Source organism: Myotis brandtii, unplaced genomic scaffold (assembly GCF_000412655.1).
Source record: "Myotis brandtii unplaced genomic scaffold, ASM41265v1 scaffold463, whole genome shotgun sequence".
NCBI lineage: Eukaryota > Metazoa > Chordata > Mammalia > Chiroptera > Vespertilionidae > Myotis > Myotis brandtii.
The window spans coordinates 1240988-1298455 of record NW_005367694.1 but is presented as its reverse complement, the minus strand read 5'-3'; the positions used below and the strand labels follow the sequence as shown (position 1 = coordinate 1298455).

The 57468-nt window shown below is 41.4% G+C and overlaps 1 protein-coding gene across 5 annotated transcripts; it reads left to right on the top strand.

The window, feature by feature from the left end:
• The first annotated feature begins 7353 nt into the window (after window positions 1–7353).
• On the top strand, window positions 7354–45212 carry SBNO1 (strawberry notch homolog 1 (Drosophila)). 5 transcript variants are annotated; one of them, XM_005875477.2, is made up of 32 exons: window positions 7354–7368; window positions 9073–9204; window positions 9721–9825; window positions 10993–11305; window positions 14848–14948; window positions 17569–17665; window positions 19903–20063; window positions 20657–20790; window positions 20975–21065; window positions 22103–22264; window positions 23117–23252; window positions 23326–23431; window positions 23564–23717; window positions 24158–24340; window positions 24904–25001; window positions 26320–26471; window positions 28455–28652; window positions 29016–29183; window positions 29283–29458; window positions 29915–30046; window positions 30710–30845; window positions 31496–31608; window positions 31688–31759; window positions 32210–32309; window positions 34864–34938; window positions 36100–36246; window positions 36543–36637; window positions 36734–36826; window positions 39404–39541; window positions 40782–40858; window positions 42379–42572; window positions 43693–45212. In XM_005875477.2, exons 2-32 carry the CDS (start codon window positions 9073–9075, stop codon window positions 43833–43835), a joined length of 4182 nt encoding a protein of 1393 aa, XP_005875539.1. In that variant the 5' UTR covers window positions 7354–7368; the 3' UTR covers window positions 43836–45212. The 5 variants fall into 5 exon arrangements, with proteins under 5 accessions (XP_005875539.1, XP_014402571.1, XP_014402572.1 ...); XM_014547085.1 differs by lacking the exon at window positions 7354–7368 and having other exon boundaries at window positions 10996–11305; XM_014547086.1 differs by lacking the exon at window positions 7354–7368 and having other exon boundaries at window positions 17572–17665.
• The last annotated feature ends 12256 nt before the right edge of the window (window positions 45213–57468 follow it).

The following is a 57468-nucleotide window of genomic DNA, read 5'->3' as shown; positions in this document are numbered from 1 at the left end:
AGTGAGCTCCGCGATCTCTCAGAAGTCCTCCCGCCCGAGGGTTGCTCCCGGGATTCTAGGGCGAGTGCGGGAGGCTCTTGGGGCGCCCCCAAACCGGACCCCGCACTTGCAGTGCCTCGTCCCCTCGCTGTCGGGGCGGTGGGGAGGGTCCGGGACACGTGGGGACCCCCTCCCCGCCTCGCCCGGTCCGGAGGTTGATCTCACCCCCAGCCACCTCGCCCGCCTCCCGGAGCATCTGTCCGTGGAGGGGAAGGGCGGTTGAGGGATTTGCTTGTACTTTGGGAGTGTTTGGCGTAAGCAGCACCTAAAGTTCCCCAAACCCGTGTGCGCGGGTGGTTTCCCAGAAGCGGTTTGGGGTCTGTTTAACCGCCGAGGAGATCGGGATGTGCCTGCGCTAGTGATTGTTTCTTTCCTGACCCCGGCTCCCAGCTCCTCCCCTTTCCACCCCGGCTTTGTGCCTCTGTTTGGTTAATGTTTGCGGACCACTAACTTGATCCTCGCACAGAGAAGCTCTTTTTTTTTCTTTCTTTCTTTTTTCCCCCGGGCGTGCTCCGTGTTCTGTGGGATGCTTTTGTTTTTTTGGGGGGGAGTCGTCGGTAGAGAAACGTGGGAAAAGGACGGGGCGAGAAAAGGGAGAGTGGAATGAAGCTACGTTTTTTCTCCATTGAATTGCGCAGCCAATTGTAACTGCACCCGGAAGTTTGTGCTGAACACGTGTTGACGAGGGAAGGTTAAAACCGGGGTCCCCTTTGACCTTTGAAAGTGCATTATTAGCCTGTTTATGTTCAGTTCAGTGCTTCATATTCTTTAGACAACCAGCGTTAGAGACGGAATGGGGCTTCTCACCGGCCGCCGGGAGGGTCGCAAACGCTGTCAAAGCCCCAGGTTGCACCAGCGCCAATAGACGGAACGCGCTTGCAGACCAACCAGCTACCAGTGCGGACGGATCCCGTTTCCCCCCCGCTGCTTAGGGCAGTCAGCACTGGTTTTCAATCTGGGGGCGGGTGTGGGGGGGGGGGTCAGCCTTATTGCACAAAACATAGTTTGTACAGTTTCTAGGGTAAAATGCAGGATTTGCTACTAGTGCCTTGAGTGGCACATTGATCTTGCAAGCAAGGGAACATTTTATTTTCATGTTTAAAGAGGCTTTACCTTACCAGAGCAGTGACAACCCCCCTCCCCCCTGCTTCCTTTTATCTCCCAATCTAACTTTATGCCACATGATTCTCTTCAGAATTTTAAATAAATTTTACATTAGTTGCTGGGTAAGCTTTAATAAGGGAGGCTTAGTGGCTTGTAGTTCATTCATTCATTGAATGCTGCTATGTCAGGCAATTTTACATGTTTTAAGGGCTTTGCTGAAATTGCTAATTAAAAACAGGTAGTATGGGCCCTGGCCGGATAGCACAGTTAGTTAGAGCGTTGTCCGGTAATGCCAAAGTTTCGGGTTTGATCCCATCAGGGCACACAACAAGGATCAAACAATGAATGCCTAAGTAAGTGGAACAACAAATCGATGTTCCTCCCTCCCTCCCTCTCTACATTCAATCAATAAATAAAAATTAGAAAAAGAAATAGGCAGTGTGGAGATTCTTTACATGCTTTTTTTTTAAGCTTTAAAAAATTTAGATTTGAGAGAAAGAAATACCAACTGTTCCACTTATTTATGCATTCATTGTTGCTCTTGTATGTGCCCCGACTGGGGATTGAACCCACAAATGTGGCGTATCTGTCAACGCTCTAACCTGAGCTGCCGGCTAGAGCTTTACATGCTTTTTAAAATGATTCACCTCAAAGACTAGCTACAGCTACATTTTGGCATTTCTTAGTCTCTAAATTGAGCTTTGATTTCAGAGCTGCCACCTGTGAAGGACATGAACACTCAGATCCTAGTAATCTGACTTTTCATGAAGCTTTGTGGGTTCCCATGCTTTGTCTGCCTAAAGTAAAGATAATTTCTGGGAGGAATTGCTTTCACATTAAATAGCCAATAACCAAAATGGTGTCATCCTAAGGTTTTTGGAATGGTCTTTGTTTTTCAGTGCTAATTGACAGATCCACTTTGTGGTTGGATTTACTAAATATTAAAGACCACCTTGGGATAGCGCTGAAATCCCCCCCCCAACCTTTTTACTGCATACCACAGTAAGAAATACATTTTGCCCTAACCGGTTTGGCTCGGCGGATAGAGCGTCGGCCTGCAGACTCAAGGGTCCCAGGTTCGATTCCGGTCAAGGGCATGTGCCTTGGTTGCGGGCACATCCCCTAATTGACAGATCCACTTTGTGGTTGGATTTACTAAATATTAAAGACCACCTTGGGATAGCGCTGAAATCCCCCCCCCAACCTTTTTACTGCATACCACAGTAAGAAATACATTTTACATTGTGACCTAGTGCATTTAGACACATAGAACTGAAAAACTCATCTTATGAAGTAATGTTTTCTAATTTTCTGTTCTATGCTGAGATGTTTAAAAATACTGGTTATGGTGCACTGAGTTGATTGGACAACACACTGTGTTTTGGCCAGCAGATTGAAAAATACTGGAATAAGGTTAAGAGTACAGAATCTTGGAGGTATGTGGTGTGAGACCTCCTGGGTTTGTAATTCTCCACTCTGGTTTTGTTGTTACCTTGCTACACTTCCTCTCTAGGCCTCAGTTTCTCATTTGTGGCAAGGGGATAATGGGTAGCATTTACTCAGTGACTATCTTGAAAGTTAAAAGAAAAAAAATCCAACCATATACTAAAAATAAAGCTAGCCATGTGAATATGATGGTGATCAAGAAAGTTATTTCATTTCTGCATTTGATCCCTCCCCCCTTTTTTTTAATCTTCACAGGATATTTTCCCATTGATTTTTTTTAAGAGAGAATGGAAGGGGGCGGGGAGGAGAGAGAGAGAGAGAGAGAGAGAGAGAGAGAGAGAAAGAAACATCAATATCAGACGCATCAATTAGTTGCCTCCTGAACGCACTTTCACCAGGGCTGAGGATCAAGCCTGCGACCAAGGTATATGTCCTTGACCAGAACCTAACCTGGGAGCAGATGCTCTAACCACTGAGCAGACAGGCTAGGGCCTCACCTGATTCTTGGGTTTCTTTTGTGAAGCATTTTTTTCTCTTGTGAATATTTTTTAAAATATATTTTATTGATTTTTTACAGAGAGAAAGGGAGAGGGATAGAGAGTTAGAAACATCGATGAGAGAGAAACATCAATCAGCTGCCTCCTGCACACCCCCTACTGGGGATGTCCCCGCAACCAAGGTACATACCCTTGACTAGAATTGAACCTGGGACCCTTCAATCCGCAGGCTGACGCTCTATCCACTGAGCCAAACCGGTTAGGGCTCTTGTGAATATTTTTGAAACTTTGTTTTTCTTTCTTTTTTTCCAGAGAGAGAGGAAAGGGGGAGGAATGGAGAGAGAGAGAGAAACGTCAATTTGTTCCATTTATTGATTCATTCATTGGTTGTTTCTTATATGTGCCCTGACCAGGGATCAAACCCAAAACCTTGGCGTATCTAGATGAAGCTCTAACCAACTGAACTACCCAGCCAGGGCTCGAAACTTTGTTTATAATCTACAGATTCCTTTGTGATCCTTTCTTCCCGTAGGTTTTGCAAAGAGAATGGGGAGAAGGGCACTTCAACTGAGCAGTTGCTCCCTTGAGAATTAGGTGTTTAAAAAAATACAAGTAATATCTTTTTTTTTTTTTTTTTTTTTTTTTACAAGTAATATCTTATTAGGTAAAGAAAACTCTCTTTATACTGACCATTTTTCTCCTTGGGTTATTTTTTTAAGATATATTTTTATTTATTTCGGAGAGGAAGAAAGAGGGGAGAAATAGAAACATCATTAATGAGAGAATCATTGATCGGCTGCCTCCTGCACACCCCTTACTGGGAACCGAGCCTGCCATCCGGGGGTGTGCCCTTGACCGGAATCGAACCTGGGACCCTTCATTCCGCTGGCCGACGCTCCATCCACTGAGCCAAACCGGTTAGGGCTCTCCTTGTATTCTTTTTTTTAAAAAAATATATTTTTAATGATTTTTTACAGAGAGGAAGGGAGAGGGATAGAGAGTTAGAAACATCGATGAGAGAGAAACATCGATCAGCTGCCTCCTGCACACTCCCTACTGGGGATGTGCCGGCAACCAAGGTACATGCCCTTGACCGGGATCGAACCCGGGACCCTTCAGTCTGTAGGCGGACACTCTATCCACTGAGCCACACTGCTCGGGCTCCTTGTATTCTTAATGAACCACTCAATAGACACTTAATAAATACTTGTTGTCCTAGCTAGCCAGTTTGGCTCAGTGTATAGACAGTCCGCCTGTGGACTGAAGGGTCCTCAGTTCAATTCTCAGTCAGGGAACATTCCCGGGTGGTGGGCTCGGTCCCCAGTAGGGGCCTGCAGGAGGCGGCTGATCAATGATTCTCATCGTTGATGTTTCTGTCTCTCCCTCTCCCTTCATCTCTGAAATCAATAAAAATATGTTAAAAAAATAAATACTTGTTGATAGACTGTATCTAAATTCTAAGTGGCTCATTATCCTTAAAAAAATTTTTTTTAATATCCGAGGATACTTTTTCCATTGATTTTCAGAGAGAGAGAGGAAGGGAAGGGAGAGGGACACATCAATTGGTTGCCTCCCACAGGTGCCCGACTGGGGTTGGGGATGGAACCTGCAACCCAGGTATGTGCCTTTGACCAGGAATTAAACCTGAGACCCTTCAGTTCGTGGGCTTATGCTCTAACCACTGAACACACCGGACAGGGCAAAATTCTTAAACTGTATGTCAGTCACACATCTGGGCTGCATGAAAGCAAAATTGAAGCTGAGTCAAAAATCAGACATGCTTAGTACTATTAAATAAGGAGAAATAAACCTTTTTGTCATTAGTTCTGGCAAAGATAACTTGCTAAGTGATATTTTCTGTGCACACTTAAAGATATCAGTGTCCTGAGACTCTGATTAACTGGATACATGACACTTTCGGTAAAAAGGGAACTGGTATTTTATAGAACTAATTTGGAAGTTAATTATTGGATAGGTTTCCAACAAATAGTTTGTATTCTGGGAAATAAAGTGTTGCATCAGTGATATAGGAAAAAAAAGTTTTTTGGACAAGATACTAATGTTTATCAAAATGATAGTAGCTAACTTTTGTTTCAGGTAGTACAGCAATTCCTAGTAGGCAAGTTCTATTTTATTCCTATTTGAAGATGAGGAAACTGAGTCATACTGTATTACTTGACCATATTATACTTACTAAGTGGGTGATGTAGCCAGTATTTGAACCTTGATATTCTGCTTGACTCCATGGTCTTTTCAACTTCGGTTGTGTGCCGCTGCAGACACATCCCTGGTAACTAGCATGAGCTGTAAGCTGTAGAGATCTGTTTTAGGTCTCAACAAGAGAAACCTTGTCCTCCTTGATAGGTTTCAGTGTTGGTATTCTCTGTGGGAACTGTATCCTTTCATTCTTCCGATTGGCTATTGTTTCCTCAGGATTCTCTTCCTGCCAAGGGTGGCTCTTAGTTTCTCTCTACTACCGTGTCCTTGTTTCTTATTTATCATTGTCGCTTTTATAGTGTACTATTTTGAACTAGGTGATTACTTTCAAATGTATTTACGATAAAAATGGAGCCATTTTGTTGTCGATTGTCTGAGAGAGAATCACTGCTGTTAGTAACTTTGGGGTTTGTTAGATTGCTACATGTTGCTTGTCATCTGAGGTCTATGTGATCCTTAGTAGACACAATGTAACACAGTTCTCTTACACCTAACAGTATTTGCATTTATATTGTATTTAGACCGTTCAAAGTGAAAATGTTTTCCCTCTCAGGAATAAATCCTACTTATTATAAATCGAGGAGGAGAAGATTGGATCATATAGCCTTTTAAGGGCTCTCTCAGCTGAGCACTGAAATTCCATGAGTCTGTAATAATTTCAGAATAGGACTATGATTAAATATTAAGGGGTTTGGCTAATGGAGTTAGAGAATGGCACAGATGTTCCCTCTATCCCTTTTCCTCCTCACTGCAAAAAAGTACAAGTAGAGAATTTGTATTTAATTGGCTAAGAGAGAAAGTATCCCTAGATTTGTTTGTGTGTAAAATGTATATAAAATTAAAATGTCTTTTATTAATAGCTCCTAAGAAAAAATATCTTTTACAGACATTGTCAATACTAGGTCACTACTCAAATCAGAGGTCTCAAATTGTGATTCCTATGAATGAATTTTGAGTAGGTCACTGAACTGCTGCCATCATTTCTTGTCTAAATATCAAGTTTCTCTCCAAAATTCCTCCCTTCCATGATAATATTTTTGTACTTTAAAAAAATTTTTTTTTATTGATTTCAGAGAAGAAGGGAGAGAGAGAAACATCAATGATGAGAGAATCATTGGTCGCTGCCTCCTGTACGCCCCTACTGGGGATGCAACCAAAACCTGGGCATATGCCCTGACCAGGAATCCAACTGTGACTTCCTGGTTCATAGGTTGACACTCAACCACTGAGCAACACCAGCTGGGCATATTTTTGTACTTTTTATGCTCATTGTTCAGAAACGATATTTCAAAAAGCTCTCGAATTCAGTAACACTTTTTGGTGATTCTGTTTTTGTTTCATGAGTTAATGACATTTCTGTACTCTTGAGTATAAGTAGACCAACCAGACTTGGTGCAAAACTGATGGATTAAAGGGCCCTGGGACCTCCAAGGGTTCTGTGGTCTGTAGTTTAGGAGTCAATGTCTTAAAACAGTGTGCTTTTGTTTCTAATGTACATAAACTATTTCTAGTAATTACTTTTAAAATATGGCATTTTGATAGTCTCAAATTCTATTAATTTAGGTCAAGATTAGCCATAGTAAGTGGGCCAAGATCACCCCCTATTCCCACAGGTCCTAATGAGGTAATTTATGGATTGAAAATGTTTTTAAAGCATTTAAAGTACATATCTGTACCGTGCATCTTGCTGCCTAATACTCCATCCCCTTCCAATTTTAAGTTAAGTGTTGAAACTTTCAGGGTTACCAACATTGACTTTTTGATCTACTCATTGAAAAGAGAATAAATGGGCTTTGAAGATATAGATGTGAATGGGTGATCTTGACCAGGGAATTTAAGCTTTCTGAGCCGGCCTCAGTTTCATCTTGCTTAGGGTTGTGGGCTTGTGATGTATATGGAGAGTCTAGCACTGTGTTAGGCTTGTAAAAGGTGCTTAGTCACTGTCAGTTCCCTTCCCTTCCTTCCTCCTACTCAAATTGTTTTCTTCCTTAGGCTTCTTTTCCTTTTTCTGAAGAATTTTGGGAAGTCTCCTTTGGACTCTGTCCTTCCTCCCATCCTTTAAGCTGTGAGTCTGCCCTTAGTTTCAATTCTGGATGTCTGTGGTTTTCTAACTTAAATTCATTCATGGGTTCATTAGAGCTTCTTTCTAAGTGATAACATGCTTGTGTGGCATAGACCTACCTAGGAGAAGATTTCTTTTTTAAAAAAATATATTTTATTGATTTTTTACAGAGAGGAAGGGAGAAGAGGGATAGAGAGTTAGAAACATTGATGAGAGAGAAACATCAATCTTCTGCCTCCTGCACGCCCCCTACTGGGTATGTGCCCGCAACCAAGGTACATGCCCTTGACCAGAATCGAACCCGGGACCCTTGAGTCCGCAGGCTGACGCTCTATCCACTGAGCCAAACCGGTTAGGGCGCTAGGAGAAGATTTCTATGTTAGTTATATTGCTTTCATCTAAAATAGAAGTTGTTATATATTGGAAGTCATGTTTATTGCATTCTTGGCTAATACCTTTTTGTAGGATATAACGAAACACTGACATTTAATTCTATTGCATAGTCTGAGAACAAATGGACTAGCTGAAAATTAGTATGTTTATATAAAATGAAATTAGCTTTCTGAGAAAAACAAGTACAGATTTCCCATAAGTATGTTTGTATATATAAATTGGTTCTTTCAGATAAATTAATGAGAAAAGTTAAAATTAAGAAAGTTCTGTTAAGCTTTTGTAGAATACTTTGCTCTCACTCCTAAGAGTGCAGTTGGGAAACCCCAATCTAAAATGTACCTGCTGCCCTAACCGGTTTGGCTCAGTGGATAGAGCATCGGCCTGCGGACTCAAGGGTCCAGGGTTCGATTCCAGTCAAGGGCATGTACCTTGGTTGCGGGCACATCCCCAGTAGGGAGTGTGCAGGAGGCAGCTGATCGATGTTTCTCTCTCATCGATGTTTCTAACTCTCTATCCCTCTCCCTTCCTCTCTGTAAAAAATCAATAAAATATATTTTAAAAAATAAAAATAAATAAAATAAAATAAAATAAAATAAAATGTACCTGCTTGCTCCTAAATAGGCATTCCCCCTTTAAGACCCACATAACTCATCTTTCAGGTCTCCTGGGCTCAACTTTTGATTACTCTCTCTTGGCTTAACTCTAATTATCCATCAACTCCTGTGTTTTTTGTGTGTGTGGTTTTTTTCTTCTTCTTCTTTATATTCTCCCTTCCATTTTGAGCTTTTATTTAAACCTGGTCTTAGGAATTCTCTCTCCTAAATATATTGGAATCCATACCCGCTTCTTTACTTCTTGCTGTTGCGCACATCGGCTCTCCTGGTCTGCTGTAGCAGTTTTTGTCTCCCTGTTTCTGGTCTTAAGGAGTGCCAATGTCTTTCACGTGTCCATGGGTTTGAATACACACACTGTCCAGGAGATCCTTGTCCACCGGGCGATTTTCTTTGACTCTTGGCTCCAGTGTCGTCTTCGTAACCTCTCTCCCTCAGCAAAGTTCAGCATTTCCTTTGGTTTTCCCACAGCATTTTGTCGACATATTCTTGCTGTGTTTGACATACCTTGCTGTCCTTTATATCTTAATTTGAATTTTTGGGGATCAGAGACTATTCCTCCTTTTTGCCTGACACGCAGCCAGTTCCTCGTAAACATTGAATGAATGGATCTGGTAGAAAATGAAATGCTGGTTTATATTTAGAAGAGAGTTAATTATCATTTTAAGTTTTTTATGTTAACACTTAATATTTTGTTCTAAAGATGGTGGAGCCAGGACAAGATTTATTGCTTGCTGCTTTGAGTGAGAGTGGAATTAGTCCGAATGACCTCTTTGATATTGATGGTGGAGATGCGGGGCTTGCAACTCCAACACCTACCCCTTCAGTTCACCAGGTAAGAGTCCTCCAAAGCCTCTAAAAAGGAGATTTTTCCCCTTAATTTTAATTTCTACTTATGAAAGTAGGTAATATTAAGTCTTAACTTAAACATGTATGTGAAGGTTATTTTTATGTTGAATATTAGTCTTCATTCATGAGATGGAAAACATTTGCAATGAAAATCAAAACATTATTTTTTGCTTCGTTGTATATATAAAAGTAAGAGATGAATTGTTTATTTTTCTGGGAGGATGGTTAATCTCCTTACTAGTTGTCTCTATGTACTTTATAGGGCATTTTTCTGAGGTTTTACTATACACATTTTCTGAAAGCAAAAGTGAGATTCTGGTGTTAGTGAAATTTTGTGAAGCTGGTATCCTTGCAGAGATTGTTCCTTTTTACTTGGCACTAGTGATTTTACATTCCATTTGAATGTAAAGCTTAGTATTTTTTGTTTTAATAAAATACATCTCTTGTTCTTGAAACGGAATTCACTGCGTCATTCTTTTTCTCAATGTTGTTTTCTCTCCAGTCAGTGCCACTTAGTACATTAGAACTAGGTTTGGAGACTGAAGCAGCAGTTCCTGTTAAACAAGAACCAGAGACGGTACCTACTCCAGCACTGTTAAATGTTAGGGTAAGAATTATTTAGATTTGGCATTACTACGGAAATAGTTTAGGACTATAGTTAGGAAGTAACCTTTCATACAAAACAGTTTTATCTCACTAGTTCTGATTTTTGCTACTTCTTTCCCAATATTTTGCTCTCACCTATTTTCTAAAACATTTGTTTCATTCTTATTTATTTATATTGGTCAAAAGATAATTTGGACAAAACAAATTTATTTTATTTATTGCAAATGATAGAAAATTCATGAAGTAAAAGATAAACTTGCATTATCCCACTATTCTCTTCATTTTTACTTGTTTAAGTTTTTGTCCATTGGTATGTAATTTTTATGTGATTATAATTGTGCTTTAAACATAGCAGTTATTAACTTACACCTAGTGGTATAAAGTTATTGGACAAACTTTAAAATTTGGTAACATGATAAACTTGTTGAGTTTTATTTAAAAGCGATAAGTAGTATCTGGAAGATTCTTGTTACAGGGGTCATGGAGAAATAACATAGTTTGAGGTGAAAAGGAAGTAGAAATATACATATATTTATAAAAGTATCTCAGTTATACTTTAGTTGCTTGTAGTCACAGACATACTGTTATCCTCAAATCTTGACCTTTTTTTAATTGGTGACATGATCACCAGTTATTTGTAATGTACCTGTCTGACCATTTGTGTGACATGAGAATTTAGAGTTCTGCTTGGTGGTTTTATCTTGTTAAGTTATAAACATTAGTAGAATCTGTGTGATAGCAAACATTGGACAGGAGTCCTGGAATCTTAGAAACCGAAAATGGTCCTCAGAGAGCTCGGGCCTCCAGAGGTGAAGTGATGTACCCAATGTTCTCTGCCTAGCTGGGGCAGTGCTGAGATTATACACTCTTTCTGTTCTGTTCCTTGTGTTACAAGGTTACTGTACATCACAGCTTGCTTAGGAGAGTCCCATTTTGTGTTTGCTCTCCCCAACAGTTATATAAAATGTCGTACCACTGTACCTTTTTCCCCTCAAAATGGTGTGTTCTAGTTGGTAGTTTATTATAATCATATTTAATTAAAAATGAGGTGCCAGTGGTTAGGTAAGAATAACAGTCAATTTTAGGTTTTAAATGGCCTAGTGATAGTGGCTACATTAGAGGAGACAGCATTTTTCAGTGGTGTGATGTGTATGGTTTTCTTTTCTAGCAGCAGCCTCCATCTACAACAACATTTGTGCTGAATCAAATAAATCAACTTCCGACCTTGGGATCTACAATTGTAATGACTAAAACACCACCTGTAACAACGAATAGGCAAACCATCACTTTAGCAAAGTTTATCCAGACCTCTGCAAACACACGCCCTTCGGTCTCAGTACCAGCAGTACGAAATGCCGTGACCTCTGCACCTTCAAAAGACCAGGTTCAACTGAAGGACCTTCTGAAAAATAATAGTCTGAATGAACTCATGAAACTGAAGCCACCAGCTAATATCGCTCAGCCAGTTGCAACAGCAGCTAGTAAGTCTGCTTTCAGTGGTGTCAGTTGTCTGCCTTTGATAAGATATATCAGTGTGTTTTTAAGGGTTTCTTGGGTCTTAAAAGAACTGGACATGAAAGACGTAAAAACTTGATGTCTGTATACTTGCAGTATTTATACAATTCAAGAGAAGCAAAAATTTAGAAAACAGCATCAAACCTTGAAATGAGGTGTGGAATTTCCAAGTAATTTCATTGACATCATGAGACCTCAGTTTTATATATGGTGAATAACCGGTTAACATTTTTCTCAATCCTTTAAATCAGTGCTTCTCAAACTTAATGTGCCTGTGAATCACTGGGGATCTTGTTCAAAAACAGAATCAGATTCTGTAGGTCTGGTCTGGTGGGGCCCAAGTTTCTGCATTTCTAGGAGTTTTGGAGGTGCTGTTGCTGGTGGTCCTTGGACCAAGCTTTAAACTGATAGTCTGATACTTTAACTCTGACCTTTACAGTTTTATAATTTTGCCTGTCATTGGCTTCATTACTTATGGACAGTTGTGTTTTTAGTAAATTTTCCTTTAAAGTACATATACTCATAAAATAATTCACTATGTTTTCTTTGAAGAGTCAACACCTGTAATACTTTTTTATAGCAGCTTTATTGAGATACAATTTACATACCATAAAATTTTCCCATTTATTAATTTTTAAAAAAATATATTATGTGCCCGCAACCAAGGTACATGCCCTTGACCGGAATCGAACCTGGGACCCTTGAGTCCGCAGGCTGACGCTCTATCCACTGAGCCAAACCGGCCAGGGCAATTTTCCCATTTAAACTGTACAGTTCAGTGGGTTTTAATATAGTCACAGGATTGTACAATCATTACCACCAGCTAATCCATAATACTTTAACAATAGGTTTAGATTTAAAGGGAAACAGCCCAATAATAGTTTGATCACACCTTTTTAGGAATTCATTTATGCATAAAGAATGTAGATTTTATAGTTTGTTTTTCTGCCTTGGCGTGGCTTTTTTTGTTGTTGCTCACTCATTGAACAAATATTTATTGAGTGCCTATGTGTCAAGCACTGTTCTGGGATTTTTGAGGCTATGGCTGAGATGAAAACTGTTGAAATCACTTCCCACATGGAGCTTGCATTCTAGTGGTGATTCACAGTATGTAAGTTACATAATATGTCAGGGATAAGTGTGATGGAAAGAAACTGAAAATGTGTAGGGCAGGAAGAGGTTATAATTTTAAGTGGAGTACTCAAGCTTCGTGTTTAGTATAGTACATTTATTTTTAAAGGTAAAATAGAATTAATCTGTCTTTTTAATTTTGGTTATATCAAGTTTTAGTAGTATATTTTTAGAAACTGAAAAATGTGAATTCTTAAGAGGGATATTTTTTCCTTGTCTTCTCCATTGAACTAAATAATATTTGAGTCCCTGTCTTATATATAAGCAAACTATGTTGACTGATGGAGATGCTAACTCTGATTTCAGTTATATCCTGAGCTGACCACTATGTTATATAGTATTAGCCCTTATTGGAAATCGAACCATGTTCAATGCTCAACTACTGAGTCACACCAGCCAGATAAGTTTTAATACCTGATGTAGACTAATGTATAATTTTGTGGCAAAATTGACTGCGTGGAAGTTGTAATGTGCTTGTGTTTATAAAGTAGAGGGCTAGAGGCATTCCAAAGGAAGGAGCAACGTTTGTAAGATGATGTAGAACTGTGTCTCCAGGGACAGATGCAATTAGAGATACAAGATAATCTAATCTTTATGTTTGGGTCTATACTATTGTGCCCTTATCATTATAGTCTTACTCTCAGCATCATTCTCTTGAACTAACTATAATCTGGCAGCTAGATACCCATTGTGAAGTTATTTTCACTGTCTTAGGACTGATTTCTTTTTTCTGCTGTGGAGAGCAGGACTGTGGCACCTAGTTAAGGTGCAGGGCAACATCTGAATGGCTCCTGGGAAACTTGGAGTGATCAGCAGTTAGTGGAAGCTGCTTTTCATTAAAGTGTTTGGGTTTAATGAGGAGAGATTGCTGCTTTTATGTGAGTGGCTCTCTATAAGTATTCCACTCCACCCTTCAAGTCAGCATGTGCTTTTATAATTTAAAAGAGAGGATATATGCCATGGGAGGAAAAAGTTTAGAGAGAACAGAAAACAGGAGAGATGTGGAGCTGTACAGTAACACTCCCACATCCAATATAGTAATTTTAAAAGACAAAAGACTGCAAATCAAGGACATCCTTGTGTGGAAGCCTGAGAAAGTCAGACCAGGCCAGGGCTGAAAAAGAAACAGTAAGTGAATGCTGAAGATAAGCACATGTTTGTGTTGCAGGAGAGAGTCATGTTTATACTGAAAGGGAAGAACATTAAAAGTATGAAACGGCACAGAGCAAGGTGTTGCATGTTCTTCTTGTATTTCTTATCTCTGGCTGTTGCCCCGTTAGGAGCCCTTAGCCCTTAGGGGTTCTCATCTCTCACTTGAGCTCCAGTCCTGCCACTTGGAGAACTGTTCACTGGCTCTCCTACAGTGAAACAAATTGGGACCCAAAGTAACTTTATTATCTTGTCCAGCATTGTTTGTCAGCACTTTAATCCCAGTTGTTTTGCACTCCCCTGTGACAGGCTCCGAAATACTCCCCATGCCCTTGGTGTGATTTTCACACTGTGAGCTCAATCCCAGGTGCCAGGATGCTTCCCGAACACTTAGAGATGTAGGCTAATTACAGGGGCTCTGGACTCTTTGACCAAGCAGTTCTACTTTGACACTCAGATTGAGGGCTTCTGTCGCTGTATCTAAAAAATATGTAAAGCATTGGTATAAGAAAAGAAAAGGTTCATTGTAGATTGTTTTCTTTATTCTGAGGAAAAGAGGAAGATAGTCCCCAGTTGTTGTTTTTTTCCTTTCTGGAAATAATTCTTTCGCCTTGAAAGTTAGTAGGCACCTTCAGATCCAGTGAGATTGATTCTGTCTTGGTGAGAATACTAAATTTTGTAGTTTGTTTTTAATGAACCAAGTGAAGTATCTTTTTAAAATATGGATTTTAGAGAGTAAAGGGGAGTGGGGGGGAGGGGGACAGAGAAAGACATCAATTTGTTCCACTTATTTATGCATTCATTCGTTGGTTCTTGTATGTGCTTTGACCGGGCATCGAATCCACAACCTTGGCATATCCAGATGACTTTGTAGCCTCTGAGTTCCCCAGCCAGGGCCCCAAGTGAAGTATCTTAAAGAAATGCTGGCTCTTGGCATTCGGATTGAAATGAACTATCAAATAGTTCTGGTTAAAGCTTTCTTTTTGATAAATAGCTTTCAAGTTTTTTTGTGCACATTTCCTTTTAAATTACTTGTTTTCTAAGGTTAATTCTTCCAAAATGGGACAGAGCTTTGAATGTTTTCATCCTTATGCTGACTTTAAGTTAGTGATAAGCAGATCCGTGTATTTGGGTTTATGAAGTGGGTAAACTTTACTGAATTTTTAAAAAACTGTAGGAAAAGAAATGGAGATTTTGTTCTAAAATGTAAATTGACTCTCTCCTTCAGCTGATGTAAGCAACGGCACAGTAAAGAAGGAGTCTTCTAATAAAGAGGTAGCAAGAATATGGATAAATGACATGAAGATGAGGAGTTTTTCCCCGACCATGGTGAGTTTCAAAGCTGTATCTGTATTTTTGTGTCATGTAAAAGACTCTTGCCTAAAAGTGTTCTAGAACAATCCTTAGGAAACTTTTTTTTGGGTGAAGGTGGGCTACTCAGCTACATAAACTAATGAAACAGCATTAAACTTCACTGGGAAAAAACTAATATATACTGAACAAGGTGGTTAAAACTTGCATAGTTGATAAGATGGATGTAATGATATATGAAGTACTGACATCTTTTTTTGTTTGTTTGTTTGGTTACTCGTCACCAGAGGATATTTTCTCCATTGAGTTTTCGAGGGAGTGGACGGGTGGGAGGGAGAGGGAAAGGGGAAGAATGAGAGAGAGAGAGAAACATCAATGTGAGAGCGATACATCGATTGGTTGCCTTCCGCACATACCCCAGCTGGGGCTAGGGATTGAACCTGCAACCCAGGTAGGTGCCCTTGACCAGAATCGAGCCCCTGATTCTTTGGTGCGTGGGGCAACCTCTAATCACTAAACAACACCAGCCAGGACAACATCTTTTTATTGTGAATCACATCTAATGGGGCGGGGGGGGGGGGGGGGGGGGGGACCAGGGAAGTATTTGGTAACTATTCATTTGGGATTGAATATGAATGTATAGCTGTTTATGAGTTGTCATCATATAATGGTCTAGGTATGAGTAATCAATATGCTAATCTTTTTCTTACATTTTGGAAATGCTGTATGCTTCCAATGTACGGAGTCCATCGATTCTGTACATTTATGTAAAAACTGCGCTACGGCCCTAACCGGTTTGGCTCAGTGGATAGAGCGTCAGCCTGCGGACTCAAGGGTCCCAGGTTCGATTCCGGTCAAGGGCATGTACCTTGGTTGTGGGCACATACCCAGTGGGGAGTTGTGCAGGAGGCAGCTGATCGATGTTTCTCTTTCATCAATGTTTCTAACTCTCTATCCCTCTCACTTCCTCTCTGTAAAAAGTCAATAAAATATATTAAGAAAAAAAAAAGCTGCGCTACGTGTAATACTGAGTTTGTGTGGTAGGTTTCTACCAGGAGTGTACTGCATTGCATGGCTCCCCCTTGAATAAACAAGGAATGTGACAAACATTTTAACTAACAAGGTACAACAAAAGCTACATTGTGATGCTGGCAACAAGGGTTATGAGTGTGGAGGAAAGTGCGATCTCCTGGGCATGCGAAGAATTCGTTTTATAGAGGAGGTATAACGGAGCTTGGGTGTTGTGTATGGAGGGAGGGCATTTTCAGAAGGGAGTGAAATTAAAGCATTAATAGGCACAGAGGAGGTGGTGGCAGCCAAGTGCTTGGGTGACACTAAGCCAAGACACATGGCTTGCAGAAGATGGAGTGGTTGATTTGGGCTTTGTGGAGGGTCCCGACGTGAATTCAAAGGACCTTGGACTTGGTGCAGCAGCCTAGAACTGGAGGGACGTGCTAATGATTCAGGATGAGTTTGGGTAGGGAAGAGAGAGCTTGAAGGAGGTTGGTTAAGTAATGCAGAAAGGGTAATAAAGGTCTAAACTTGGCATTAGGAAGAATGAGGGGAACAGGAAAAAGGAAAACAGGACAAGACAACTACACATAACAGTAGGAGAGGATTGATGGGACTGGGGATGGAGTAGGAATTAGACGGCAGCGCAGCTGTACCTGGGGCTGTGTGCGGGGAGCTGGAGAGCAGGTGCTGGCAGTCCCAGGACTTGATGCTCGTGCATCAGCAGCTTACCTAAGTGGATTTCTGCTAAGTTAAGAGTTCATTTTTCTCCAAGAAATGTATGTAGTTAGTGCTCAGGCTCACAGTCAACCCATGTTTGCCTATAATATGCCAAAGTCTATATTGTGTTGTAGTTTGGGAACATCCAACAGATTGCATACTGATAGCCTGTGGACCAAAACCAGTGGATACCTGTGTTTTGTTTGGCCTCCACAAGTTTTTGAAAATTTTTGAAGTTTTGCTAACACATAAAAATCCTGATTTCTAGGTTCTCTTAAAAAAAATAGGAGTACCTGAGAACCCTAGGCCCACATTCCTCACCCAGTAAAATGTGCCTGGAGTTGACTAGGACATTTACTTTGTGTGTTGGGCAGGCATTGCCCAGGTCCCACAGTCTCTGTGCCTCCTGTGTATCTCCTGTACCCTAAGCTTGGTGGCAGTTGCCATTTTATATCCCACTGGCTTAGAAATATTACCTGTGTAGTCCCTGGATTTTGTGACCCTTTGGTATTACCATCTTATCCTCTAAGTTTAGGTAGGGGAGCTAAGGTAGAGGGAGACGGAAGGAAGCCGGTCATTTAGCGGAGTATGCATTCCTGTTATAGTTGAGATAAAGTGGAGTGGGCGGATTTAGAATTTTAATTTGCCCAAGGCTACACAAATAAAAGACAGGTGAAGCCCTGTGGTGGCCCCTTTGTGTGTCAGGGATGATAGCAAGTCATGGATGATCTGTGCTCATTGGAGAAGCAGGGAAGCCATGAGGAATCCTGATGTCAGGGAATGTAGCAGTGATATGTCATGTTTCCAGGACTGAAGATGGTGGGCATTCCTGCAGAAGATTTTTTATGTGTTGGCCGGGCCTCTAGTCTCTTGGATTAGAATTGATTATGCTGTTTTTGTGTTACAGAAGGTTCCTGTTGTAAAAGAGGAAGATGAACCGGAGGAAGAAGATGAAGAAGAAATGGGCCATGCAGAAACCTACGCAGAGTATATGCCAATAAAATGTATGTCTTTGGGATTTGCCAAAATAATGAAAGACTTCCAAGTTCCTCTTGAACTTAAAAACTTTCCCACACACGTTATTATCTATTAGGATCTGTCAATGTGGGCACTTAAGAATTTGACAAGCACCAGCTTTGTAATGTTTTAAACTAGAATATGTTTGAAAATATATACACATATACTGTGTTGTTTTTTTCTTCTATACAAAGTTAGAACTTTGTTTTAGGTTGAAGTCTTTTAAAACCAAGAATAAAAGCTTCCCCAGCCAGCGTGGCTCAATGGTTGAGTGTCAACCCATGAACCAGGAGGTCACGGTTCGATTCCCTATCTGGGCACATTCCCGATTGCGAGCTCAATCCCCTGTGTGGGGTGTGCAGGAGGCAGCCGATCAATGACTCTCTCTCAACATTGATGTTTCTATCTCTCTCTCCCTCTCCCTTCCTCTCTGAAATTAATAAAGATATTTTTTTTTAAAAAGAATAAAAGCTTGGGTTTATATTGTTTTGAGTTAGCAGTGAATATAAACTCAATAAATTGCAGAGATGTAAATATGTATTTTGTGTAATTTATAGAGCTTATTTAAAACAAAAAACAGCCCTGGCTGGTTTGGCTCAGTGGATAGAGCGTCAGCCTGCAGGCTGAAGGGTCCCAGGTTCGATTCCGGTCAAGGGCACATGCCAGGGTTGCGGGCTCAATCCCCAGTAGGAGGCGTGCGGGAGGCAGCTGATCAATGATTCTCTCTCATTATTGATGTTTCCATCTTTCTCTCCCTCTCCCTTCCTCTCTGAAATCAATAAAAATATATTTAAAAAACAAAACAAAAACATGGGGATCTTAAAGATAAAATGTGCTATTTAAACACATTGGCTTACATTAACATAATTTCTGTCTTTTTTCCATAATGACCATGAAAATTAATAATTGTGTTTTATATATACTCTGTGTTTCTATAAAAAGCCACTAATAATACCACTTAAACTAAAAATGTCTGTTTACCAACCATGTATGGTCTAAGATCTCATACTTTTCTGCTTATCTAAAATGAGCTTTGAATTGTGGTATCGGAAATTTTCCAATAATAGTCTTCACAAAAGGATTGAAAGTTTACCGATGGCCTTTTAAACCAGAGGTCAGCAAAGTAAATCTGGACCATTGTCCGTTTTTATAAATAAAGTTCTGACTTGGCTGGCGTGGTTGAGCATCAACCTATGAACCAGGAGGTCACGGTTCAATTCCTGGTCAGGACACCTGACCAGGTGGTGGGCTCAGTCCCCAGTAGGGGGCGTGCAGGAGGCAGCCGGTCAGTGAATCTCATCATTGATGTTTCTCCCTCCTCCCCCCACCCGTCTCTCTCTCCCCCTCTCCCCCTCTCCCTTCCTCTCTGAAATCAATAAAAATATATAAAATTTATTGGAACATAGCCAAGCCCATTGGTTATTTATTGGCTATAGCTGCTTTAGCCCTGCTACAACAGCAATGTTCAGTAGATGTAGAAAAGACCAGATGCCTCACAAAGCCAAAAATATTTACTACTTGACCATTTATAGAAAAAGTTTGCCGACTCCCAATTTTTCTTTAATATATTTTTATTGATTTCAGAGAGGAAGGGAGAGGGAGAGAGAGATAGAAACATCAATGATGAGAGAGAATCATTGATCGGCTGCCTCCTGCTTGCCCCCTACTGGGGATTGAGCCCGCAACCCGGGGATGTTCCCTTGACCAGAATCGAACCCAGGACCCTTCAGCCCACAGCCAACGCTCTATCCACTGAGCCAAACCAGCTCGGGCCTGACTCCTATTGGAAATTATACTCACTTTATACATTTTGGGAAACTAGTTATTGTTTAATTTTGTAGCCAGGATTTCTTTTGAAATATCTTTCAAGATAAAATTATATTGCAGACCTTTTCCACTGATTTTGAAGTGAATGATTCATTTAAACCCCTGAATCTAGGATTATGTTCTGTTACTACTGGAGAACCTGGTTTGTACAGTAAGTTTATTTTTCTAAGTCTTTTTAATCACCAAGTCACTATTTAAAACATAGGTAGTTGATAAATTGGTCATTTCAGTCAAACTTAAATAGTACTTTATCATCAGTCAGTGACTCTACATAGTTACTTACTAGTATTTATTTATATTTTCTGTCATAGGTAAAATACTGCAATATCTTGTAATATAAATGGAAGTATTATTACCTAGCGTGATTAAAATGAAATATTTTAAAATTTTCATTTAGTAAAAATTGGGCTACGTCACCCGGATGCTGTGGTGGAAACTAGTTCTTTATCCAGTGTTACTCCTCCCGATGTTTGGTACAAAGCATCCATTTCTGAAGAAACCATTGACAATGGCTGGTTGTCAGCATTACAGCTTGAGGCAATTACATATGCAGCCCAGGTAAGCAATAATGTTTTATACGGTATTTATTCTTCAATCTTAGTCTATATAATATAATTGTTTCAGTCCAGAGGTAAGTTTTCCTTGCATGTAAAACTTGTGAATGCAATATTTATAGAAATTTTATGTGTTAGGAAATTAAATGGCTAACACGGGTGTGCGGAGTGCATTGCTAGTGGAAATGGCAAATGCTATACCTTGGAATTCAATGGGAATATGTATTAAAACTGAAAATGCATATATCCTTTGACCAAGCAGTTCCATTGCTGGGAGTCTATCCCATAGAACCACTGGATAAGAACATACATATACGGCTATATGTTGCAGCTTTTTCCTCCAGTGGCTGAAAGTTGTGTAAGTGTTGAAAGGGGCATGGAAGAATTCTCATTATGTTGTTAATTTTAGTTAACCTGGTGCATGCGAGGGTAGCAAGATTGAATGTGTAGTAAATAAAAGGAAAGTATCCATGCCAAGCCAAGCTGTATGCCATTTATATAAACATAGGTCATGTTAATATAACCCTAAAAACTGTGTGAAAGACAGATCACCAAAATATCAAAAGGAGTAATTAACCTGCTTTTTTTTTCTCCCAGCAACATGAAACATTCCTACCTAATGGAGATCGTGCTGGCTTCTTAATAGGTGATGGTGCTGGTGTAGGGAAAGGAAGGACGATAGCAGGAATCATCTATGAAAATTATTTGTTGAGTAGAAAACGAGCATTGTGGTAAGTGCTAAAGACTGGCTGTGGAAGCTTTCCTATGTGGATAGTTACTTCTGCATGTGGGCAAGGGATTTTATGAATAGGTATATAGTTTTTGAAGGGTTAAGGCCTGGCTTTAATTTCTGAAAACTGGCAGAACGATGGAATTTGTATGTATTTACTTACTATTTATTTATTTTTGTGGCAGGTTCAGTGTTTCTAATGATTTGAAATATGATGCTGAAAGAGATTTGAGGGATATTGGAGCAAAAAACATTTTGGTCCATTCATTAAATAAGGTATGGACGTTTTCTATTCAGTTGGTCATTCACTAAATATTCACTCACGTGTGATATGGGAATAATAAGTTTCTTCTTCAGAGGGTTGTTGTAAGGATTCAGTGAGTTATTTCACAGGAAACCTAGTGAGTGCTGAGTTTACTTCTGAAAGGGTGCAGTATAATAAAGCTGGACAGATGGTGTGCCCATCACAGCATTTAGGCAATTACTGCAGTTGGAGACTGGTTTAGACCCTTGTGCATCAGTGGACTGTGTACCAGACCTGTGCTCATATTAAGACAGTTCTCCAGTGGAAGAAAATGTGTCTCAGCGTCTAAAGCACAGTCCAGTGTGATTAGAATTTTAGGTTTTAGCAACTCTTCGTTGTCCTCCAGCTCTGCACCAATTGCTCAGTTACAGGGTGGAGTAGATCTAATTCCTGCACGTCTCTCCCTGTAGCCCTTTGACAATATGTAAACATGAATCTACCTGCCACACGAGTCCCCGGTGGGCTCAGTGTTGTCCTACTCCCCGATGCTTTTCAGGGTGGGCCTTCCTGACTGGATTGATGGGTAAAGTGCTAGGGCTTGATTGACTACTAATTGTTCAAAACAAAAACATGTAATTGGCACCTAAAATGTGTTTTTATTTCTGAGTCAGTGTAATTGAAGAAGGGCGCATTAACTATTAATCGCAATTCTTGTATTTTCCTCATTACTTAATTACAATGATTTCTATATAGTAGTAAGTGCACATTAAATATTTGTAGAATGAATATTGTGACTTTTGTAGGAGAGTTTGATTTATAATCTTTTTTGTGTGATAGACTTTTTTGAGACTTTGAAAACTGTACCCTTGTAGCATAAAGCTGTGTATACATATATGTGTGGGTGTGTGTATGTATATTCATATGTGTAAGAAATTTCGTGTATGCTCTTAGGAAGTCCTTAACTCCCCTGAAGCCCACCGTGGACCACCAGATTCCTATCAACATGTGGATGGGATTCATGTTTCAGAGAGAAAAGTGCACTTATTAAATTCTTCTCTTTCTTTTTCAGTTTAAGTATGGAAAAATTTCTTCCAAACATAATGGGAGTGTGAAAAAGGGTGTGATTTTTGCCACCTATTCTTCCCTTATTGGTGAGAGTCAGTCCGGCGGTAAATACAAAACAAGGCTAAAACAGCTTCTGCATTGGTGTGGCGATGACTTTGATGGCGTGGTATCCTTTGCAACAAGCGTTTTCATATTTTTTAATGGCACAAAAGTTAATGTAAGGAGGAACATTTGGAAAACAGGAATCCCGAGATTAAATAAACAAATTGCTGGGAAATCAGCTTTAATGATTACCCAGAGTCCAGCGGGTCAGAAAGTTGGCTCTGTTTTGTAGAGGAGGCCAGCATCGCAGTCCCTAGTTAGGAAAGTGATTGGAGGTGTGGGAAATGCTGAATACTGTTTCCCTTTGGGGATCCACATGGAATGTCCACATGGTAAAGTACCTGAGAAGACAGGTGACATGGTGCCTCCGTGCCTTCCTGACTGATTTGCTCACAGCTCACCCTCACTGTCTTAAATGGGGACATCAGTATTCCACATGCCGACTAAGTGGGTTACTATTAGAGCTTCCGTGGACAGAATTTGACAAAGTTATCTGTGTGGTGGACTTACTTGCCGTATGGATCTTTTCCTTCATTCTAATTAATAATTAAGTATCCGGTTAAATTGAATACCAAATTCAGTGGGTGCCTCTGAGACCTGAGGGAGGCGTTGAAGTCAAGGAGAGGCACATAGAGGGCTTCATTGATGTTTGTAATAATGAAAAAGAAAATCTGAACAGATAGGGCAACATGTTAAGATTGGACAAAGCTGGATGATAAGCACGTAGCTGTTATTTTAAAAGTTATTACCCAGGAGCTTGTTAACAACATCCTTTCCGCTAATAATCTTGAATTTTATGCCAGGGCCACCACCCTAGAAATCCTAGATGTTTCCAAAGGGAAATAAAAAGTAACTTCCTGGGAGATCAAAGGCACATGCTACTAATGTGATACATTCCTTAATTCATTCCTTACAGATAGTGTTTGATGAATGTCATAAAGCAAAAAACTTATGTCCTGTTGGTTCTTCAAAACCAACCAAGACAGGCTTAGCAGTCCTAGAGCTTCAGAACAAATTGCCAAAAGCCAGAGTTGTTTATGCTAGTGCCACTGGTGAGTAGCTGTTTATTTAAAAGATAAATGTGGTCTTTTTTCAGCTGTAATATGTTTTATTTTGCTTTTTCAGGTGCTTCTGAACCACGAAACATGGCCTATATGAACCGTCTTGGAATATGGGGTGAAGGAACTCCATTTAGAGAATTCAGTGATTTTATTCAAGCAGTGGAACGGAGGTAATGCAACTGACTGTACACTATTTGCTCTCAGAAGCAGTCTAAAAGATGTGTATTGCTAAAACCTCTCTCCCATATGTTAAAGCCCTACTATATTTAATGATAGTTACTGTGTGTTTTAATTTTATTCAGAGGTGTTGGTGCCATGGAAATAGTTGCTATGGATATGAAGCTTAGAGGAATGTACATTGCTCGACAGCTGAGCTTTACTGGAGTGACCTTCAAAATTGAGGAAGTTCTTCTTTCTCAGAGCTATGTAAAAATGTACAACAAAGCAGTCAAGCTGGTAAGATTTTTTCCCTTAATTCCTAGTATTTTTAATGCACCTGCTAATGTTTCTGTTAGTTTTGTTCAGTGTAATGTGGGTGAGCCCATGAGAGTATATTTCTCCCAGAAAACACACAAATCATCAGGTTCTTATTTTCCTAATATTCCAAGCCTTCTCTTTCCTAATTTATTAAAAATAGCCATTTATTTAAGTTGCATGGTTTTAAAAATCACAATGTAACTATTTCCTAAAATACCTTTATCAGTTCATAAGAATTTTGGGACAGGTTTATGTAAGCATCCTAAAAATCCTTTTAGAGATCCCAAAATTACTGAATATTCTTCATTAAATTAATGTTAAATGATCTTGCCCTTAGCATTATTTTGATTGAAGCAGTTATTTTAAAATAATTTGCACTCAAAGTTGAAATACTTAAAGTGTTGGTTGTGCATCTTCAGTGGGTCATTGCAAGAGAGCGGTTTCAGCAAGCTGCGGATCTGATTGATGCTGAGCAGCGAATGAAGAAGTCCATGTGGGGTCAGTTCTGGTCTGCTCACCAGAGGTTTTTCAAATACTTGTGCATAGCATCCAAAGTCAAGAGAGTTGTGCAGCTGGCTCGAGAGGAAATTAAGAATGGAAAAGTAAGTTGGAAAACATATTAAGAGATTTCTTCTTTGGAAATGTGTTTCGTTTTTTTTTTTAACCTTTTGGGTGTTGAGGTTTCCTACTTGTAAAGCCTGCTCTTTTTAAAGGATAGTAGTAAAAGTATTAATACAGTTAAGACTGTGAAAAATACAGGTTTTAAAATAACAGTAGCAACGTGTGGTTATAAAGAATTTAGATAGCTCAAAAAATGTAAAGAATAACCATGACTATAATTTGGCCATCTGTTGATAGAACTGCTGATAACATGTGGATATATATTTATTAAGGGTTTTTTTCTTCTTGATGAATATATCTCTACTTAAAGCACAAAAAAATCTGGGGCGGGGCTTCCAGCGTGTCCACTGCTGTATGCTATTTCCTAGCTAAGTTCTTATACGTAGCATCTCTCAAATACATGTAGACTAAATAAATGAGCCCATGTGTACAATAATGGTCATTCTTGTTTGAAATCTTTTATTTTACTAAGTATGTAAAATGTCTTTTAAAACCATGTGCTGCATGTTTTTCTTTATAATCACTATATTTTCTGTTTCTCCAGTGTGTTGTAATTGGCCTGCAGTCTACAGGAGAAGCCAGAACATTAGAAGCCTTGGAAGAGGGCGGGGGAGAGCTGAATGATTTTGTTTCAACGGCCAAGTAATGTTTTTAGTTTTGAGTTTTTACTTAGGTCAGTGATTTTCAACCTTTTTCATCTCATGGCACACATAAACTAATGAAAATTCTATGGCACGCCAAAAAATATATTTTTTGCCAATCTGACCAAAAAAAAGAAAAGGTATAATTTTGATAGATTCATACTGGAGGGCTATTGTTGTGTTGGCTGTTGTCATTTTTTTATTTGACAATCTAAAGGAAAAGGGGTCAGTGCCCCTAAGTTTTAAAAATTGGTATTGGATATTTTAAAAATTATTGCAGCACACTGGTTGAAAATCACTGACTTAGATGAACTTAAATGTTGGCATTTCCTGGAGCTAAAATTTTTGATTCACCTATATCATCTTTTAAAGTTTTTTCTGATCTTAGTTTTTGCAATTCTGTGTGGATCCATACACTATATCTTTTGGAAAACAACAGAAATGCTGAAATGTTAAGCATTTTGACAGTATTATTCCAAGTGTTTGGATGATTACTGAAAAGGCTTGATTTTTGTTTTGCACCTCTTGGAAATGTGACAGCTGGGTCTAGTTTCTGTTTTACTTTCGCATTTGTGTATTTCGAATTGCAGTTTCAATAAGTATATGAGCAATAAGTATAGTTTGTCCCAATATAGGAAGCTCTAATAATTGCAAATAGTCATGAGATTGAAAAAGAGTTTTACAAAAATGTTTTGGCGTTGTATTTCAGTTTGTTTGCCTAACCTGCCAGTTCCTACTATGGTAGTAAAATTAGCAAAATGACTTGCCACCATACTCTCTCTTGCTTTAGGGGATACTTTCAAATGGCTCTTTTTAAAGTAGCTATAAACAAAAACCACTTTTAAAAGCAAAACATGCCCCTGTTAATCTGTATTTTTCTGAACTTGGGTGCCTAGTACTGCCCTTTCTAAAATGATAGTCATTAGTCATGTGTGGATATTGAGCAGGTGACTTGGCTAGTCCAAATTAAGTTGTGGTGTAAGTATAAAATACACACCAAGTTTCAAAGACTTCAGATAAAATAACATAAAATAGTTAACTGATTACATGTTGAAGTGATATAATGAGTTAAGTAAAATATATTGTTAAAATTTTACATTTTCTTTTACTTTTTAATGTAGCTATTGGAAGGTAAAAATTAAGTATTTGGCTCTGCTTGCATTATATTGCAATTGGACAGCCTTGGCCTAGAATATTTAAATTCATTTGAGCTGGATTATCAGTATTTTGTAAGCTTGAACAAAGTATATTAATTATCAATAAAAAAACAAAACAAAAAAAACGGAACCACTCATTGTCACTTTTTCTCTCTCCTACAGAGGAGTGTTGCAGTCACTCATCGAAAAGCACTTCCCTGCTCCAGACAGGAAAAAGCTTTATAGTTTGCTGGGAATCGATTTGACAGCTCCAAGTAACAACAGTTCACCAAGAGACAGTCCTTGTAAAGAAAATAAAATAAAGAAGCGGAAAGGTGTGTGTGTGTGTGTGTGTGTGTTTTTAATGTTGTTGAAAATAGTATAGATTTGAAGCAGATATACTTTGGGAATTAACTACTTTCATTGAATCAGCAGTTGGCTGCATATTTTCAGTGTTGCTCATGTAGTTTCCAGTGCACAAGAAACCCTTTTTAAATCATGGCTTGAACCATTTGAATAGTGCTGTCATGGCCCGGCTAGCGAGGCTCAGTGGTTGAACATTGATCTATGAACCAGGAGGTCACGGTTCGATTGCCGGTCAGGGCACATGCCCAGGTTGTGGGCTTGATCCCTGGTGTGGGGCATGGAGGAAGCAGCCGATCAGTGATTCTCTCTCATCATTGATGTTTATATCTCTTTAACTCCCTTCCTCTCTGAAATCAATAAAAGTATTTTTTTTTTAAATAGTGCTAGCATGGTGTTAAGCACTGGCATCCATATGAAAGCAGGTCTTAGGTTTTCAGTTTTGTAGACAGGAAATTAAGGTCCAGGAAGACTAAGAGGTTAAGGAGTTTTCCCAGGTTCACAACAGCTAGTAGGTGATATATGGGAAGCAGAATCTAGGCCTTTATGTTGTCAAAACTGCACATTTGTGTATTTATAGTCTTATTTAAAGAGGCTTCTGTTAGTTTATTATTGAAATACATGAGCCAATGTTTGTTAGACATTTTCTAGTAATAGAAACATGGGTTTGTGTTAAGGTGCTAAGTTGTTTGAGAAGTTGCCTTCTCAGGCTCTTTCTCCAGGGTGATTGATGATAACTTACTGTGAAACCTGATGCTGTGAACTCTAAACACAATGCCTGACACTTTAACCTTGTTTCATTCATTCTAAGAAAGACATATTCTAATATGCCTGAAAGTGGCTTTGTTATTATAGTATAATTGGCAGTGTTTTTATTAACTTAGTGTCATGGCATGAAAAGTAATGCTGTTTCAGATATCTTTTCTGAATATTCAGTAACATAATTTAAATTAGCACCTTCTGTGGCTTAAGTACAGTTTTATCAATTGTTTGTACAGTTGAACCTTGAACAACACGGGAGTTAGCAGCAACCCCCAAGTTTTGGGGGAGTGCAACTTTTGACTCCCCCAAAACTTAACTACTAACAGCCTGTTGTTGACTGTAAGCCTTACCGATAACATAGACTGTCAGTTAACATATATTTTTTGTGTTATATTCTGTGCATTATATACTGTATCCTTCTACTAAACTAAGACAGAGAAAAGCAAGTGTTATTAAAATCATAAGATTGTAAAAATGACACTTTTGTACTTATTGAAAAAAATCAGCTAATAAGTGGACTTACGCAGTTCAAACCCATGCTATCAATGGTCAGCTGTATTCCAGCAAGTCTTTTTTTTTATATATATATATATATCTTTATTGATTTCAGAAAGGAAGAGTGAGGGAGGGAGAGAGAGAAACATCAATCATAAGAGAAAATCACCGATCGGCTGCCTCCCACACACCCCCCTACAAGGGATCGAACCCGCAACCCAGGCACGTGCCCTTGACCGGAATTGAACCTGTGATTCTTCAGTCCGCAGGCCGACACTCTATCCATTGAGCCAAACCGGCTAGGGCTTTAATATTTTTTTTTAAGTATTCTGTAAAACTATGATTATTTAGGCATCTTCTCTCAACCTGATAAACAAATTGTGACAGCGCCAGAGATTCTGTTTTATCTCTGTTCTGATTTTATTTGAAACTTGTACCCTTGAAGGCAGTCTTGAGTTTTTAATTATGTATCTAATTTTTTCTTAAGAATAAATTAGATACATAATTGAACATAACCTAATTTCTATGTTAGTCCAAAAGGTTAGCGCTTTTTTGTAAATTTTATTTGTTCTTACATATTTACGTAAATGCTCCCCTTCTACCGGTCTCATTCGAATTAACTCATGAACTAAATGTGATTTCCTGGATTTTGAGAACAGTGTGTTTGGCTGACTGTCTTTTCCACGGTTTGAGGGTAGGTGAAGAAATAACTCGAGAAGCCAAAAAAGCACGGAAAGTGGGTGGCCTCACCGGGAGCAGCTCTGACGACAGTGGGAGCGAATCCGATGCCTCTGATAACGAGGAGAGTGACTATGCGAGCTCCAAGAACCTGAGTTCTGGAGATGATGACGACTTCAACCCGTTTAGAGATGAGTCCAGTGAGGACGATGAGGATGGTGAGTTCGTCAATGTGTTAAATGGAAGCTGAGGGGTCATTATTTTTGGTTATTTGACGTGGGATATTGTAGTAACACCTTTTATCCTCTGTGAAGTAAACACAAGACACAGATTCTAGTCTTTGCTTGGTGGAGAGCTCCTAGACTGTCTTCTGGAGGGTTAGCTTACTTATGTGAGATGATCTCAGTTTTGTGCAGTTATTTTAACCTCAAACCATGGACTTGTGTGTGGATGTACTGGACACTGTAGTTGGCAACCGTTTACAAGTTATCAGTTAATAGTACAAAAAAGCTCAATGGTTCTGTCCTTTGAAGATTCCCACTTGTTTTAACAAATGATTTGACACCTATCTTTTCTTTCAGATCCTTGGTTAATCAGAAAAGACCACAAGAAAAACAAAGATAAAAAAAGAAAGAAAAGTATAGATCCAGATTCTATTCAAAGTGCCTTATTAGCATCAGGTCTTGGATCAAAACGACCTAGTTTTTCATCCACACCAGTTATTTCACCTGCTCCTAACAGTGCACCAGGTATCCATGTGAAAGCTTGCTTTGTGAAATGTACTTTTAATTTAAACAAAACAAATATTTAAACTCTGTACTGATTTTTAACAAATGTACTTTATCCAGCTAACAGCAACACCAACAGCAACAGCAGCCTTATAACAAGTCAGGATGCCGTGGAAAGGGCCCAGCAAATGAAGAAAGACCTACTTGATAAACTAGAAAAATTAGCTGAAGACCTCCCTCCTAATACCCTGGATGAGCTGATTGATGAACTTGGCGGCCCTGAGAATGTTGCTGAGGTATATAGGATTTGAGCAGGGCTGTGTCTCTCCTTGGTAATTTTTTGCCGCCTTTAAAACCCTGTAGAATGAGTGGTATTTTGGGTATCATCACATGATCTGTCTAGTTTCCTCTCAGATCTTAGGGCCCTTGTTCTTACTCTGTCCTCATCCCAAGCTCGTAGTGTCTGCGTGTCTGCCCTGAGACACTCAACTCTGTCCCTGCGCCGAAGGCAGCCTCTGATCATTGCCACATGCCTGTTATCTCCACTGGAATCTGAACTTTTCAAAACCAGGGGCTCTGTTGCAATGTTTCTCCCACAGCGCCTGGTGCAGCACAGGCCGTGCAATACATGTTGGCTCATCATCCCTTTTGCCTCGCACCAGGTTTCTCCAGTGAAGGAGTCCTGGGTCTGAATCAGGCACCTTAATTGTAAGTGGCAGTTTGTAAGTGGCACGGTTTGTTTGGCTTTGCAGATGACAGGCCGCAAGGGGAGGGTCGTAAGCAATGATGATGGAAGCATATCTTATGAGTCAAGATCTGAACTTGATGTCCCTGTGGAAATATTAAATATCACAGAAAAACAAAGGTTTATGGATGGAGATAAGGTATGTTTTTCTGGGATGCTCCTTTTCCTTTCTTTTGGGGGATGCTTTTCAGTGACAAGAATACTGTCCATATAGTTAGACATTTAGATTAATCTTTAGAAGGTTTTTTTCTTTTAATATGAATTGTCCCTGTTTAATGTTGTTTTCCTATATTTTTTAGTAATTGCACACAATCAATGAACATTCACATGTTTTATATATATTTTTAAAGTATTTTTAAATTGATTTCAGAGAGGAAGGGAGAGGGAGAGAAATAGAAACATCAATGATAAGGAATCATCGAAGGGCTGCCTCCTATATGCCCCCTATTGGGGATCAAGCCCACAACCTGGGCATGTGCCCTGACCGGGAATTGAACTGTGACCTCCTGGTTCATAGGTCGTTGATCAACCACTGAGCCACACTGGCATGTTCTCAACTTTAAGGATATTTTCTGGACCTTGTTCACATTACTACTACCTACCACACTTAGCTTCAAGAGAGACTGGGAAATGTAATCATTCTGGGCCTCCATGAACCCAGCTAAGATTGGGGGTTCTCTAATTTAGGAAGAGGAGAGTGGGTATTGATGGATCCCCAGTAATCTACCTAAGGACTTTATTTATACTTCACTGCTGGTCTTTGTGCAAAGATTACCTTTTTTTTCTCTTACATTTGATACAGAATATTGCTATCATCTCGGAAGCTGCCAGCTCAGGTATTTCATTACAAGCAGATCGGAGAGCCAAGAATCAACGACGGCGAGTGCACATGACTTTGGAGTTGCCCTGGAGTGCAGACAGAGCCATTCAGCAGTTTGGTAAGGTCCCGCATGCATTTCACTCAGCAGACGGCAGATCCACTGGGGAAATGTGTACATGTCAGTCTGTATTTATTGTCAGACATCTTAAACTCCACATACATGTAGATTTTGGAGGTGTTGTGTGTAGCATGTACCTTAAAATAGGGAGTGCATCATGAATTCATACCTGTTTTACTTACTTAATGTTTTTTCTTTCATGCCTGTTTTAAAAGATGTAAAAGATCTGCAGTGGGACTTGATGGGGTTTGTGGCATTCTGTCCCAGAACAGGGCTTGTCAGGAGTGTCTTCATTACAGACCCTTGGGTTGATCAGGGCCTGTCAGAGCAGCTGCTGCTCACGTCCTTTTCAACCCTACAGCCTTCTCTCGGGGCACATCGCTCCTCCCCTCCTTCCATCTTCACGTCCCTGGGACCCGGTGATTATAAACAAGAATTTGGGCATAATCCATAGCAGCTGTGCATCAGCAACATTGTGGTTAACCAAACTGGGGTAGCAATAGTAATATATTTAGCATTTAACAGTTTTATGTTTTTCCTCTTGTTTCATGGTTTCTGGATCCCACCTTAGTGTTAAATGTTAGGAATAGATCTCAGAATTATCTGTTTCTAGTGAACACACTCTGATTTTTTTTTTAATGTGGTTACAGGACGAACTCATAGATCAAACCAAGTTACAGCTCCTGAATATGTCTTTCTAATTTCTGAATTGGCGGGAGAACAAAGATTTGCATCTATTGTTGCTAAAAGACTTGAGAGTTTGGTAAGTTTTGGAGTTGTATAGATGTGTGTAAAGGCTGGTGTATGTTACCTGTCTGATTGGAAATTTTATGCTTTGATAGGGGGCACTTACACATGGTGACAGAAGAGCAACAGAATCCAGAGATTTGAGCAGGTTCAACTTTGACAATAAGGTACATTTCAGATTTCCATCTCTGATGCTTGCAGTAGTGTGCTGGTTCGTGGAAGTGGGGGCTGTTGAAAACCTAGCAATGCCACCTCTCCGGGTTTTGCTGTAAAATCATGGTTTCCCATAGACAGAAAGACAAGATTTCACACGTCGGTGAGATCTTCAGTGACCAGCTCTGCAATATAGTTATCTTTTTATTCCTATTGGAAGTAGGAATATAACACGTTTGTGAATGAATGAGGTGTGAGTTCCCAGAAGTTCTTGATTGACTGTCTGCTATGTGCAGAGGTGTGAAGTAGGCATTAGGCAGTACAGAATAGGTACAAAGATAATTTGTTCCTGCTGTTTTTGATTCTGTGATACAATTATAATTTTTATAGTATTGACTTGGTCATGTGATTGAAGAGTACCCAAATGTTAAAACTGGTTTGTTTGTTTGTTTGTTTTATTGCAGTATGGAAGAAATGCATTAGAAATTGTCATGAAGTCCATTGTAAACCTAGATTCTCCTATGGTATCACCGCCTCCAGATTACCCTGGAGAATTCTTTAAAGGTAACTTTTTAAAAAAAAATATTTTATTGATTTTTTTACAGAGAGGAAGGGAGAGGGATAGAGAGTTAGAAACATCGATGAGAGAGAAACACCGATCAGCTGCCTCCTGCACACTCCCTACTGGGTATGTGCCTGCAACCAAGGTACATGCCCTTGACTGGAATCGAACCTGGGACCCTTGAGTCCGCAGGCCGACGCTCAATCCATTGAGCCAAACCGGTTAGGGCTAAAGGTAACTTTTAAGAATAATCATAACAAAGGAAAATGAGTATTGATAAGGAGGTACTCAAACCTGTTCTAATGTGCAGTGTTTTTACTTTTTATAAAACTTAGAAATTGAAAGTTATTAGACACCTAAGTTGATCAATTGTAATAAGCAGTTGATTTATTAAATTTCATTCAAATGAAGATGCTTTTGCTCTTGATGGTGTACAGCGTGTTACTACTAGATTCATGGAGGAAAGTGGTTTGTTAGGTTCATTTAAAATTACTATGTCCAATAGCTTTTAAAATTAAATTTGAAAGTTAAAGTACCTTGGTTAATAATCTGTGGAGATTGGTGGGGGGCATAGATAAAAATGCCCATGTGCTAACAGTTGTTAAAATGGGGTAATGAGAATGTGTGTGGTTCACAGCATTTTCTTTACATTTGTATGTGTTTGGAAATTTCCATCCTATATAATAAAAGGCTAATATGCAAATCTACTGAACAGCGGAGCGACCGGTCACTATGACATACACTGACCACCAGGGGGCAGATGCTTGATGCAGAAGCTGCCCCCTGGTGGTCAGTGCGCTCCCATAGGGGGAGATCTGCTCAGTCAGAAGCCGGGCTCACAGCTGGCGAGCGCAGTGGCCTCTCCCGTAAGGAGCAAGGGGTCCCAGGCTGTGAGAGGGTGCAGGCCGGGCTGAGGGACACACACACACACACACACACACACACACACACCCTGCCCCAAGTGCACAAATGTTGTGCACCAGGCCTCTAGTATTAAAAGAAAATTCTAGGTAGTGTTAAGGAAGTTCTTAGACCAATCCTGCAGATCTGTAGTATAGACTCTACCCCACAAATGTAAGTAGTTCAGTTGGTTTTAGTAACTCAGGAAACTGTGAACATATTTTGGAAAATAGATGTAAGAAGTAGGTATAAGATATTTGACGTATCATTGTAGAGTTAGCATTTTTCACTAGAAGGGCCTTTCCAGTTGAGCCAGTGTTTGGTGTTGGTAGCAGTCCATGTTGACATGTTAGGCAGGGTCTTTATGATCACCAACGGCATTTAACAGTTAAAGCCTTGGCCTTGTTGTTGTCTCTCTCCCTCTCCCCTTCTCTTTAAGATTACATGTTACTTAATCATCGTAAGTAATGAAAGAAACCTAAAGTGTATGGTGAAGAGTCAGTCTTGTCCTTACCTGCCACCTTCATTTCCACCTACCAGGGTTACAGATGTTGACAATCTGAACAGTGACAGCCTTCCAGCATATTTTCCCTAAACACATCTTATCTTTTAAATGCAATTAACACTGTTTTTACAAAGTACTTTTCACTTAATACCTTACCGACATCTCTTACAAGCCAGTAGCTATAGCACTAATACTTTTTTTGTAACTGCATAGTGTTCTGCAGCTAGCTTATGTAAGTTTCTCCAGTTACTCCATAACTGGAATTCAGTGGGCTTTCCTGTTTTTGCCATTACAGACAGTGCTGAGATTATATCCTTGTGTGCAGGGTGCGGCAAAAGTAGGTTTACAGTTGTGAGTACTTAATTTTTGTATTGTTTTATATGATTTTCCATATGAAACCTACTTTTGTAAACCTACTTTTGCCCCACCCTATACAGGTAATTTATGGGGATCGGAGGGGTTTCCAAAGGAGGCGTTTTTTGCAGTAGAGATCTTTGTCTACACAGTTTTCATCCGCAGAATCTAGACAATTTTGAGCATGCAAATGAAAGTGTGTAAACCATGTCATCATGCTTCCTGTTGACCTTTTTCCCTCACTTCCTTATTCTGTAAGACACCAGTATTTTTTAAAGCTCCATAAACTGCTCTCTTAGTAACAAAATTCAGAACATGCTTACTATTATAGATGTTGTTTTGTTGCAAATTCTATGGGTGACAGCTGGTAGTCAAACATCTCCACTGTCAAAGATTACTGTTGGAAAGATAAGATTTTTAAAAAATTCATTTTAGAGAGAGAAACATCGATTTGTTCCGCTTATTTGTGCATTCATTGGTTGACTCTTGAATATATGTACCCTGACCAGGGATTGAATCAGCAACCTTGGTGTATCAGTATGATGCTCTAACCAACCTGGCCAAGGCCATAAGATATTTTAATGAAATATTAAACTAGAGTGTGAGGCTTGAGTATTGTAGAAGTTCTGAGTTTCTAAAGACCTTTGGGGCCTGTCGATTCCATTTAATTTGGCTAATAGGAACTGTGGAAGAAACATAGGCTGTGTCTTAGTGCTAGAACTTGATCTACTTTGATTAGTCAGGTGACAGTTCATTTGGGTTTTGAGGTTTATTATTATTAATTTATTTTCTTACAGATGTTCGGCAAGGACTGATAGGGGTTGGCCTGATAAATGTAGAAGACCGCTCAGGAATTCTAACTCTAGATAAAGGTACTGCTATTAGTTTTGTATATACACATAGCTGTTGCTGTTTTAGTAAAGCCCATTTTGTTATTTATGCGTTTATCAACTTGAAGGGGAAGGTTCAAATTCCTAACTTTCAATCCCTCGTTACTGAGTGCTCACAAAGCACTCTGGGTGGTTTCTTTCTCCTCTGGTTATTCAAAAGAGGTTCAGCCTCTGTTCTGTCTCAGTAGCAGCAGTTCTCATCTCAGGTTGCACGTATGATCAGCTGCCAAGCTCTTAAAAATACTGAAGTCAGGGCTAGAGCTCAGGCATGGTTACCTTCCAAAGCTCTGAGACATTCTTTTTTACAAAAATGTGTGTTTTACTGACTTCAGAGAGGGAGGGAGGGAGGGAGGGAGGAAGGGAGGAAGATAGGAAGATCAGTGATGAGAGATAATCATTGATCAGCTGCATGCCCCATGCCCCACACTAGGGATTAAGCCTGCAACCTGGGCATGTGCCCTGACTGGGAATTGAACTGTGACCTCTGTGACCTCTCCTGGTCCATAGGTCGATACTCAACCACTGAGCCATGCCAACTGGGCCAAAACTCTGAGACATCCTAGTTGTGCAGCCAAAGTTGAGCTTCACTGACTTGTAGTACTTAACACTTGACTAGCTAAGACTTGATGTTGGAGAATGAACATTCTTGTGCTAAATGAACATTTTTGTGCTAAACTGTGTTCATACTATTTTTTTTAATATAGTTGATTGATTTTTTACAGAGAGGAAGGGAGAGGGATAGAGAGTTAGAAACATTGATGAGAGAGAAACATCGATTCAGCTGCCTCCTGCATACTCCCCACTGGGGATGTGCCTGCAACCAAGGTACATGCCCTTGACCAGAATCGAACCTGGGACCCTTCAGTCCGCAGGCCAATGCTCTATCCACTGAGCCAAACCGGTTAGGGCATTGTGTTCATACTTTTAACAAGTGAAGTTGAAGATGCAAAAATTCAGTTTGGCAAACATCCTTTGAGCATGGACTATGGTCATGCTAGTTGCTCGAGGTAGAAATTGTCTGATTATAGCTGTTTTGGGAACAGTGCAGGAGGTGTGACAAAAACTCCAGAGGAGAAAGCGAGACTTTGAACTAAGCTTAGATGAACAAAATTTAAATTGTTTCCTATAATCTTGTCATTGCAGATTATAACAACATCGGAAAATTTCTGAATAGAATTTTGGGCATGGAGGTGCACCAACAGAATGCGTTATTTCAGTATTTTGCAGACACACTCACTGCAGTTGTTCAAAATGCCAAAAAAAATGGAAGATATGATATGGGAATCTTAGGTAAGTGGGGAATTTTTTTAAAAAATTGATATTTCGAGAGGGTAAGGGGGAAGGAGAAGGAGAGGGAGAGAGGAACATCGTTGGCTGCCTCCTGCACATCCCCTACTGGGGATCGAGCCCAAACCCAAGCATGTGTGTGTCCTGACTGGGAACCAAATCGGCAACCTTTTGGTGCATAGGACCGTGCCCAACCAACTAAGCCATACCAGCCAGAGCAGTGGGAAAATTTTTAAACATGTGTATTCCTGATAAAATGTTCTTTTTACATTTATATGCTGCTTTTTTTCTTATTTAAGATCTTGGTTCTGGAGATGAGAAAGTGAGGAAAAGTGATGTTAAGAAGTTTCTGACTCCGGGATATTCAACCTCTGGTCATGTAGAGTTATACACAGTAAGTCTAGCAGTCATGTGACACTTGTGTGCTGACCTTCTGTGATAGGCACTCACAGAAGTGAATTGAATTTAACTGTTATTGTTTCTCTTATAGATTAGTGTAGAGAGAGGGATGTCTTGGGAGGAAGCTACCAAGATTTGGGCTGAGCTGACAGGACCAGATGATGGCTTTTACTTGTCACTGCAGGTAAGACTTGTTTGTTTGTTTGTTTGTTTATTTTGATTTCAGAAAGGAAAGGTGAGAGAGATTGAAACATCAGTGATGAGAATCATTGATTGCCTCCTGCACACCCCACAGTGGGGATTGAGCCCGCAAACTGGGCATGTGCCCCAACCAGGAATCAAACTTCCTGGTTCATGGATTGATGCTCAAACACTGAGCCACGCTGGCAGGGCAAGACTCGTTTCCTTTAGATGCGAACTATCCAGATATGTGTTTTCATTGCCAGCATTGTGATTCTCATCTTGGCTTTGAGCATATTTTCCAATTATATTTAGCTTTCTGTGGTCTGATAATTTATCACTGTAATTGTGGGTTTTTCCATTCGTGTACAACTTTATTTACTATATTGAAAAGATGTTATTAATAAATTAATAAATTTTTAAATTTATTTTATTTTATTGATTTTGAGAGTGAGAGAGACATCGACTTGCTGTTCCACTTGTTTATGCATTCATTGGTTGATTCTTGTATATGCCCTGAGTAGGGATCAAACTCCCAATGACACTAACCAACTGTGCTACCCTAGGCCAGGGCAGATTTTGCCTGTTTCTAATACTTACCTTCTCTTGAATTATCTATCTTTCTTTCCTTTTTTTTTTCCCCCAACAGCTTTATTAAAACACTAGAGCCCCCCCCCCCCCAAAAAAAAATAAAATACTAGAGGCCCAGTGCACGAATTCATGCATGGGTGGGGTTCCTTGGCAGCTCCTGTGTTGAGTGTCTGCCCCCTGGTGGTCAGTGTGTGTCTTACTTATTGGTTGGTTGCTTAGCCTTTCAAATATATAGATGTTTATGGAGTGACTGACTGTCAGTGACGGCCTGGTTCAAGATGTAACTGTGTGCAGTGGAGTGTCTGTGATGCCCAGACACAGACGCTGTTTAAAGCAGGAGTCCTGCTTGCCTTTTGTAAAGGGGCAGGTAGTAAATATTGCAGGTTTTGTAGGCCATATATGGTCTCTGCTTTGTGCTTTTCCTCCTCCCTCCCTCCCCTCCTGCTACTGTTAAACTTGGGAGCTGCAGGCCAGACTTGGTCCACAGGCCTGGTTTACTGGTCCCTGATCCAAGAGCAAAACCTCTCAAATTGGATCTGGTTCCTTGTTTCTTTGCTTATTTGAAAACCTTACTTAGATCATTATAAATTCACATGAGGTTATAAGAAAGAATACAGAGAAATTTCTTGTACACCAGTTTCCCTAATGGGAACAGTTTTCAAAACTATAGTATAATATCACAACCAGGATATCGATACAGTTCACCAGATTTTATCCATATTTCTCCCTTAGATGGATTTTGCTTGGTCCACAAAGGGTATTGTTTTTCATTTTAAATTATTGCCAGAATTTAAAACACTGGGCTATAACACAGTGAACTTATTTGACTCTACCAAGTCAGATCACACTGTTATTTGCTTGAAACATTGTACTTTCATAAGTTTATCAAGTGTTTTACCTTAACTGGTAAAAAGATTGAAAATGTAATTTTCACTTTAACCATTGTTTTATTAACTTTGCAGAATTATATAAACAATGTTTCAAATCATTTGAGCCAGTAAAAGACAAAGGGTCTTTAATATCCATGAAAAGCAAAATGTTGTCTTTTTATCAGTGTAAGAATGACCTTAATATAAAAACGTAGCTGCTCAGCAAGACATTGATGTTGTAGAGCAGCTGGGGAAATGTCTTCACTTTGAAACTGTTCTTTTTCTTTCAATTTTCCTTCAGAGATTATTGCTTAGTCATCGTTAATCACTCTTGAAAGCAGCGGTCGCCAACCGGTGGTCTGCGGACCACTGGTGGTCTGCGAGGTCCGAAAGGTTGGCGACTGCTGTTAACTTCTTCTTCCTAGGATTTCTCTCATAAGTCTGACTTAAAAAAATTTATGTAAGTTCCATCGTTTGTCAGATGCAATCTTTTCTTCCACTTCTATATACATAGTTATGTGGTTCTTATTCAGCATTGGATCTCCCATCACAGCTGATATCTTTCTCCCTGGGGCAGCCGTTAGGGGTAGGTGGCACCTAAGGATGAGATGAACTCAGAGGCCTGTGGGTGATCAAAATCATTATCTTTGAGGTTATATTTTATTGTAACTTGAAGGAGAATGACATTTTTTACAGCATTCGATTATGAAAAATTTTAGCCACACAGCAGAGGTAACAGAATCTTCCTGTGAAGACCCTTCGTGCCCACTCCCTTGACTCCTGCCTCACTTGTCTCTAGGCTGTTTGGGCTCTGAGTCAGGTACATGGACTAGAACTTGCTAAGTGTCTCCACTGGACATTTATGCTTTTAACACTTATTCAAACCCATTTTCTAAAGAAAGTCTTCAGCCTCCTCAGAATTCGGGTCCCAGAGCCCTCTTTTTGGAGAGACCGTGTAAAACTGTCCCGCAGCGTGTCATCCTTCTCCATTTTGTGTTCATGCTTCTGTGTTTGCTTTGCTGTGGTCAAGGGATTCCACTTGCTGTTGTGATGGCACCAAACACCAGTGTGTCTTAGAGTGAGCAGTCACCAATCTTTGTGTTTTCCCACTTTTTTAATAGATAAGGAACAACAAGAAGACTGCCATCTTAGTTAAAGAAGTAAACCCAAAAAAGAAGCTTTTCTTAGTCTATAGACCAAATACTGGGAAACAGCTCAAATTAGAAATTTATGCTGATCTAAAGAAGAAATATAAGAAGGTATTTTTTTCATTTGTACACTATGCTATTTATAAATAATTTGTTTTGTAATAAGATTGAAAGTATGGTTATACCCAGTTTTTAATGTTACCTGCTATTAAGAAACCGGTAAGGTGATTATTTAAAATAGCTTGTGTTGTTAGAAAAAAAGCTTTCAGTGAAACTAGAAGTTTTTAAATAAAGGGAAACTGTGCAAGACTGAAATTCCTTCCCACCAACTCTGGCTTCATTAGGAGCTGCTGTTTATATTTTGCAATGATTTCTAGAAAAACAGTGAATGACTATGTTTTTCCTAACATTACTATTACTAGGGGCCCAGTGCACAAATTTGTGCAACTTGAACTGTGGGCCGCGAGGCTGAGGTAGGCACAGGGGCGGGTCTCGGCCCATCCTCTGTGCCCCTCCCGCCATAGCCGCTCCCACACGCAGATGCCACTGGCCCCGCTTGCACCCGCTGACAGCACGGAGCGATTGGGGCTAGCGCCATTAGTGGGTGCGAGTGGTGGCTGCTGCCCTGATCACCCCTCAGGAGCAGGGGGAGGTGGAGAAGCCCTCAGGGGCGATCGGGACCGGCACTGGGCACTGGCAATGGGTGCGAGCAGGGCTGGTGCCGGCAGCAGGTGCGAGCACTGGGCGGGACCGTGGCACGTGGGAGCAAAGAATTTTCAGTAACCACCAGAGGCTCACCCCGATGACAGTGACCGGTGCCCACCTTGGACTGGCGCACCTGCTCCACCATCACACCATGGCTGATGCCTGCCATATTCAGTGCATGCCCTCTGGTGGCCAGCGCATATCATAGCGACTGGTTGTTCCATCCAGTTGTTCCTCTGTTTGATCTATTTGCATATTAGCCTTTTATTATATAGAATAGGATTATTAGTGTTACCTTAAACTTTTATTCTCTTGGCCATTGTCACTTGGAAACAATCTATAATAATAAAAGCATAATATGCTAATTAGATTGGACAGCTGAACGACCTTCCGGATGAAGCCGGGGCTGCGAGGGCCGAGCCCCTTGCACAAACTTTGTGCATCGGGCCCCTAGTTATAATTATAACTAAGCTATTTGAAAACTGTGTTGCATAGGAAGGTCCTCATGGCAGAAGTTGATATATGTCCCTTAGATGCAGCCTGTAGCAAGGGCCAGGTATTCTGTATAAGTTAGCTTTACAGATCAGATTAGGCAACCATTTTGTGTAAAGCAATTCTTTCCAACAGAGATTTTGTCTTTCAACAGGTCGTCTCGGATGATGCCCTGGTTCACTGGTTAGATCAATATAATTCATCTGCAGACACTTGTACTCATGCTTATTGGTCAGTATTTTATGTTTCTCACGACATTTTTTAGTGTCATCAAGATTTAATTAAACATGCCTTTATTTTAGTGCTCTCTATAAGTATATGAGCACATTATTTGCTGTTTGATGTGGCTCTCTCAGTCAGCAATGCTTGTAGGATGTGTATGGTTGATTCTTTTTTTTCTTTTTTTAATTGTTTAAAGTATTACATATGTCTCCTTTTTCCGTGATTGACCATCCCCTGGTTAATTCTTTTTTTTTTTTAAATATATTTTATTGATTTTTTTACAGAGAGGAAGGGAGAGAGATAGTTAGAAACATCAATGAGAGAGAAACATCGATCAGCTGCCTCCTGCACATCTCCCACTGGGGATGTGCCCGCAACCCAGGTACATGCCCTTGACCGGAATCAAACCTGGGACCTTTCAGTCCACAGGCCAATGCTCTATCCACTGAGCCAAACCGGTTTCGGCAAGACATTCTTTTTTTAAAAAATATTTTTCATTGAATTTTTACAGAGAGGAAGGGAGAGGGATAGAGAGTTAGAAACATCGATGAGAGAGAAACATCGATCAGCTGCCTCCTGCACACTCCCTACTGGGTATGTGCCTGTAACCAAGGTACATGCCCTTGGCCGGAACCGAACCTGGGACCCTTAAGACCTTAGGCCGACGCTCTATCCACTGAGCCAAACTGGCCAGGGCAGTGTTATTTTTTAAAATAAATATATTTTTATTGATTTCAGAGAGGAAGGGAGAGAGCGAAACATCAGTGATGAGAATTATTGGCTGCCTCCTGCACGCCCCCTACAGGGGATCAAGCCCGCAACCTGGGCATATGTCCTGACCGGGAATTGAACTGTGACTTCCTGGTTCATAGGTCGATGCTCAACCACTGAGCCACACCAACCGGGCAACGGTGTTTTTGTTTTGAGAGTAAATTAGTGGTGTTAGAAATTAACTTAGGAAAACTCTTTAAGATAAAATATATTAAAGATTAGCCTACAAAAATCCTAAAACATTTGCTTTGAGTTTTAGCAAGAAAAGTGCCCTACTACTGTATATTCATCTTGAATTAATACTGGAAAGATATTTTTATTGATGAATTGTGAAAGTAATTTTGGTATGTCTTTTTTTCATAGCTTTTAAAATAAATTTATATGCTTTTATTTTGTTTGCTGAGACCTTTTGCACTTACCCAAAGTACTATAGAAATAACTGGCAGGATTATTTTATAACCTTGCATTAATATAGTAATATCCAAAGTAAACTAATGGCTAGAAAATGACAAATGCTTAAGTGGATATAAACCCAGTAAATCAGCCATTGTATAGGGAGTTAGGTCCCAGAAATAACTCATTTTAAAAATCAGTAGTGGTAGCTCACGTTGGAAAGACAATTCAGTATGTTGAAAGGACTATACTCTAAGGAACTGCCAGTAAAGGCAAATTATTTTCCACTTGAAATTTGGGTAGACCTTGCAAGCGTTTTGTTTGAATGTGTGTTGATAAATATCCCCCATCCCCCTCTCTCCTAGGCGTGGCAATTGTAAAAAAGCAAGCTTGGGATTAGTTTGTGAAATAGGTCTTCGTTGCCGCACTTATTATGTATTATGTGGCTCAGTACTGAGCGTCTGGACAAAAGTTGAGGGTGTTCTAGCATCTGTCAGTGGCACAAACGTGAAAATGCAGATAGTTCGGCTGAGAACAGAGGATGGACAGCGGATTGTAGGTGAGTTTTTTTATGTTTTGTTTGAGCTCTGGGGAAAAGATCTCATTTTTTTCTTATTTTGCTTCTTACGCCTTAGAATCTTACCGTCTCTTCATGTAGTGGGGTAGAACTTGCTTTATATCTTCCTAAAGAGTTGAACAGAACTTACACCTTTGAATGGACATTGCTGATTCTGGTTAAAGTTCTGGGATGGTCTTTTATTTTATGCTGCTCTTGCCCTCCTTCCTCCTCTTCCTCAATGGCCGTCTGTGCCGGCTCCCAGCAGGAAGCCTGCGCTCAGCCTCCTGCCCCAGGGTTGTCTGAAGTCCACCCTGTCACGTCTATCATCCAGGTTGAGGTGATAGCACTCAGAGCCACTGCCCAGAGGGTGGGCGGGGTCCTGCAGGGCTGGGTAGCTGTTGCCACCACTTGCTCTGTCCCGGGCTCTCCGGGGTTTCCCCCAGTTCTTTCCCTTTCCCACTGCTTGGTCTCTGTGTTATTTGCAGGAACCTTCCTCTCCTCTGCAGATTGGTAGCCTGTGGCCAAAGGCAATCCGTGAACATTTTTTTCACAAAGTATTTTTGGTTGCAAGTTTTCATTTATTTGAATTAGTTGTCAACATGTAAAATCCAAAAGCCTGGATTTTCATCTTTTGAAAACACACAGCAGCTTCTCTGGAATATTGAGCCCTCCTGTTTCCACCAGGGAGAAATCTAGTTTCCTTACCCAGGGCATCTGCTGTCCAGTCTGCAAGCATCTGCCTGCTTCAGTCAGCATTGAGTTTGTGACCACAACTCTGTAGTCTTTTTGTTACATTAGTACCTGCCAAAGAAGGTGGTGTTTGGGGAGCTGCGAAAGATAATAGATAGGAAGGTTCTGTACTTCACTGTCTGTTCTTCCACCCAAGACAGTGTGACATGAAGACACGTGTGTATGCCCAGGTATTTGTGGGTAACACTGCTGAGGAATCAGGTTTCTCCTGAAAGAGCCATTTTGGTTGATAGGTATTTGTTTAGGTTTGGTGTGTAGTCTTGTTTGTTATACTTAATATTATGCCTCATTTGGAATTTGCTGTGCAGTGTAAAATACTGTGTGGTTGCTCCTCAATGCAACCTTTAAACATTCTTGTTTCTAACGGCAGGTCTGATCATCCCTGCAAATTGTGTGGCTCCTCTTGTAAATCTCCTGTCAACTTCAGACCAGTCTCAACAGCTTGCAGTCCAACAGAAACAGCTCTGGCAGCAGCGCCACCCCCAGAGCATTGCCAGCTTGAGCAACGCATAAGAACAGACAGGTTTCAACATGGATGTATCTGAAATGCTGTTGAAGCATATCATTTGCATAAAAATCAGGGACAGTTTCCAAAGAATTATAATTTTTTTCAGTTGTGCTCTCTCTAGTTAATTTTTTTGGGGAATAAGGACAAACCTGGAATAGATAGCAAAACTGAAAATCAACAGTGCCGATGGTGGTACATATGTCTTTCCTTTTGCTTTGCCCATGGTACTTCCCATATGCTCCTACTTTGGGGGAGCAGAGGGGTGTGTGCGCGTGCGTGTGTCCGTCTGTTTGTTTGTTTGTTTGTGAGTTTGTTAAAGGCTACGAACCACAATTGGTTTAAAAATGCTTGGAACTTCCCAACTGGCTTTACTTAATGTTCCACAGTGCTCAGGGTTAACGCAGGTCATCCGTGCCATTGCTGTGGGAGTTCTCCCCGGATGCATGTGTTTTGGGTCTATAAATATAGAAAATATATATTGGTTTCTTTTTCCAACTTATTAAACACTAGGTCTATTAAAGCATGAAACGAAAGGTTGCACATCACACATTCAGGTTCTTTTCTAGTTTCTGTTCTGACAGTGCATGTCTTTGAAAGCATGCGTAAACAAGATTAACAGATGTCATGTGACGGAGAGAAACATTTGTAGGTGTATAGCATTGGTCACTGCATTTTTATAACGTTTATACCTGCGTATTGCTTCTAACCCCGTGACTCCTCTCCCCACCCCCATTCTCCCTGTCCCAGGTTTCTTGTTAAGGTGATAAGTACAAACATTTTTTTGTGTGTGTGATAAAACTCTTAAAAGTTAATTTTAATGTATTAATAGTATTCCTAATGAGTGCTGCAAAAACGGCTACAAGCCTGCTTTTTCTCAAAATTCCATTTTCCTTAACTTAAGATAGTTTTAGAAAGAAGGACAACTCGGCTTCCATTTTGCAAATCATCTTTTCTTACTTTATTATCTTAGTATGTTGGTCGCTCATAAAAAGGAAACCATACTTGAGCTGTAAAGTAGACAATGAGGAAACACTTGAGGCTTCTGCTGTATGTTTATTTCTTGTTATTATTGTTACCTAGTAACTTGAATATTGTTTAATGTGTTTGTAAGACATTGTAGAGTTTATCTCAAGCTGTTAAAAATGGTAATGTACAAATGTGAATAGACACTTATCTATAATATGGGTAAGTTTTGTTTCACCTATAATAGATGTTTTATAAAAACAAGTGAGGGGACAATTAGTCTTTTTGTTCCTTTTTTCCCCTTTTTCTTTGCTTGCACAGGTTGCACTATTGAAAAACTGAGATTGTATAAACCTGGTCAAAAGCTGCAAGATACCACCATCTTGTAGATGTCAAATAAAAAGTTGTTATTCTAACCAGCAGTGGACTCTTGTTTAGGCCCCACCACCTCCAGAGGTAGTCTGACCGGGGTTCTGCAGAACTCGGGCGCTGCTCAGCGTGTCTCGGGTTTGAGAATGAGAAGGTGTTGAGGGGTGAGATGCCAGTACCTGTGAATGCCTGTCCGGCTGAGTTGTTTTCCTTTGTAACCTTTTAGATGCCTCAGAGCCAGGTGAGGTAGTGATGGTGGTGGCAAGCTGGGCTTTTGTCCTCTTGTGTTTCTTCGCGCCTGAGTGGTTGTCAGTTCAGTTGTGTCACCTTTACCACAGGTTTGCTTTCTTTGGATTCATTTATTCCTGATGCCTAAGAGACAAATGGAGAGTAATTTCTGTTCTTCGGCATATTTTGCCCAGTGGATGCAACTTTTATCTTCAGTCTAGTCCCTGTATCTCAGGCAGTGATCCACACGAATGTTGGCCAATCCCCTGTTGGGGCTACTAGATCAACCCCAGCCCAGAGCAGAATTGCTTCACCTGCAGCAGCCTTCCCAGGTGTCTGTTTTAAACTAGCCCCCATGCTAAGGTGAAACAGCTGGGACAGGAAGCCTAACAACCTGGCCCCTCCAGTACGACCGAACGGCTGGGTCGGGGAGGAAGAGAGACACAGGCTGTAGGCCAGGTTCCCTGTTCTGTGTATGGGTACGGAGCAGGTCACCGTGCTTCCCAGGCAGCGTCAGGATGAGGATTCTTTAGCCTGCAATAGTGGCCTCATGGTTCATGATGTAATGTTTGCTCTTGGAATAGCTACCTGATGCAAAGGGGCAGTCAGATGTTCTGTTCTCGGTAGAACAGCTTCGTTTTGCTTTTTATAATAAGGTCCAGAAGTAAGGCCTCTGAAAATTCAAATAGAGTAGACTCAAAAAGGCAGTACTCAGCGTAAGTGGAAGGGGCCTGAGGTGCCGTTTGTACCCCCTGCATGGGGTGGCGTGCCAGAGCCTGCTGCCCATCCCCCTTCCTGGAGGCACGCATATGACCTTTACACTGTGCCCTTAGCCAAGTCAGCAAGTTCAGGTTGGCCAAATATGGGAAAACCCAGCATTCAAGTCCTCCTCCGCCAGAACATCGAGTCTGAAGCAGGCCCGTGTATGTCAGGATCTGAATGCCCCGTCTGCACCCAGAGCCCGTGGATCTCTGTGAGTCCACGTGGCCTCCACAATGCCTTTTCTCCCTTTTAGCAATAGACTCTGAGCACAAAGATTGGCCTTTCAACCACGGGAGTGTATTCAGAGTTTACAGTGTCCAGAGCTGCTCAGACAGGACCTCGGGGGAATTCGTGTTCCCTTAAGTTAGCACCCTCCGTACTACAAGGTCTATCTTCGGTCTGGTGGGTTATCCAGATAGGTGTCAATGGTGTGAATTCCTAAAGGTATTAACCAAGTACTTTAAACACAACTTGATCAAAAAGTAAATATCCTAAGCAGTTTTCCCTTTTTGCTGCTAAATTGCAGATTCCCTCGTCAGTATCTTTACACCCGTATATAAGTTAGCAAGATCCTGCACCCAAAGCAATGTAGTAGTGCGTGTATGTATATATATTTATTGCAGTCCAATTACTTAGCACTTCAAAAACCTTTTTGAGTTGCAACAATGTACCTTTTCGTTTTATTTTGCCTCATCCGTAAAAGTGAAAGGTCTAGATTACCAAACTCCAGGGAAACAGCCTCTTTTAGAGACAGTTTCCTGGCTGGAGCCCCTGGGCATTCATTCGCTAATCGCTGTGATGCTATTAGACAACTTGTGGCAGGCTTGACAAGAGAGGGTACCCGCTCAGCTTTTACAGTTGTGTAACGGGAGCCCTTTCCCTCCCGCTGAGCAAGAGGGGGAAAAGCGATAGAACAGAAATGATGGATGCATCCCAGGTGATAAAAGTAGGAGCAGAGGCCACGTATTTTCCTGTCGGGGCCTTTTCTTGATATGAGATTAAGAGGAAGGTCCCTGTCTGAACACTCTGGTTTTTAAAATGTACTTGAGGGATATTCAGTAGTTTCTAAGAATGGTGCTGCCTGAGAGTCGCTGTTAGGCTGGGACCGTTACCACATATTTGGTCAGTTCAGGCCTCGAGGTTAACAGTGGTAGCCACTGGGATGATGGGCACTTGTTGACTCCGCTCCCTGTGTCGGGGGTCTCCCCGCTAACACCACACCCGTGCACACACACTGTGCACACTTGGCTACTCGAAGTCTGCAGCTCACAGTCCATGCCTACCTAGCCGCAGCTGTGAGCAAAATCCATTTGCAGAAATTCCTCATTGGCTGCCAGTGTCTAATACAAAAGCAGTGTCTTGGAAGGGCATGGAGGTGGAGGAAGCACATCTAGACACCTGCCACTCACGCTAGCTAGTCATGCTTTCCCGAGTCCTCGAGGTGAAATCGAGACCCACCTTCTCATTTCATGTTGTACTTATATATGTGTACATAAGTGTGTATATAGAAATGCTGAGCTCTTTCGAATTCTGAATGTAAATATTTCTTGTAAATTGAGACCCTTACCAACTGGTTTTCCCCTTTTACCTTCAATCCTATTTATTCTTTTCTTGACTTCCTATGCGGGCATTGTATAAATTTTTTTTTAATGTAGAAAAGTATGAAAACTTCTTAGTTGAATTCATTCACATATTTTAGAATTCAGTTTTGCATCTTTGCTATGAATTCCAGTGTGTGTTTTGTGTTAATATTTTCCAATATGCAATTGTGTTTTGCATTTTTATTACAAATTTTTACTGTGTGCAATGCATTGTATTGGGGGAGGGGTGAACTTGAGTGCAATTTCTGATACTGTCATTATATGACTAGTTATGCTCATTTATGTTGCTCTTTGGAAGCTATAGTGAGCCTGATCTTTTCACATTAAAAGAAAAATTCTTCCCGAGACTTCCTTTAAGCTCCTCTAACTTCTTCAGTGCATTCGGATCACACATAGCTCTGCAGCAAACCCAGCCATTTGCAGCCTTGCGCTTTTTCAGGCCTGCGCCCTCCCGCGGGGGCGGGGGAAGAGCCTGTAGACCTGCACACTGAGGTGTGTCCTGCTGCTGCTGCTGCAAATGTCCCGTGTTTCTCCAAGAATCTGGGCCTGTTTACTAACCGACAGGGATCATCAGAGATGTACTTGCAGTGAGCACAGGTAACGTGTGTCTGCTCTCTCCTGATAGAGAGATTGGCAGCAGACGGAGACAAGCCCAGTGCAGCCCATGTATGTGGTGACAGGTGGCATTGGACAGGGCACATTACGGAACGGTGTCCTCCTCTCAAAGAGAGCAACGAAACTGCTGTGGAGGCTTCCAGGAGCCAGGCAGTTAACTGAGGAAGGGCTGGCTGTAGGGTCTCCTGCAGTCCTGTCACCCTCATTGTGCTGGTGAATTGCTCCTGGCTAAATGAGCCACACACCTGGGGGCTGAGCTGGATCAAGGCTTCCTTAATGGTTAGTGTTGGCAGCAGGGAGGCCAGGGTGACTTGTGAACCCACTTGTCAGGGTCCGTCGCCTGGGAGGCAAGCAGTGGGTTTTTATGAGCATTTCATGGGCCTTTCATTCGTGAACACGTTTCATTCATTACTGTTGAACTTGGTAGACTTGTTGAAAATGTCAAAGTTCTCTGCATTTGGGAGACTTAGTGTGTCCTGGAGCAGGGCCTGTGGGATATGCTCCGGCATGAATGCCCTTCAACCACTCGCCAGCTGTCCTCCGGGGCCGAGTGGTTGAACCGAGCTTTGCAGCAGCAGCCATGCCCTCAGCAGCGACGTGGCAGGGCGCAGGCAGGCTGAGGCTGTCCCTTAGTGTAGTCCCCCAAGGGGCCAGCCTGGGGAAGCCAAGGCCTGCAGGTCACCCCGGCTTCCCCAGCCCCGCCCCGGGCCTTTCTTGCTGCGGCAGCATTGTGGCACTGAAGAGGGTAAAGAAGCTTGACCTTCTTTCTGACTCCACCTTGGGGGGCAGAGAGCTTGTTTTCTACGTAGCACGTTGACGTCTCCTCATCAGACACAAAAATCATCCTGTCCATGGTTTATACTGAATTTGCAAACTACTGATGTTATTTTTCAATAACCACTTGTATCTGCCATCAACCCCGGGAGGTGGGAAGAGGCCCACGGTATCTCTGCAATAAAACTTCCACCAGGTTCTACCTCCGCTGAGCAAAGGATACTTTTATACGTAAGTGTAGACCTTCCTCCTTCGCTAACCCGACATGGTGCGTCTTGAGACAACACGATGGAGTCCAAAGACAATTTGAAAATGAAGGTGGATGTAAACTCTTGGCATTGTTTTTCTTTCCTTCTCTTTTTTTAAGTCTCCCCTTTGATACGGCTACTCCGTGTGAATGTCCGTCTGTATGTGAAGGTCCGCACTGTTCTGATACTGCACTGCTTTGCCCAGCCTTCGTGGTAACCAGGACCCACCCGGTGTCCGGAAACGACTGTTCCCACCGCTCTGACGTGTAACTCTCCCAACTGGGTCTCATGCAATAAAATGTATCGGGCGGCATTGAGCGAGGCTGACCTCGCCAGGAAAAACGATCAACCATGAAGCGTAACAAATTCTGTGTCTAGTTGTTGTGGGTTTTCTTGTTTTGTTTTGTTTTGTTTCCTTTGGTTTTCTTTCTTTGTAAGATTCTTAAATAAATTAAACCAGCTAATATACTTCCTCTCGCTCCGTGTGTTCCTTGTCTGGGTTCTGGGCTGTATCAGTGCCAACACGTTCACCTGGAGAGTGGCTTTTATGTGGCCGTGTCCCTAAAATGAATTGCAGGCGATGTCTCGGGGCATGGGTGAGATGGAGGCCAGGGCGCGGTGGAGCGGTTAGGACTAGGCCTGGCCGAGGCCCTGCTCCCACCACTGCCGAGACAGGTCACCCGGCGTCTTCCCTGAAAGAGGCCACAAAACAAGGGCAGCCACGGGTGGCGGAGGACGTGGAACACGAGGCTCTCTGTTGAAAACCCATTCCTCCTGCTGAACAGCCAGCCACCCCGCCTGTGGCCCTAAGACTTAAGCTCTGCCCATGAGACGACAAAACAGAAACCAATGCAGACAAGCCGCAGGGAGTGGCGCGCGCTTGGTGTATACCTGTCGCAGTCGACGGCTTTCTGGATTCATTTCCACAGCCCTCAGTCCCCTAGTTTTCAGGTGAAGTTACTCTGCTCGTAAGCTATAACAGGGCTTTTAGTTTCTCATTTCTATGCACTTGGTACCTGAATTTAATACTCATTTATTTGGCAAGTGTTTAATAAGCAACTGCTGTGTGTCTAGCGTCAGGCCACATGCTGTCCCCCGGGGTGACTCCTCATGGGTAGTAATTCCAGTGTCACAGACGGTCAACAAGTGGTCCTAGGAGCGAGGCGGGAGACTGGAGAGCTGTGCGGGCGGCCCACGGGTGGAGGTCGGGGGCACCCGACTGCCCTGAGGAAGCGAGTGGGTGGAGAGGAGTCGGGTGATTGCATGCTAGTGCTGAGCTCTGGGCTCACTGGGGGAGGAATGCGTTTTGGCTAAGAAGTCCGGTCAGCTCCTTACAAGAGAAGTTGGGGATAAACGGGAGAGAAGACAGCTCAAAAAGGAGAAGGGTTAGCTGCCCAGGAAGTGACTAGATCCCTTTGCCATATGTGGGCACCCTCACTGTCACTTTACAGACAAGGTGATGGGCTCCGAGGTCAGGGAGCCAGTAAGGGTGGGGCCCGTCCCCAAGGTGTTCGGGGCCAGGAGTGACTGCTCCCTCTAGACCAGGGGTGGGGAACCTCTTTGCTGCCAAGGGCCATGTGGATATTTATAACATCATTCCCAGGGCACACAAAATTACCCACTTAAGAAGTAGCCTGCTGTATTTGGTCAGACATTTAATTAACTCACCACAAATGCCCTGGCAGGGCCAGACCAAATGGTTCCCCACCCTGCCCTCGGCCTGGAGAACGGAGGCGGGAGGGAGGGAGGGTTTTCTGAAATGTTGGGAGTTTGGCTTGTTTGTGAGTCCGCTCTGCGGGGTTTGAAACGCTCCAGCGAATCCTTCTATTTGTAGCATGCAACACTTAAGGGAATGTAATCACATTTGTAAATGCTGTTAACGTTTAGGGGAATTTAATCTTGTCAGATACATAAGGTAATTGAGCATTAATTGAAGAGCGAGTGAAAAGGGAGTGTTTTGCATTTTGACTAAAATATTTGTACCTCGAGCTTGAAGACTGAAGGGAAACTTGCTTTTAAATGTGTAACTTGAACAAGCTGAGTAGTACTTTGAATAAGACATGAGAGACCAGACTTCCTGTAGACCCTCCACATCCTGAGTTGTTCTGTTCCTGTTTTTTGTGTATTCAAGTCTGCTGTCAGCCTCGCCACGTGTGCCCCTGGGTCCCCACACTATCGATGTTGGGGCCCGGCCATTCTTTGGAGGGTGGGGCTGTCCGTCCGGAGCCATTGGAGGGCATTTATCAGCACCCCTGGCCTGTACCCACTAGATGCCAGTAGGGCACACTACACCGCCCTCCCCAGCTGTGACCCCCCCTAGGGTCCAGGTATTGCCAACTGTCTCCTGAGGAGCAGTCTCGCCCCTGGTAGAGAACCACTGCCCTAGGCAAGTTAGCCATAAGGAGGCCAAAGAACGGGTCCCTGCACAGAGAGTGTGTGTGTGTAGCAGAGGACAGGGCCCGGGAACAAGGGGCACCACCCCTGAGATGCGGAAAGTACAAATGTTAATTGGCTGGGGGGTTGGAGTATGTGCAATTTCCATACGTATGAATATTTATCAGCTAGTCATTTGAGAGCAGGATGTAAAGAAGCCATCTGGGGAGGCCTTTAGGGAGAGAAAGGAGGCTTTAAAAATGTGCAAAAATGCTTATTTTTAGAGTCCAATTCTCGGGAAGTCGTCTTTGTCCTCTGAAAGCTGCCCACCCTGGGTGGCAAGTGCACCGTTGGGTTAGGAGACGCCCATGACACACGATTGCTCCCAAATCTCTGTTGTGAAGAATTACCAGCAAGGGTTAGGCAAAGAGTTGGCTGGATGCTAAAGGAGTTTGCAATACTTAATTTTTATGTTTTTGATGGTTGTGGGTTTGATCCCTGGTCAGGGCACATACAAGAATCAACTAATGAATGCAAAAACAAGTGGAATAACAAATTGATGTTTCTCTCTCTCTCTCTCTCTCTCAAAATCAATAAAAATTAAAATAATTTCATTTACAATAGCATTAAAGATAATGAAATGCTTAGGAATAAACTTAAAGAAGTACAAGACTTGCACACTGCAAATTAGAAAGCATTGTTGAAATTAAATAAGACCTAGCCTGGCCGGCGTGGCTCAGTGGTTGAGCGTCAACCTATGAACCAGGAGGTCAAGGTTCAATTCCTGGTCGGGGTATATGCCTGGGTTGCGGGCTCCACCCCAGTATGGGGGCTGTGTGGAGCATGCAGGAGGAAGCCAATCAACAATTTTCCCTCATCATTGATGTTTCTGCTTCTCTCTCTCCCTTCCTCTCTGAAATCAATAAAAATAACATATTTTTAAAAAGAAATAAGACCTAGCCCTAGCCAGTTTGGTTCAGTGGATACAGCATCAGCCTGTGGACTGAAGAGTCCCAGGTTCGATTCCACTCAAGGGCACATACTTCGGCAGGCTGGATCCCTGCCCCAGTCGGGGCACATGCTGGAGGCAACCAATCAGTGTGTCTCACATCGATATTTCTCTGTCTGCCCCCCTCCTTTCCACTCTTTCTAAAAATCAATAGAAAAATGTCCTTGGGTGAGGATTAAGCAAAAACAACAACAAAAACCTATATAAATGGAAAGCTATCCTGGGTTCGTGAATTGGAGAGCAGTAACTCCCTAAATTGATACACACATATAATTCAAGTCCTATCAAAATCCCAATTGTCTTTTCTTGTGTGGCCAAAAATAAATAAATAAAATTTTAAAATAGACAAGCAGATTCTAAAACTCATATGGAAATTCATGGGACCCAGAATAGCCAAAACAACCTTGAGAGGAAAAAACAAAATTGGAGCACTCACACTTCCTGCTTTCAAAGTTTATTACTACGAAGCCACAGTAATCAAAGCAGTGTGGTACTGGCAAAGGACCGGCATTTAGATCAGTGGAATAGAACTGAGTCCCGGAATACACCCTCATATTTATCCTCAATTGATTTTCAACAAGGGTGTCAAGACCATTACACGGAGAAAGAATAGTCTTCTCAACAAGTGGTGCCAGGACCACTGGACATGCATGTGCAAAGAATGAATTTGGGCCTACCTCACATCAGACACAAAAGTTAACGAAAGACCAATCAAAGGCTTAAACGTAAGAATAAAAAGTCTTCAACAAAAACCTGGGTGAAAATGATCATGTCCTTGGACTAGGTATGATACCAAAAGCACAGCAAATCAGAGAAAAAAGAGAAATACTGGATTTTGTGAAAACTAAAAACGTGTGTGTGTCAAAGTGCCTCATCATAAAAATGAAAAGATCGTCCAAAGAATGGGAGCCACTATTTGCAAAAAATAGGTTGTCCCCCCAAAATGTATATACAATGTAACAGCTGATAACTCACTTAATTCTCACTCCTTTTCAGGTTTAACTGATTTGAGATAATGGGTGAAGTCAGACTAAGCTATGAACAAAGAAAATGTATCCTAAAGTGCCACTAGACTTTTTTTTTTTATGGGGATACATAAAAGATAAAGTTTACGGTACAAAACCGGCAACAGTTGATGAATTGAGGGCACACAAATACTGAGCGAAATGATCCTTGATGTTTGCAATTCCATTGCTTCGAGTTCACAGCAGTGTGTGGACCAGAACAGTCATCAATTTGAAAACAGGCATTGACCAAAAAATGTATTCATTTCTGTAGGTTCTTTTAAATTTTAAAAATGAACTGTATGTTAATAAACACTGACTTTAGAATCATTCAAAGTCCATATACAATTTTTGGGGGACACCCTGTATATATCGGAGAAGGAACCAGTACCCTGAATGTATAAAAAGACTTACAATTTAATATAAAAAGAAAATTCAGTTTAAAAATAGGCAAAGGATTATAATATTTCTCTAAAGAATATATGCAAATGACCAGTAAATACATAAAAAGATGCTCAACATCACTGCTCATTAGGAAAATGCAAATCAAAACCAGGAAATACTAATTCACACCCATTAGGAAAATAAAAAAAGTCAGATAAAAACAAGTGTCGGTGAAGATATGGAGAAATTGGAAGCCTCATGCATTGCTAGTGGGCATGTACAATGGTGAAGCAGTTTAGTGGTTCCCCAAAAAGTGAAACATAAGATTCAGCAATTCCATTCCTGGGTATATACCCCAAAGAATTTGAAAGCTGTTGTCCATAGAAAAAATTGTAAACAAATGTTCATAGCAGCCGTACTTATAACAGCCAAAAAGTGGAAACAATCCAACTATCCGTCAACTGGTGGTGTGTTCTCTCCCTCCAATGGAATAGTATTTGCCATGAATAAGAGAGTAGCAAAATACTGATACATGTTACAATGTGGATGAACCTGGAAAATACGATACTAAATGGCCCTGGCCAGTGTGGCTCAGATGGTTGGGTGTCCTCCCATGCACTGAAGGGTTGCTGGTTCAATTCCAGGTCAGAGCACATGCCTGGGTGGCGGGCTAGATCCCTGGTAGGGGCGTGCAGGAGGCAGCCAATTGATTGATGTTTCTCTTTCATATCCATGTTTCTCTCTTTCTCCCTCCTTCTTTCTCTAGAAATAAATAAAGCCCTACCCGGTTTGGCTCAGTGGATAGAGCACTGGCCTGCAAACTGAAGGGTCCCGGGTTCGATTCTAGTCAAGGGCACAGACCTGGGTTGCAGGCTCCTCCCTGCTCCGGGCCCTGGTCAGGGCGCGTGCTGGATGGAGGCAACCAATTGATGGATGTGTTTCTCTCACATTGATATTTCTCTCTGTCTCTTCCACTCTCTCTAAAATAGAAAAAATTTGCCCTAACAGGTTTGGCTCAATGGATAGAGTGTCAGCCTGCAGACTCAAGGGTCCTGGGTTCGATTCCAGTCAAGGGCATGTACCTTGGTTGCGGGCACATACCCAGTAGGGGGTGTGCAGAAGGCAGCTGATCGATGTTTCTCTCTCATCGATGTTTCTAACTCTCTATCCCTCTCCCTTCCTCTCTGTAAAAAATCAATAAAATATATTTTTAAAAAAATAAAAAAATTTATAAAACATAATAAAATAAGTAAAAAGACTTAAAAACAAAACAAAACATGATGCTAAATGAAAGAAGCCGCACAGAAGGTCACATATTGCATCATTCCATTTATATGAAACGCCCAGAATAGGTACGTCCATAGAGATAGAAAGTAGGTTAGAGGTGGCCTAAAGTAAGGGTAGTGGGAAAAGGACAGTGACTGTATTGGGTATGGAGTTTCTTTTTGGGGTGACCTAGAATTAGATGGTGGTGATGCTTGCACAACCCTGTGAATGCACTAAAAGCCATTAAGTTGTATACTTTAAACGGGTGAATTTTATGCTAAGTGAATTGGATCTCAATGAAAAACAAAAGGAAAAAATATTTTTCAATGGCCATCGATCAGGACTTCAAGTGAGGGGGTGGGCATCACAGTAAAAAAACACACACAACAATATGGAAAGCGAGGAGCCATGCCCTGAGATCCGGATTCTCGCCCCAGGACTTGGAGGCACAAACAGCTCAGAGGTAGTGGAGCCAGGATTCCTGCCCAGGTGTGTCCGCCCTATGAGCCCTCTGCTTGTAGCCTCTCACCCTGCACGGTCGTCCAATAGGAAAGCCGCCAGCCCTTGTGGTTAGTATGAGCTTGGAATGGGGCGGGTCTGAATTCTGACACCCTGTGAGTGTGAAATACACGCTGGGTTTGGAAGACTTTGTATGATAAAAATGATACAAAGCATCTTAATTTCTTTACATTCCTTACACATGGAAAACACAGTGTTCTGGATATATTGTGTTAACATGTATTAAAGATTCAATTTCATCAGTTTCTTGTTACTTTCTAAAATGTGACTACTGAAACAACTGAAAATCACATTGTGGCTAGGAATGGACGGTGTGCTACTTTTGAGTATTGGATCCCTGGGAGGGTGGGCGGTGGGGAGGGAGGGGGTGTAGGAGAAGGTGTCATTCATTGGTTGATGAAATAAAATTTCGCTGAGCGTCCTGGGCTGGATAAGCCTGAAGTTGATCACAAGGGGAGCCGCCTGAGCTGGGGCGGAAGGCGGGCTTGGGTGACAACCCTTCCTCACTAGATCCAGATGTCTGAAAGTCTGTGACCACCGGCAAGATTTGCAAACCAGACGCAGCTGGTTTGGCTCAATGGACAGAGCTTCGCCTGTGGACTGAAGGGTCCCGGGTTCAATTCCAGTCAAGGGCACATGCCTGGGTTGCGGGCTCCATCCCTAGTAGGGGGTGTGCAGGAGGCAGCCAATCAATGATTCTCTCTCATCATTGTTTCTCTCTCCCTCTCTTCTCCCTTCCTCTCTCTGAAATCAATAAAAGTATATTTAAAAAAAAAGATTTGCAAACCACTGTTATCAAAAAGGATGGCAAAGGGTGGGCATCTTGTGTATTTTGATGAGTTTCCCTATTTAAGCACAACTCTAGGCCAGAGTACCTTCAAAAGCTTAATCATCTAATCTCAGCTACATGTGATGATTGCGTTGCAGTCAGACTTGAGGCTGGGCTGGGGCCCAGGGGGGCCCCAAATTGTCAGGTCAACTCCAGGGGAGGAGAACCGTGGCCACATTCGTTCTTGTACCCTTGGCGCCTGGAACAGTGTCGGGCGCGTAGTAGGCGCTTCTTCAATATTTGAAGGAGTTAAGGTGGCACAATGATGTAAATGCCAGCGGGACTCTCCCCAGGGGGGAAATTCCTGGCTTTTGTCAGTTGTCTCCAAGGAGTCGCCGGCCCCCCAAAGGGTTAACAGCCACTTACTACAGACAGGGACGTGGCATTTATTTGAAATCAATGTCAAGAATTGGCTGTTCTGATTCTGGGGCAGAGCCAGACCTCGGCGTCTGGAAGGATCTACGTGCTTAAAAATACCACTCGCCACCATTTTCTCCAGGTAATTTTCCATCCCTGCCCCCCACAGGCCAGGGGACGGAAAGTAATGCTGAAACCCCATCTTGCTATTTAAAATAAAAGGATTTTTAAAAATTTTATTTTAAGCGGTAAAATCAGAAACCTCCAGGCGCCGAAGAAGAAAGGGACCCACGCGGGGCCGGCGCCGCGCCCGGACCCCAGCCCCCCAAACTTTCCC

Coding starts and splice junctions, on each gene's coding strand:
- SBNO1 (XM_005875477.2), top strand. CDS start 9,073: ATGGTGGAGCCAGGACAAGATTTATTGCTTGCTGCTTTGAGTGAGAGT. Junction 9,205..9,720: donor CTACCCCTTCAGTTCACCAG/GTAAGAGTCCTC, acceptor TTTTCTCTCCAG/TCAGTGCCACTTAGTACATT. Junction 29,459..29,914: donor GCCCTGAGAATGTTGCTGAG/GTATATAGGATT, acceptor TTGGCTTTGCAG/ATGACAGGCCGCAAGGGGAG.